Raw genomic sequence first — 72,089 nt, 5'->3', positions numbered from 1 at the left:
TATATTGCAATATATTGAAATCCAATTTGGCCAAGTCTAAAACGATTTTGTCCTTCAACCTGAAAAATAGAGAAATGTATAAGTAAAAAATTTAAAAAATTAGAATTATGATATTTGTAACCCGGAAAAAGTAATTTGTATGATAACATTGCGCAGCAGCTCTTACCTGGAAACATCCAATTCATATATCTCTATATAACTTCGTGCCTCCCATCGAGAGAAAGTGGAAGGCCATTGATATTGGAGGGCGTATTCAGCCTACATAATCGAAGAGGAGCCGAAATTGTAATCAGTATAAAGCATAAAGTTTGTGTAGCTTCATGGCTTGAAAAACAATCGACAAATTCATTACCTCTTTCAGAAAACTGTCGTGCTCTATATCTTGAGATTTGTCTAATAATTGTCTAAGATAAGCAGAGCTGAAGACTTTAGCGTCTTCCATGACCGCCTCTCCAAGAAATGACATGCTTGAAGCTCTTAAGAGGTTGATCATACTTGTGATCATGTGTTGCTCATCACCACGGGAAATGAAGTGCCCTTTATTGTCCTCGAAGTTGTCGAATACGTCTTTTTTCAATGCACAATCAATAATTAGTGATTTGAAATTGGCTTATAGGTTACTAGATCCATAAAAGAATCACGAATTACGAATTATTCATATGGGTACCTGCGGACACATCATAACGAAAGAGTCGAAGCACTCTGAGTCCCAAAGCCGTGGCATTCAAATCCTTTGTAGCGCTTTCGCAGCCTAATCCTATCCCGGCACTTGCATCCCAACAGCTGCATCCATTTAATACACAATTTTAACACTTGGTATTTTAGTTTTAACAAACCAAATCTAAATTTAACAAGAGAGGATTTTAACACACTTTCTAACGTTAATGCTTGTAAGAGGGAATATGATTTGAAGTACAGACCCGTAAACGAAATCAAGAGCCGCTTTTATTTCAGCCTGAAAATATCGATCTATTCCCAGACATTGCAATGCATCGACCATTTGAAGGCGATGGATTAGATCGCCGTCTCCACCTCCACTGATCTGCGTCTCTTTGAACAAGATTTTGACTTGTTTAACCAGTGTGTCAACACGCTCACGGTATTCAGATGCCTGAAAAATATATCAACGAGTATCAATGAGTATTATGCGTGGAGAAGAAGAATAATATGTAGGAATTAATGAAACGGAGATCATACCCATAGATAGTATGGTGTTTCCATAGATTGCACAAACTCATCATCCCACAGATTTAATGATTTTTCTGGAACTGTTTCCACCGAACTCTGCTCTCCCTTCAAAATACACATGCTCTCTAATCCAAATATCCAATATCCAAAACTGGACAGATTTTTACAAGCTGAATGCTGAATGCTGAATGCTTAATGCTCAATGTTTACTGGTTCCGATCGCTGCTATTTATACTGCCACTGCCAAGTCCCAGCCTTGAATTTTCAGCCTCGTGTTTCTCTTGTGTCTAACAATGCTAATGATTAAAATAATACACAAATATATATGTATTCCTCACAGGTCAAGGAGGTGGTCGAAGTTTCCCTGAGAGGCGTGGGAAATATGAAATGCTTTTGGCTTTCCAAATGCCACTCCATCTGATTGCTCACGTGCATATGCATTGGAAATCATACTCAACATTACGAATGCCTTCAAAAATTAAAATATTTTGTCTAGCTTTTCAACATGCTCGTTGTGGACAGCCAATATATTAAAAATAACAGATTTGATGTTAGAATATTTGACTGATCACGAGTTCATTATTATTATAATTATAATTGTTTCATTTGGTTATGGTTTTAATAAACTACGTAATGTCAAACTCATAATTTCGTTTATACCAAGTATTTGTTGTCAAACTTATAATTTCGTTTATACCACGTGTTTGTTGATCGATTAAATTTGCAACTACTGAGATATGTTATAAAATGTAGATTGTTTGTTTCATTTGTAATCTGAATAAGAAAAATAATAATAAACAAACTCTTGATTATGAATTTATTTAATAAATATAGTTAAAACAATTCAATTAAAATATGAAACCCCATGAAAAGCACATGTCAACTAAAAGGTACAAGTATCGAAATATAATATTTTTAAAAAGAATTGAAATAAAAAAGACAACTCTCTACCCTATTTAATTAACTTTTTTTGGTTTTGTTAAAATTAAAAAACTCAAAAAAGAGGAAAACAAAAATGGAATTAAATGCTAAGTAAGAAAAATACCTAGTGACTTGCCTCCACACGACCCATGGTTGTGGGGAATTTAGAAGCTCTAGATTCAACTTTTTCTTGATATGCATGAATTTATGGCGAAGAATCCTCAGAAGAGCCTTCTAAATATAGCGTAAGGCTTTGATTTTTGCACAGGAAAATCGTTCAAATCAACGGTCCTGAGATCAACAAGAATGCCAATCAACAATGTACGAAGATCTCTCTAAGGTGACTATGTAGTGGCAATCCAAGGGCTTTGATACCATGTAATATTTGTCCCTCGACAACAATCGAATATTTAGAGGTTATTGAACAGTACAAAAGAAAGAGAGACAAAAAGGATAAGAACAAACTATATTCTCGTTAATGATGTAATAATAGCTTAATACAATAGATGATGAATGAGTAAAGTGTAGATGTGCCTCCTTATATAGACAAGGAAATAAGAGACCGTGACAACTAAGGTGAAATCACGTCATATATGTATATATATTCTTTATCCATGTTTTCTCTCGAACATTTAAAATTTCCCTATATATTTTGTAATCTCTCTCTAAAATTGGCAAAAACATTCATAATCTTTGAAACATGTCCCCCCATCCCACACTGTCCTTGTCTTAGAAATGCAGAGTAGCGTTGGAGCCAATAGAGTCAGAATTGAGTGACAGATGTAATAGAAGAATGATTGAGTACAGATTTTGCTTCTGAGTCTTCTCACATTTCTCGATATTACAAACTACACCGTGAACATAGAATTATAATTAAATATAGTATGTGGAAATTGTAGTTTTAATCACATTTAAGATATCTAGACCACTCAATTGTTGTGGTCTGTTGGATGTTGACACATGTGCATCAAATAAATATTAGAGTTTTTTGAAGCTTGACAATTTTCTTTGACCAGATTTCTCCACTTTGGATGATTTGGCCATTTAAAATAGCACCTTTTCTAGAAACTTTGATTTCAAACTTAGTTATAATCTTTTAATTTATAATATGAAGTCAATACATCTAATTCATCATTTTCATTTAGCAAAGTATTGATTATCATGCCACATTCACTAGTAGAGAAAACAAATCCACAATTACATGAAATGTGAGGAGACTGGCCATAAATTTTTATTATAATACATGTTAATCTAAAGTTTCCATGTTTTCAACCCTAGCAAAACTTAGGTTCTCGATCTGTAGGAAAAGAAAGGTTCAATGTTTTCAAGCCTAGCATTTAGGCAATTTCTTGTTGTTTCCATGTTTTCAACCCTAGCATTTGGGTTCTCAATCTCTAGGAAAAGAAAGATTTAAAATGGGTAAGCCCATTTTTGATTGATTTGAGGGAACCTCCGAATTTCACATTTAATCAGAATGACTTGTGCAATAGGTTTTCTCGAAAGCTTTGTTCTAACTCCGCAGATTGCCTCTTCCATCTTTCTAGCTATTGATTAACTTTTTTGGACACATCCTTGCCACTTCCCTTAATATTTTTCAAGAATCTATTTATACTGTCGTCATAAAAATCTCCCATGTTTCTTTCTTGCACACTCCGTCTTCTAAATAGAGGTTATCTTAAATTTCCACAAACCATTCAACGATGAGGAGACCTATAATGTGTCACTATTAGATGTGCGTGATGCATTTTTTGGGACAACCACACATGTAAAGCATCGTTGCATCTAAAAGTCTAGGCAATGCAATATTTTATGAAATTGGATAATGAAAGTGCTAGGGAGCTAGGGAATGTCCTACATTAATTACTTCTCTCATTACTATAAAACATGGTGTAGGCATTTAATATCTCAAAATAGTCTCTCATTACTACAAAACATAGTGTATGCATTTTATATCTCAAAATGGACCTTCTCTATTACCAACGATTCAATGCAAAGAGACAGGGTCGGTCATACACATAGCATTTAGATGTCTAGGTAATTACTCTTAAAACCAAGGATGAACTATTTGAATGGATAGTAATACCTTTTGGGTTGACTACTGTCTCTACCACTTCCTTGAGGACAAAGAATGACATTTTTCGACCTTTCTCTGCCGCTTATTTTGGTCTATCTGGATGACATATTCGTGTTTGGAATAATAGGGGATGAAGATATCCAACATGTTGAGAAATATCCCTAAACATTGCAATAAGAGAAACTCGGGCAATAAACAAAAGTTCCGACTTGGCGCGGAAAACATTTAGTAGAATTGTGATGAAGGGACTTTGTAGGGTCATAAATTTTGACTAGGTTATCCTATTGACACAGAACTTGATTAGGATATGTACTGTGGGACACATAATGTGAGGCATCAAATATGGGTCACTAGCTTGCAAGATTTTCATATCAATATTTACGTAAGAAATTTTCAGCACTTATTAAGCTTAGACTTCTGATTGCATCAGTTGGCGCAGTGTTGTACTTTTGTGGTCACCAGAAAAAAACTTTTTCTGATTTTTTTTTATGGCATTCATACTAATTTCTCCAAATTTTTGTAGAAAACTAATAGAGGCCCTGAGAAAGTCAATGGTGTTGGATTCATTTATGAGCTCAATCCTCTAGGATCACCTTAAAATTCAAAATGATTCTTTTAACGATGGATTAGATTGATATTGGACATTACATCACACTAAATGTGAATATGTTTGCTTGCATCTACACACGAAAGGTCAAGAGGTATGATTAGAAAATATGATGACACGTGTGTTTCACTCCTATGGCACGAGACAACTAACATGGCAACGATTAAATGATCAAGGAATTAAGAAGGGAATGCAAAGTTAAGATAATATAAGATCACATTAGACCTAATGCTTTTAGAGGTATTCCTAGGACACAAATAAGTATGTGAACATGACTCAATAGTGAGCTAGCTAGGTAATTATCTTATTCACACCTAAACCTACATTACATCCATAGGTGAATAAGATAAGGTGTTCAATTAAATGGCACCCAATATCATGTGGATGTATCATCCCAAGTATCCCTAAATACTAGAAGAGAGCATGGTATACGCAATTTCTTTTGATCATGCAATACGAGGCTCCACAGGGTATAGAATCACTCTAAACATGTTTAGGATGCCTGCCATTGGTTCCTTCAGGTGATGTTCTCCTAGCCAAAATAAATGAGCCATTTCCATATTTGAAGGAGGTAGAGAAAACATCCACTTTCGTTGAGAAGAAGATTCATCACATCGAACAACAAGCTCAAGATGTACTTTTGCATACCATCCAAGAGTATAATGAGCAACATATAATTTTTTTTGAACATGCCATCACTCTTATGTTGATGCCAATATTTGGTTTCATCACCAAGAAGAGATACTGGAGGGAACCATAGTAGAAACATCACACTCATTTTTATGGGCCACACCATATGCGAGGGAAGGTTGTTGGGAACAGTTTTGAAATGTATTCACAATCATTCATAGGGATACAAATTATTTTCAACGTGATACCTCAACAATTGCTGAGAATATTAAGAATGGAGACGCAAATAAAAAGGATACCTTATCTTTTAAAGTTGATTATATTATCTATGTTCACGTGAAGAGTTAAAAAGGATAACTAATTGCACTCTATCATGTGGTTTGTAACTCTACATTATCATTCGTTGCAAGATCTATGAATCAAATACTTAGAGGAGGAGCAGAATCAAAATAAATTAATGGATAGAAGAGAAACAATGAGCCTTTGTGTAACTAAATAAATTGTTATGCCCAACACAAGTATTACAAATTTTAAACATCCAACAACCTTTTTAGATTGAAATAAATATCTCATGGTGGATAAGGTTGAAAGTGTCATCTATTGGTAGAACTAGTATGTATGACCAATAATTAAATTTGGAATATGGAATTATTTTATTTCAAAAGACAACAAGGTGTTAATGAGTAAAATGAATTAAACTTAATTCATAATCAGGTTTGGGAACCTCCCCTTTATTGCTAAAACAAACTTCGCAATCCGCTCGTAAAGATCTTAAGATTTTATTTAAAAAATCATGCCATGAGAGCATGTTCTTTTCATGCATTGAGTGGCCCATTAATCGAGCTATAGCCAGTGGCAAACGTTCATGGGGCTACATGTATGGTATCAATTAATTGTGTCAATTATCTTATTGTAGCTATGCTAGAGAAAATCTTATTGAGCACATGGAACAAAGCATCTGATTGAACCCACACGAAACCCAAGAATAAACAAATCCCCCTTATTTCAGAGGCTCCATGCCTCTGTTTTATGTCGATTTTAATGTAAAATATAATTTATTACCTTACCGAATGGCGATGCCATACTTAGTTAATGCAAGACCATGTTATTGACTCATTTTGACTTTCCCAATTCACTTTTCATGGCTAAAGTAAAAGACTGTTACGATCTTTTGTATAAGATTATGATGAACATGATTATTGTACGACATAATTCAGCAATAGTCTGAATAAATACTTCACTTTACGCTCCCCAAGCACACTTGATTATCCTCCCAATCTTCTTTTTAACATGTAATTTCTCCCCCCCCCGCCATGCCATAGTTCTTTTTCCATTTAGTCAAATTCAAAGTCTCTTAAAATATTTCAATTTCAACACTTGTTCTTTTAGATACTGGCTTTATTGCTCCATATACGTATCTCCAATACTGTTAAGAAATATTTGACTCACAATGTACTTGGCATTGCCCATGCACTTCGTTTTTCTTTTATTTATGCTTTTAGCTGTTGGGAGTTGCATGCCTGCGTTCTATGTAGTTGCTCTTATTCTGGAAGTTGCTTACTCATACCTGATTGTAGTATAGAGTGGATCTAATATTGTACGTTTTAATATAATGCAATAATGGAATATTTAGTTTTCGCCCATTCATCAATCTAATAAGTTACGTTTATGCTTTCTCTTTCAATTACAACTGTCGAATCTTGACTCACATATGTCAACGAGCATCAATAACATTATAGCAGTTACCAGTTTTGGTAAATTTAAACACGAATTTCCTAGAGTCCATTGAGAGATCTAAGTTATAATTTTGAAGTATGAATCAACCCTATGATCCATTTAAGAGCTTGACTGAAGTGCAATTTTGCGACCTAACATGCCTCAAAAAGATGTTTCTTTACACATTTCGAGAACACGTCAACATATAACATCCACTATGGTTAGAAGTCCTCGATTTATTTTTTCTTCTTGATAGATTCAGATTGAAGTGTTCGTATAGACGAGAAAAGAATTCATTGGATGTTTTGTTTTCAACTTGGGTCAAGCCTCATTACATCTTCGGGGAGAGATAGAGTATGTTGTTGGCTTCATGCGCTGCAGAAAATAGATCCGAGAGTGAAGTAGCTCAAATTCAAAAAAAATTACTTATGCTTGTGATAGCATGAAATCTTGGATCCACAATCTATTGTGACATTAAAATCTCCTAAAATGTTAAAGATCATCTATAATTTTAGGATAGAATATAGCACATTGAGATGACCATTATCCAATTTGAGATCTTGTTCAAGGAGACATTATTTTTCTTGAGTGAATTGCAAAAGGGACCCAAAACCGTCAAACTTGCAAATCTCAAAAACCATCCTTCAAAAAAAGCAATAGGGGTCGGAGGTCGATCCCACGGAGCATCAAAAAGCTCATAGAGAATTTACATTAACAAAAGTATAAAGATCACTAGTTATAGAAAAGCAAAAATACCAAATAAGAAAAGACACAATCAAGAGAAAAAACAAGGGCGCTTTAAGAGGGATAGCTTTGTCATCTACCAGGTCCTTTAGCTCTCGATCCCACCAGAGAAGGCTATCGATAGCCTTTCCCCAGGTCCTTCCCACATTTGTCCTAACAATGCCTTTTCTTTTCTTCTTTTCTCGATGTTTCTTGATAGAAGAACCACCTCCACAATGCATTTATGCACCATGCCTCTATTAATTGTGATCGAATTCTCTATCTCACCCTTAAGCCTTTTGATTCGTTCCTTGCTTGTTGCACAACCTAGAAAATCATTTTTCATTTTCATGTTTTCAACCCTAACATTTGGGTTATCGATCGTTAGGAAAAGAAAGATTTAATATTGGTAAGCTAATTTTTGTTCGAGTTGAGGGAGCTTCCTAATTTCACCTCTAATCCCAAGGAATTGTGTAATAAGTTCCTCGAGACCTCCATTTGAACTCCCCAGATTGACTCTTCCTTTTTTTCAGCTATTGATAAATTATTTTGACACGTCCTTGCCACATCCCTTACTGTCTTCCAGGAAGCGATTTACACCGTGTTCATAAAATTTCCCATGTCACATCATCCTCTCTTGTTTGCTCCGCATTCTAAATAGAGGGGACTTTCCATGCATTGGCATGCAAGAGCTGTTGTCAACGTTAAATTTGAGACTTAGCCTTGTTCTGAATGATCAACCAACCCCACATAGCAATCATCAGCATTAATATGGACTCAGACTTGCTCAAGAAAACATTGCTAACGTGTTAATTTATCTTAATTTTAAATCATGCTCAAGATAACATTATTAATGTAGAGCTTTATCTTAATTAAGAACAAATAGTGTTGGATGCTATTAATTCAAAACTTGTGGTAATAAATAATAGGGAGCATCTATATGCACCAATACTGTGACAAAAGTCATTTCATGAACTGCGAAGAATATTCAACTATTCGACATGATAGAGGTGAACGGTGAAGGTGCATAGATGTACGGTTTTCCCTTGTCCAAACAATATGGATATTGACTTAGCGAATCTCAAAGAAGGGTTTTAAGAAATATATTATTTTATTGCAACTTGTGACCAACTGTAAAAAGTACACATTCGTAGAAAAAATAAAGTTCATATGTCGAATGCATTCAAAAAGGTGTATTGTATGATTATTCATAACCATACATATTGTAATTTATGACATGAATTATTAACGCGGTAATATGTTTCATGTAAACTTCACCAGCATGAGATAGATTTGGTACTTGAAATATAATGGCAATTAAACAATACTGTCATCAGATGTCGATTTCAACATTTTGCTAAAAGTGGTATTCCATGCCACTCTGAATATAAAACAGTGATAAAGTGTCGTGCCTTGAGAATATTGGAAAAACGGAGTAGAAATATGGATTTTTTCCCCCCCAACTGAATATGAATTATGATAAAAAGACATTAGAATAAACTCGAGAGTCATATCCTCAATGAAATCCTCTTTTATTTAGAAGGCACCACGACAATAGAAGGAAGCCATGGAAGATAAATCCTAGCTAAGATGTACTTACGGGGAATCAAATTTGGGCCTCCACAACGAGAACACAAAATCTTAATAGATTAAGATCGACAACTTGGACAGCTGTACAATAAATTTATAGTTTGGCATCCAGATGACGGTGTCACTAATCCTTTTTAGACTTTAACTAGATCAAAAAGAACTTTGAACACTCGTTTCTTGACTCATGTATCATGGTATGAAAAGCCATCTCCAAATACGTAAAAGCTTTGAACTCGTCTCCCAAGATTTAAGTAAAAATCATCCTGTTTGGGCAACACTTTGGTGGGATTTAAATATTCTCCTGTTAATTCTGTTAATTCTGTAACGAGCTCAACATGTACTTTTGCATACCATCCAAGAGCATAATGAGCAACATAAAAAGAATTTCAAACATGCCATCACTCTTAGATTGATGCCAATATTTGGCTTCATCACCAAGACGAGATACTGGAGGGAACCATTGTAGAGACATCACACTCGATTTTCTAGGCCACAACATATGCGAGGGAAGGTTGTTGGGAACGGTTTTTAAATTTATTCACAATCATTCACAGGGATACAAATTATTTTCAACGTGATACGTCAACAATTGCTGAGAATATTAAGCATGTAGATGCAAATACAAAGGATACCTTATCTTTTAAAGTTGATTATATTATCTATGTTCACGTGAAGAGTTAAAAAGGATAACTAATTGCACTCTATCATGTGGTTTGTAAGTCTACATTATCATTTGTTGCAAGAACTATGAACCAAATACTCAGAGGAGGAGCAGAAAAAAAAATCATTAATGGATAGAAGAGAAACAATGAGCCCTTGTGTAACTAAAGAAATTGCAATGCTCAACACCAGTATTACAAATTTTAAGCGTCCAACAACCTTTTTTTATTGAAATAAATATCTCATGGTGGAGAAGGTTGAAAGTGTCATCTATTGGTAGAACTAGTATGTATGACCAATAATTAAATTTGGAATTTGGAATTATTTTATTTCGAAAGACAACAAGGTATTAATGACTATAATTAAATGAACTTAATTCATAATCAGGTTTTTGGAACCTCCCATTTATTGCTAATACAAACTTCCCAATCCGGTTGTAAAGATCTTAAGATTTTATTTAAAAAATCGTGCCATGAGAGCATGCTCTTTTCATGCATTGAACGGCCCATTAATCGAGCTAGAGCCAGTGGCAAACGTTCAGGGGGCGACGTGTATGATGTCAATTAATTGTGTCAATTCTCTTATTGTAGCTATGCTAGAGAAAATCTTATCGAGCGCATGGAACAAAGCATCTGATTGAACCCACACGAAACCCAAGAATAAACAAATTCCCCCTTATTTCAGAGGCTCCACACCTCAGTTTTATGTCAATTTTATTGTAAAATATAACTTATTACCATACCAGATGGTGATGCCATACTTAGTTAATGCAAGACCATGTTATTGACTCATTTTGACTTTCCCAGTTCACTTTTCACGGCTAAAGTAAAAGACTATTACGATCTTTTGTATAAGATTATGATGGACATGATTATTGTACGACATAATTCAGCAATAGTTTGAAGAAATACTTCACTTTACACTCCCCAAGCACACTTGATTATCCTCCCAATTTTTTTTTTAACATGTAATTTTCCCCCCCATGGCACACTTCTTTTTCCATTTAGTCAAATTCAAAGTCTCTTCAAATACTTCAATTTCAGCACTTGCTCTTTTAGAGATTGGCTTTATTGCTCCATATACATATCTCCAATATTGTTAAGAAATATTTGACTCACAATGTACTTGGCATTTCCCATGCACTTTGTTTTTCTTTTATTTATACTTTTAGCTGCTGGGAGTTGCATGCCTACATTCTATGTAGTTGCCCTTATTTTGGAAATTGCTTACTCATACCTGATTGTAGTATAAAGTGGATCAAATATTGTACTTTTTAATATAATGGAATGTTTAGTTTTAGCCGATTTATCAATCTAATAATTACGTTCATGCTTTCTCCTTCAATTACAACTGTCTGATCTTGACTCCAATATGTTAGTCAGTATCAACATCATTATAGCAGTTACCAGTTTTGGTAAATTTAAACACAAATTTCCTAGAGTCCATTGAGAGATCTAAGTTATAATTTTGAAGTATGAATCAACCCTGTGATCTATTTAAGAGCTTGACTCAAGTGCAATTTTGCGACCTAACATGCCTCAAAAAGATGTTTTGTTACACATTCCGAGAACAAGTCAACATATAACATCCACTATGGTTAGAAGTCCTCAATTTATCTGGTCTTCCTAATAGATTCAGATTGAAGTGTTCATATAGACGAGAAAAGAATCCATTTTATGTTTTGTTTTCGACTTGGGTCAAGCCTCATTACATCATCTGGGAAAGATAGAGTATGTTGTTGGCCTCATGTGTTGCAGAAAATAGAGTGGAGAGTGAAGTAGCCCGAATTCAAAATATTTTACTTATGCTTGTCATAGAATGAAATCTTGGAGCCACATTCTATTGTGACATTAAAATCTCCTAAGCTGTTATAGATCATCTATAATTTCAGGATAGAATATAGCACATTGAGATGACCATTATCCAATTTGAGATCTCGTTCAAGGAGGCATTATTTTTGCTTAAGTGAATTGCAAAAGGGTCCCAAAACCGTTAAACTTGCAAATCCAAAAAACCATCCTTCAAAAAAAGCAATAGGGGTCGGAGGTCAATCCCATGGAGCATCAAAAAGCTCATAGAGAATTTACATTAAAAAAAAGTATAAACATCACTAGTTACAGAAAAGCAAAAATACCAAATAAGAAAAGACACAATCAAGAGAAAAAACAAGGGCGCTTTAAGAGGTATAGCCCCGTCATCTACCAGGTCCTTTAGCTCTTGATCCCATCAGAGAAGGCTTTCGATAGCCTTTCCCCAAGTCCTTCCTTCATTTGTCCTAACAATGCCTTTTCTTTTCTTCTTTTCTCGATGTTTCTTGATAGAAGAACCACCTCCACAATGCATTATGCACCATGCCTCTATTAATTGTGATCAAATTCTCTCTCTCACCCTTAAGTATTTTGATTCGTTCCTTGCTTCTTGCACAACCTAGATAATCATCTGTCATTTCCATGTTTTCAACCTTAACATTTGGGTTCTCGATCGTTGGGAAAAGAAAGATTTAATATTGGTAAGCTATTTTTTGATGGAGTCGAGGGAGCTTCCTAATTTCACCTCTAATCCCAAGCACTTGTGCAATAAGTTCCTCGAGACCTTCGTTTGAACTCCCCAGATTGGCTCTTCCTTTTTTCCAGCTATTGCTAAATTATTTTGACACGTCCTTGCCTTCCGAGAAGCGGTTTACACCGTGTTCATAAAATTTCCCATGTCACATCATCCTTTCTTGTTTGCTCCACATTCTAGATAGAGGGGACTTTCCATGCATTTTCATGCAAGAGTTGTTATCAACATTAAATTTGAAACTTAGCCTTGTTTTGAATGATCAACCAACCCCACGTAGCAATCATCAACATTAATCTCACCTCAGAGTTGGTGAAGAAAACATTGCTAATGTATAAATTTATCTTAATTTTAAATCATGCTCAAGATAACGTTGTTAATCTAGAGCTTTACTTTAATTAAGAACAAATAGTGTTGGACGCTATTGATTCAAAACTTATGGTAATAAAGAATAGAGAGGATCTATATGCACCAATACGGTGACAAAAGTCATTTCTTGAACCGTGGAGAATATTCAGCTATTCAACATGATAGAGGTGAACGGTGAAGGTGCATAGACGTAAAATTCTCCCTTGTTCAAGCAATATGGATATTAACTTAGCCAATCTCAAAGAAGGGTTTTAAGAAATATATTATTTTAGTGCAACTTGTGACCAACTGTAAAAAGTAGACATTCATAGAAAAAATAAAGTTCACGTGTCGAATGCATTCAAAAAGGTGTATTGTATGATTATTCATAACCATACACATTGTAATTTATGGCATGAATTATTAACGTGCTAATATGTTTCATGTAAGCTTCTCCAGCACGAGATGGATTTGGTACTTGAAATATAGTGACAATTAAACAATACTGTCATCAGATATCGATTTCAACATTTTGTTAAAAGTGGTATTCCATGCCACTCTGAGTTTAAAACAATGATAAAGTGTCGTGCCGTGAGAATACTGGAAAAAGGGAGTAGAAATATAGATTTTCCCCCCCAACTGAATATGATTTTTGATAAAAACAAATTAGAATAAACTCGATAGTCAACTCTTCAATGAAATCCGCTTTTATTTAGAAAGCACCCCGCCAATAGAAGGAAGCCATGGAAGATAAATCCCAGCTAAGATGTACTTATGGGGAATCCAATTTGGGCCTCCACAATGAGAACACAAAATCTTAATAGATTAAGATCAACAAGTTGGACAGCTGTACCATAAATTTATAGTTTGGCATCCAGATGACGGTGTCACTAATCTTTTCTAAACTTTAACTAGATCAAAAAGAACTTTGAACACTCGTTGCTTGACTCCCGTATCATGTTATGAAAAGCCATCTACATATACGCAAAAGCTTTGAACTCCTCTCCCAGGATTGAAGTAAAAATCATCCCGTTTGGGTAACACTTTGCTGGGATATAAATATTCTCCTGTTAATTCAGTAAGAAGTCGAAAATAAAGGCTATTGATATGAGCTAGTGCATCTTCTTCTGAACATTCAGGATGATCCTTCATATATGAAGAAATTGCGGACGCTGTTTGTCCATGGAGCTTGTCATCCTTCATAAGCATATAAGAAAAGGTTAATATTGTACTCACGATTTAAAAGTTATATGTATTTGATTTTCAAATTAAAATGTAAGAAGACAGACCTGAAAGTCATGAACATCATCAACTAAGCGGCCGGTCAACCATAAGAGCTCATAGAATCTTGATTTATTGAGAAATATTTTCTCGATATCAAATTATGATATATGTAACCCGGAAATTGACTTAGCCAATCTCAAAGAAGGGTTTTAAGAAATGCATTATTTTAGGGCAACTTGTGACCATCTTTTAAAAGTAGACGTTCGTAGAAAAAATAAAGTTCACACGTGGAATGCATTTAGAAAGGTGTATTGCATGATTAAATTCATAACCATACATATTGTGACTTATGACTTAGCCAATCTCAAAGAAGGGTTTTAAGAAATATATTATTTTAGTGCAACTTGTGACCGACTGTGAAAGGTAGACATTCATAGAAAAAGAATAAAGTTCACGCGTGGAATGCATTCAAAAAGGTGTATTGCATGATTGGATTCATAACCATACATATTGTAATTTATGACATAAATTACTAACGTGGTAATATGTTTTATGTAAACTTCTCCAGCATCAGATAGATTTTGGTACTTGAAATATAGTGGCAATTATAAAATACTTTCATCGGATATCGATTTCAACATTTTGTTAAAAGTGGTATTCCATGCCACTCTGAGTTTAAAACACTGATAAAGTGTCGTGCCGAGAGAATATTGGAAAAACGGAGTAGAAATATAGAATTTGTTTCCCCCAACTGAATATGAATTATGATAAAAACACATTAGAATAAACCCGAGAGTGAACTCTTCAACGAAATCCGCTTTTATTTAGAAAGCACCCCGACAATAGAAGGAAGCCATGGAAGACAAATCCCAGCTAAGATGTACTTATGGGGAACCGAATTTGGGCCCCCACAACGAGAGCACAAAATCTTAATAGATTAAGATCAACAACTTGGACAGCTGTACAATAAATTTATACTTTGGCATCCAGATGATGGTGTCACTAATCTTTTCTAAACTTTAACTAGATCAAAAAGGACTTTGAACACTCGTTGCTTGACTCCCATATCATGGTATGAAAATCCATCTCCAAATACGTAAAAGCTTTGAACTCCTCTCCCGAGATTGAAGTAAAAATCATCCCGTTTGGGTAACACTTTGTTGGGATTTAAATATTCCCCTGTTAGTTCTGTAAGAAGTTGGAAATAAAGGCTATTGATATGAGCTAATGCCTCTTCTTCTGAACATTCAGGATGATCCTTCATATATGAAGAAATTGCCGACGCTGTTTGTCCATGGAGCTTGTCGTCCTTCATAAGCATATAGAAAAAGTTAATATTGTAATCACGATTTGAAAGTTGTACGCGTGCATTTAATTTTCAAATTAAGATGTAAGCAGACAAACCTCAAAGTCATGAACATCATCAACTAAGCGCCCGGTCAACCATACGAGCTCATAGAATCTTGATTTATTGAGAAATATTTTCTCGATATCATCATCTTCCAAACCAGGAACTGCTAGGAGGATGGGGTGCAATGATAATAGTCCACTTGCTCCGGTCGTCGAGGCAACCTTTATGTACTCATTATAGTTTGGAACATATTGACCTTCTTTCCATTGCGCCGTCTTTAAACTAGCTTCAGCGTATTCGGCCCACTGAAACAAAATATTCATATTAAATACGGAAATAAAAATAAATGTTTCTTTCTTGTAATACTACCCCATTTCTACATAACGTATGAATTAAGATAAGATTATAATTTCAACTAGAACTTATTTAGGGCAAGTATGCATACCGCTTTTGTAATGAACTGCATCATGTCACGTCCTTGGATTTGAGTTGCCTCACTTGTCAATTCACGTAATGTTTTGAAAATAAATGCCACAATTCTCTTGTAATTGTCTGGAATACTTTGTATGATGGAAATGTTCCAACCTTGAACGATAGCCTTGGTAACGAGTTCAACTTGCTCAAGTGTCAAGTAATCATCGAAAAGATCATCTAACAGAGAGACGAGAGTTGCTGCTTTGGCCAAAGCTATTCTGCTGCTACCAAACTCTGCGTTATCAACAGCACTAACTGCCAACAGATAATATTCAATTGAGCGCTCCCTCACTGCAATCAATTTCGAGACTCCAGAATTTTGCCACCAACTGCAATGAAAAATAATCAAATTAATTTGTACTTTAATTTCCAGTTGAATTGGAATCAAAACACAAACGACCATCCCAATTTGAAAAAGTGAGATGATTAATAGCGCCTCATATGGTTGGAAGGTCTAATATGAAGACCACTAATTGACTTAACAAGTGACACGACAAAGTATGGTACAAACTGGGATGTAGATTGTTATGGCGTGGATTTTGTAGGAGATATGGTTTCTGTTAAACCGTAGGAAATATAATGCTGTTATCTAATAATTACCTGGAAAGTTTCTTCGTTTCCATTTTGTATATATATTGCAATATATTGAAATCCAATTTGGCCAAGTCTAAAACGATTTTGTCCTTCAACCTGAAAAATAGAGAAATGTATAAGTAAAAAATTTAAAAAATTAGAATTATGATATTTGTAACCCGGAAAAAGTAATTTGTATGATAACATTGCGCAGCAGCTCTTACCTGGAAACATCCAATTCATATATCTCTATATAACTTCGTGCCTCCCATCGAGAGAAAGTGGAAGGCCATTGATATTGGAGGGCGTATTCAGCCTACATAATCGAAGAGGAGCCGAAATTGTAATCAGTATAAAGCATAAAGTTTGTGTAGCTTCATGGCTTGAAAAACAATCGACAAATTCATTACCTCTTTCAGAAAACTGTCGTGCTCTATATCTTGAGATTTGTCTAATAATTGTCTAAGATAAGCAGAGCTGAAGACTTTAGCGTCTTCCATGACCGCCTCTCCAAGAAATGACATGCTTGAAGCTCTTAAGAGGTTGATCATACTTGTGATCATGTGTTGCTCATCACCACGGGAAATGAAGTGCCCTTTATTGTCCTCGAAGTTGTCGAATACGTCTTTTTTCAATGCACAATCAATAATTAGTGATTTGAAATTGGCTTATAGGTTACTAGATCCATAAAAGAATCACGAATTACGAATTATTCATATGGGTACCTGCGGACACATCATAACGAAAGAGTCGAAGCACTCTGAGTCCCAAAGCCGTGGCATTCAAATCCTTTGTAGCGCTTTCGCAGCCTAATCCTATCCCGGCACTTGCATCCCAACAGCTGCATCCATTTAATACACAATTTTAACACTTGGTATTTTAGTTTTAACAAACCAAATCTAAATTTAACAAGAGAGGATTTTAACACACTTTCTAACGTTAATGCTTGTAAGAGGGAATATGATTTGAAGTACAGACCCGTAAACGAAATCAAGAGCCGCTTTTATTTCAGCCTGAAAATATCGATCTATTCCCAGACATTGCAATGCATCGACCATTTGAAGGCGATGGATTAGATCGCCGTCTCCACCTCCACTGATCTGCGTCTCTTTGAACAAGATTTTGACTTGTTTAACCAGTGTGTCAACACGCTCACGGTATTCAGATGCCTGAAAAATATATCAACGAGTATCAATGAGTATTATGCGTGGAGAAGAAGAATAATATGTAGGAATTAATGAAACGGAGATCATTATACCCATAGATAGTATGGTGTTTCCATAGATTGCACAAACTCATCATCCCACAGATTTAATGATTTTTCTGGAACTGTTTCCACCGAACTCTGCTCTCCCTTCAAATTACACATGCTCTCTAATCAGAATATCCAATATCCAAAACTGGACAGATTTTTACAAGCTGAATGCTGAATGCTGAATGCTTAATGCTCAATGTTTACTGCTTCCGATCGCTGCTATTTATACTGCCACTGCCAAGTCCCAGCCTTGAATTTTCAGCCTCGTGTTTCTCTTGTGTCTAACAATGCTAATGATTAAAATAATACACAAATATATATGTATTCCTCACAGGTCAAGGAGGTGGTCGAAGTTTCCCTGAGAGGCGTGGGAAATATGAAATGCTTTTGGCTTTCCAAATGCCACTCCATCTGATTGCTCACGTGCATATGCATTGGAAATCATACTCAACATTACGAATGCCTTCAAAAATTAAAATATTTTGTCTAGCTTTTCAACATGCTCGTTGTGGACAGCCAATATATTAAAAATAACAGATTTGATGATAGAATATTTGACTGATCACGAGTTCATTATTATTATAATTATAATTGTTTCATTTGGTTATGGTTTTAATAAACTACGTAATGTCAAACTCATAATTTCGTTTATACCAAGTATTTGTTGTCAAACTTATAATTTCGTTTATACCACGTGTTTGTTGATCGATTAAATTTGCAACTACTGAGATATGTTATAAAATGTAGATTGTTTGTTTCATTTGTAATCTGAATAAGAAAAATAATAATAAACAAACTCTTGATTATGAATTTATTTAATAAATATAGTTAAAACAATTCAATTAAAATATGAAATCCCATGACAAGCACATGTCAACTAAAAGGTACAAGTATCGAAATATAATATTTTTAAAAAGAATTGAAATAAAAAAGACAACTCTCTACCCTATTTAATTAACTTTTTTTGGTTTTGTTAAAATTAAAAAACTCAAAAAAGAGGAAAACAAAAATGGAATTAAATGCTAAGTAAGAAAAATACCTAGTGACTTGCCTCCACACGACCCATGGTTGTGGGGAATTTAGAAGCTCTAGATTCAACTTTTTCTTGATATGCATGAATTTATGGCGAAGAATCCTCAGAAGAGCCTTCTAAATATAGCGTAAGGCTTTGATTTTTGCACAGGAAAATCGTTCAAATCAACAGTCCTGAGATCAACAAGAATGCCAATCAACAATGTACGAAGATCTCTCTAAGGTGACTATGTAGTGGCAATCCAAGGGCTTTGATACCATGTAATATTTGTCCCTCGACAACAATCGAATATTTAGAGGTTATTGAACAGTACAAAAGAAAGAGAGACAAAAAGGATAAGAACAAACTATATTCTCGTTAATGATGTAATAATAGCTTATTACAATAGATGATGAATGAGTATAGTGTAGATGTGCCTCCTTATATAGACAAGGAAATAAGAGACCGTGACAACTAAGGTGAAATCACGTCATATATGTATATATATTCTTTATCCATGTTTTCTCTCGAACATTTAAAATTTCCCTATATATTTTGTAATCTCTCTCTAAAATTGGCAAAAACATTCATAATCTTTGAAACATGTCCCCCCATCCCACACTGTCCTTGTCTTAGAAATGCAGAGTAGCGTTGGAGCCAATAGAGTCAGAATTGAGTGACAGATGTAATAGAAGAATGATTGAGTACAGATTTTGCTTCTGAGTCTTCTCACATTTCTCGATATTACAAACTACACCGTGAACATAGAATTATAATTAAATATAGTATGTGGAAATTGTAGTTTTAATCACATTTAAGATATCTAGACCACTCAATTGTTGTGGTCTGTTGGATGTTGACACATGTGCATCAAATAAATATTAGAGTTTTTTGAAGCTTGACAATTTTCTTTGACCAGATTTCTCCACTTTGGATGATTTGGCCATTTAAAATAGCACCTTTTCTAGAAACTTTGATTTCAAACTTAGTTATAATCTTTTAATTTATAATATGAAGTCAATACATCTAATTCATCATTTTCATTTAGCAAAGTATTGATTATCATGCCACATTCACTAGTAGAGAAAACAAATCCACAATTACATGAAATGTGAGGAGACTGGCCATAAATTTTTATTATAATACATGTTAATCTAAAGTTTCCATGTTTTCAACCCTAGCAAAACTTAGGTTCTCGATCTGTAGGAAAAGAAAGGTTCAATGTTTTCAAGCCTAGCATTTAGGCAATTTCTTGTTGTTTCCATGTTTTCAACCCTAGCATTTGGGTTCTCAATCTCTAGGAAAAGAAAGATTTAAAATGGGTAAGCCCATTTTTGATTGATTTGAGGGAACCTCCGAATTTCACATTTAATCAGAATGACTTGTGCAATAGGTTTTCTCGAAAGCTTTGTTCTAACTCCGCAGATTGCCTCTTCCATCTTTCTAGCTATTGATTAACTTTTTTGGACACATCCTTGCCACTTCCCTTAATATTTTTCAAGAATCTATTTATACTGTCGTCATAAAAATCTCCCATGTTTCTTTCTTGCACACTCCGTCTTCTAAATAGAGGTTATCTTAAATTTCCACAAACCATTCAACGATGAGGAGACCTATAATGTGTCACTATTAGATGTGCGTGATGCATTTTTTGGGACAACCACACATGTAAAGCATCGTTGCATCTAAAAGTCTAGGCAATGCAATATTTTATGAAATTGGATAATGAAAGTGCTAGGGAGCTAGGGAATGTCCTACATTAATTACTTCTCTCATTACTATAAAACATGGTGTAGGCATTTAATATCTCAAAATAGTCTCTCATTACTACAAAACATAGTGTATGCATTTTATATCTCAAAATGGACCTTCTCTATTACCAACGATTCAATGCAAAGAGACAGGGTCGGTCATACACATAGCATTTAGATGTCTAGGTAATTACTCTTAAAACCAAGGATGAACTATTTGAATGGATAGTAATACCTTTTGGGTTGACTACTGTCTCTACCACTTCCTTGAGGACAAAGAATGACATTTTTCGACCTTTCTCTGCCGCTTATTTTGGTCTATCTGGATGACATATTCGTGTTTGGAATAATAGGGGATGAAGATATCCAACATGTTGAGAAATATCCCTAAACATTGCAATAAGAGAAACTCGGGCAATAAACAAAAGTTCCGACTTGGCGCGGAAAACATTTAGTAGAATTGTGATGAAGGGACTTTGTAGGGTCATAAATTTTGACTAGGTTATCCTATTGACACAGAACTTGATTAGGATATGTACTGTGGGACACATAATGTGAGGCATCAAATATGGGTCACTAGCTTGCAAGATTTTCATATCAATATTTACGTAAGAAATTTTCAGCACTTATTAAGCTTAGACTTCTGATTGCATCAGTTGGCGCAGTGTTGTACTTTTGTGGTCACCAGAAAAAAACTTTTTCTGATTTTTTTTTATGGCATTCATACTAATTTCTCCAAATTTTTGTAGAAAACTAATAGAGGCCCTGAGAAAGTCAATGGTGTTGGATTCATTTATGAGCTCAATCCTCTAGGATCACCTTAAAATTCAAAATGATTCTTTTAACGATGGATTAGATTGATATTGGACATTACATCACACTAAATGTGAATATGTTTGCTTGCATCTACACACGAAAGGTCAAGAGGTATGATTAGAAAATATGATGACACGTGTGTTTCACTCCTATGGCACGAGACAACTAACATGGCAACGATTAAATGATCAAGGAATTAAGAAGGGAATGCAAAGTTAAGATAATATAAGATCACATTAGACCTAATGCTTTTAGAGGTATTCCTAGGACACAAATAAGTATGTGAACATGACTCAATAGTGAGCTAGCTAGGTAATTATCTTATTCACACCTAAACCTACATTACATCCATAGGTGAATAAGATAAGGTGTTCAATTAAATGGCACCCAATATCATGTGGATGTATCATCCCAAGTATCCCTAAATACTAGAAGAGAGCATGGTATACGCAATTTCTTTTGATCATGCAATACGAGGCTCCACAGGGTATAGAATCACTCTAAACATGTTTAGGATGCCTGCCATTGGTTCCTTCAGGTGATGTTCTCCTAGCCAAAATAAATGAGCCATTTCCATATTTGAAGGAGGTAGAGAAAACATCCACTTTCGTTGAGAAGAAGATTCATCACATCGAACAACAAGCTCAAGATGTACTTTTGCATACCATCCAAGAGTATAATGAGCAACATATAATTTTTTTTGAACATGCCATCACTCTTATGTTGATGCCAATATTTGGTTTCATCACCAAGAAGAGATACTGGAGGGAACCATAGTAGAAACATCACACTCATTTTTATGGGCCACACCATATGCGAGGGAAGGTTGTTGGGAACAGTTTTGAAATGTATTCACAATCATTCATAGGGATACAAATTATTTTCAACGTGATACCTCAACAATTGCTGAGAATATTAAGAATGGAGACGCAAATAAAAAGGATACCTTATCTTTTAAAGTTGATTATATTATCTATGTTCACGTGAAGAGTTAAAAAGGATAACTAATTGCACTCTATCATGTGGTTTGTAACTCTACATTATCATTCGTTGCAAGATCTATGAATCAAATACTTAGAGGAGGAGCAGAATCAAAATAAATTAATGGATAGAAGAGAAACAATGAGCCTTTGTGTAACTAAATAAATTGTTATGCCCAACACAAGTATTACAAATTTTAAACATCCAACAACCTTTTTAGATTGAAATAAATATCTCATGGTGGATAAGGTTGAAAGTGTCATCTATTGGTAGAACTAGTATGTATGACCAATAATTAAATTTGGAATATGGAATTATTTTATTTCAAAAGACAACAAGGTGTTAATGAGTAAAATGAATTAAACTTAATTCATAATCAGGTTTGGGAACCTCCCCTTTATTGCTAAAACAAACTTCGCAATCCGCTCGTAAAGATCTTAAGATTTTATTTAAAAAATCATGCCATGAGAGCATGTTCTTTTCATGCATTGAGTGGCCCATTAATCGAGCTATAGCCAGTGGCAAACGTTCATGGGGCTACATGTATGGTATCAATTAATTGTGTCAATTATCTTATTGTAGCTATGCTAGAGAAAATCTTATTGAGCACATGGAACAAAGCATCTGATTGAACCCACACGAAACCCAAGAATAAACAAATCCCCCTTATTTCAGAGGCTCCATGCCTCTGTTTTATGTCGATTTTAATGTAAAATATAATTTATTACCTTACCGAATGGCGATGCCATACTTAGTTAATGCAAGACCATGTTATTGACTCATTTTGACTTTCCCAATTCACTTTTCATGGCTAAAGTAAAAGACTGTTACGATCTTTTGTATAAGATTATGATGAACATGATTATTGTACGACATAATTCAGCAATAGTCTGAATAAATACTTCACTTTACGCTCCCCAAGCACACTTGATTATCCTCCCAATCTTCTTTTTAACATGTAATTTCTCCCCCCCCCGCCATGCCATAGTTCTTTTTCCATTTAGTCAAATTCAAAGTCTCTTAAAATATTTCAATTTCAACACTTGTTCTTTTAGATACTGGCTTTATTGCTCCATATACGTATCTCCAATACTGTTAAGAAATATTTGACTCACAATGTACTTGGCATTGCCCATGCACTTCGTTTTTCTTTTATTTATGCTTTTAGCTGTTGGGAGTTGCATGCCTGCGTTCTATGTAGTTGCTCTTATTCTGGAAGTTGCTTACTCATACCTGATTGTAGTATAGAGTGGATCTAATATTGTACGTTTTAATATAATGCAATAATGGAATATTTAGTTTTCGCCCATTCATCAATCTAATAAGTTACGTTTATGCTTTCTCTTTCAATTACAACTGTCGAATCTTGACTCACATATGTCAACGAGCATCAATAACATTATAGCAGTTACCAGTTTTGGTAAATTTAAACACGAATTTCCTAGAGTCCATTGAGAGATCTAAGTTATAATTTTGAAGTATGAATCAACCCTATGATCCATTTAAGAGCTTGACTGAAGTGCAATTTTGCGACCTAACATGCCTCAAAAAGATGTTTCTTTACACATTTCGAGAACACGTCAACATATAACATCCACTATGGTTAGAAGTCCTCGATTTATTTTTTCTTCTTGATAGATTCAGATTGAAGTGTTCGTATAGACGAGAAAAGAATTCATTGGATGTTTTGTTTTCAACTTGGGTCAAGCCTCATTACATCTTCGGGGAGAGATAGAGTATGTTGTTGGCTTCATGCGCTGCAGAAAATAGATCCGAGAGTGAAGTAGCTCAAATTCAAAAAAAATTACTTATGCTTGTGATAGCATGAAATCTTGGATCCACAATCTATTGTGACATTAAAATCTCCTAAAATGTTAAAGATCATCTATAATTTTAGGATAGAATATAGCACATTGAGATGACCATTATCCAATTTGAGATCTTGTTCAAGGAGACATTATTTTTCTTGAGTGAATTGCAAAAGGGACCCAAAACCGTCAAACTTGCAAATCTCAAAAACCATCCTTCAAAAAAAGCAATAGGGGTCGGAGGTCGATCCCACGGAGCATCAAAAAGCTCATAGAGAATTTACATTAACAAAAGTATAAAGATCACTAGTTATAGAAAAGCAAAAATACCAAATAAGAAAAGACACAATCAAGAGAAAAAACAAGGGCGCTTTAAGAGGGATAGCTTTGTCATCTACCAGGTCCTTTAGCTCTCGATCCCACCAGAGAAGGCTATCGATAGCCTTTCCCCAGGTCCTTCCCACATTTGTCCTAACAATGCCTTTTCTTTTCTTCTTTTCTCGATGTTTCTTGATAGAAGAACCACCTCCACAATGCATTTATGCACCATGCCTCTATTAATTGTGATCGAATTCTCTATCTCACCCTTAAGCCTTTTGATTCGTTCCTTGCTTGTTGCACAACCTAGAAAATCATTTTTCATTTTCATGTTTTCAACCCTAACATTTGGGTTATCGATCGTTAGGAAAAGAAAGATTTAATATTGGTAAGCTAATTTTTGTTCGAGTTGAGGGAGCTTCCTAATTTCACCTCTAATCCCAAGGAATTGTGTAATAAGTTCCTCGAGACCTCCATTTGAACTCCCCAGATTGACTCTTCCTTTTTTTCAGCTATTGATAAATTATTTTGACACGTCCTTGCCACATCCCTTACTGTCTTCCAGGAAGCGATTTACACCGTGTTCATAAAATTTCCCATGTCACATCATCCTCTCTTGTTTGCTCCGCATTCTAAATAGAGGGGACTTTCCATGCATTGGCATGCAAGAGCTGTTGTCAACGTTAAATTTGAGACTTAGCCTTGTTCTGAATGATCAACCAACCCCACATAGCAATCATCAACATTAATATGGACTCAGACTTGCTCAAGAAAACATTGCTAACGTGTTAATTTATCTTAATTTTAAATCATGCTCAAGATAACATTATTAATGTAGAGCTTTATCTTAATTAAGAACAGATAGTGTTGGACGCTATTAATTCAAAACTTGTGGTAATAAATAATAGGGAGCATCTATATGCACCAATACTGTGACAAAAGTCATTTCATGAACTGCGAAGAATATTCAACTATTCGACATGATAGAGGTGAACGGTGAAGGTGCATAGATGCACGGTTTTCCCTTGTCCAAACAATATGGATATTGACTTAGCGAATCTCAAAGAAGGGTTTTAAGAAATATATTATTTTATTGCAACTTGTGACCAACTGTAAAAAGTACACATTCGTAGAAAAAATAAAGTTCATATGTCGAATGCATTCAAAAAGGTGTATTGTATGATTATTCATAACCATACATATTGTAATTTATGACATGAATTATTAACGCGGTAATATGTTTCATGTAAACTTCACCAGCATGAGATAGATTTGGTACTTGAAATATAATGGCAATTAAACAATACTGTCATCAGATGTCGATTTCAACATTTTGCTAAAAGTGGTATTCCATGCCACTCTGAATATAAAACAGTGATAAAGTGTCGTGCCTTGAGAATATTGGAAAAACGGAGTAGAAATATGGATTTTTTCCCCCCCAACTGAATATGAATTATGATAAAAAGACATTAGAATAAACTCGAGAGTCATATCCTCAATGAAATCCTCTTTTATTTAGAAGACACCACGACAATAGAAGGAAGCCATGGAAGATAAATCCTAGCTAAGATGTACTTACGGGGAATCAAATTTGGGCCTCCACAACGAGAACACAAAATCTTAATAGATTAAGATCGACAACTTGGACAGCTGTACAATAAATTTATAGTTTGGCATCCAGATGACGGTGTCACTAATCCTTTTTAGACTTTAACTAGATCAAAAAGAACTTTGAACACTCGTTTCTTGACTCACGTATCATGGTATGAAAAGCCATCTCCAAATACGTAAAAGCTTTGAACTCGTCTCCCAAGATTTAAGTAAAAATCATCCTGTTTGGGCAACACTTTGGTGGGATTTAAATATTCTCCTGTTAATTCTGTTAATTCTGTAACGAGCTCAACATGTACTTTTGCATACCATCCAAGAGCATAATGAGCAACATAAAAAGAATTTCAAACATGCCATCACTCTTAGATTGATGCCAATATTTGGCTTCATCACCAAGACGAGATACTGGAGGGAACCATTGTAGAGACATCACACTCGATTTTCTAGGCCACAACATATGCGAGGGAAGGTTGTTGGGAACGGTTTTTAAATTTATTCACAATCATTCACAGGGATACAAATTATTTTCAACGTGATACGTCAACAATTGCTGAGAATATTAAGCATGTAGATGCAAATACAAAGGATACCTTATCTTTTAAAGTTGATTATATTATCTATGTTCACGTGAAGAGTTAAAAAGGATAACTAATTGCACTCTATCATGTGGTTTGTAAGTCTACATTATCATTTGTTGCAAGAACTATGAACCAAATACTCAGAGGAGGAGCAGAAAAAAAATTCATTAATGGATAGAAGAGAAACAATGAGCCCTTGTGTAACTAAAGAAATTGCAATGCTCAACACCAGTATTACAAATTTTAAGCGTCCAACAACCTTTTTTTATTGAAATAAATATCTCATGGTGGAGAAGGTTGAAAGTGTCATCTATTGGTAGAACTAGTATGTATGACCAATAATTAAATTTGGAATTTGGAATTATTTTATTTCGAAAGACAACAAGGTATTAATGACTATAATTAAATGAACTTAATTCATAATCAGGTTTTTGGAACCTCCCATTTATTGCTAATACAAACTTCCCAATCCGGTTGTAAAGATCTTAAGATTTTATTTAAAAAATCGTGCCATGAGAGCATGCTCTTTTCATGCATTGAACGGCCCATTAATCGAGCTAGAGCCAGTGGCAAACGTTCAGGGGGCGACGTGTATGATGTCAATTAATTGTGTCAATTCTCTTATTGTAGCTATGCTAGAGAAAATCTTATCGAGCGCATGGAACAAAGCATCTGATTGAACCCACACGAAACCCAAGAATAAACAAATTCCCCCTTATTTCAGAGGCTCCACACCTCAGTTTTATGTCAATTTTATTGTAAAATATAACTTATTACCATACCAGATGGTGATGCCATACTTAGTTAATGCAAGACCATGTTATTGACTCATTTTGACTTTCCCAGTTCACTTTTCACGGCTAAAGTAAAAGACTATTACGATCTTTTGTATAAGATTATGATGGACATGATTATTGTACGACATAATTCAGCAATAGTTTGAAGAAATACTTCACTTTACACTCCCCAAGCACACTTGATTATCCTCCCAATTTTTTTTTTAACATGTAATTTTCCCCCCCATGGCACACTTCTTTTTCCATTTAGTCAAATTCAAAGTCTCTTCAAATACTTCAATTTCAGCACTTGCTCTTTTAGAGATTGGCTTTATTGCTCCATATACATATCTCCAATATTGTTAAGAAATATTTGACTCACAATGTACTTGGCATTTCCCATGCACTTTGTTTTTCTTTTATTTATACTTTTAGCTGCTGGGAGTTGCATGCCTACATTCTATGTAGTTGCCCTTATTTTGGAAATTGCTTACTCATACCTGATTGTAGTATAAAGTGGATCAAATATTGTACTTTTTAATATAATGGAATGTTTAGTTTTAGCCGATTTATCAATCTAATAATTACGTTCATGCTTTCTCCTTCAATTACAACTGTCTGATCTTGACTCACATATGTTAGTCAGTATCAACATCATTATAGCAGTTACCAGTTTTGGTAAATTTAAACACAAATTTCCTAGAGTCCATTGAGAGATCTAAGTTATAATTTTGAAGTATGAATCAACCCTGTGATCTATTTAAGAGCTTGACTCAAGTGCAATTTTGCGACCTAACATGCCTCAAAAAGATGTTTTGTTACACATTCCGAGAACAAGTCAACATATAACATCCACTATGGTTAGAAGTCCTCAATTTATCTGGTCTTCCTAATAGATTCAGATTGAAGTGTTCATATAGACGAGAAAAGAATCCATTTTATGTTTTGTTTTCGACTTGGGTCAAGCCTCATTACATCATCTGGGAAAGATAGAGTATGTTGTTGGCCTCATGTGTTGCAGAAAATAGAGTGGAGAGTGAAGTAGCCCGAATTCAAAATATTTTACTTATGCTTGTCATAGAATGAAATCTTGGAGCCACATTCTATTGTGACATTAAAATCTCCTAAGCTGTTATAGATCATCTATAATTTCAGGATAGAATATAGCACATTGAGATGACCATTATCCAATTTGAGATCTCGTTCAAGGAGGCATTATTTTTGCTTAAGTGAATTGCAAAAGGGTCCCAAAACCGTTAAACTTGCAAATCCAAAAAACCATCCTTCAAAAAAAGCAATAGGGGTCGGAGGTCAATCCCATGGAGCATCAAAAAGCTCATAGAGAATTTACATTAAAAAAAAGTATAAACATCACTAGTTACAGAAAAGCAAAAATACCAAATAAGAAAAGACACAATCAAGAGAAAAAACAAGGGCGCTTTAAGAGGTATAGCCCCGTCATCTACCAGGTCCTTTAGCTCTTGATCCCATCAGAGAAGGCTTTCGATAGCCTTTCCCCAAGTCCTTCCTTCATTTGTCCTAACAATGCCTTTTCTTTTCTTCTTTTCTCGATGTTTCTTGATAGAAGAACCACCTCCACAATGCATTATGCACCATGCCTCTATTAATTGTGATCAAATTCTCTCTCTCACCCTTAAGTATTTTGATTCGTTCCTTGCTTCTTGCACAACCTAGATAATCATCTGTCATTTCCATGTTTTCAACCTTAACATTTGGGTTCTCGATCGTTGGGAAAAGAAAGATTTAATATTGGTAAGCTATTTTTTGATGGAGTCGAGGGAGCTTCCTAATTTCACCTCTAATCCCAAGAACTTGTGCAATAAGTTCCTCGAGACCTTCGTTTGAACTCCCCAGATTGGCTCTTCCTTTTTTCCAGCTATTGCTAAATTATTTTGACACGTCCTTGCCTTCCGAGAAGCGGTTTACACCGTGTTCATAAAATTTCCCATGTCACATCATCCTTTCTTGTTTGCTCCACATTCTAGATAGAGGGGACTTTCCATGCATTTTCATGCAAGAGTTGTTATCAACATTAAATTTGAAACTTAGCCTTGTTTTGAATGATCAACCAACCCCACGTAGCAATCATCAACATTAATCTCACCTCAGAGTTGGTGAAGAAAACATTGCTAATGTATAAATTTATCTTAATTTTAAATCATGCTCAAGATAACGTTGTTAATCTAGAGCTTTACTTTAATTAAGAACAAATAGTGTTGGACGCTATTGATTCAAAACTTATGGTAATAAAGAATAGAGAGGATCTATATGCACCAATACGGTGACAAAAGTCATTTCTTGAACCGTGGAGAATATTCAGCTATTCAACATGATAGAGGTGAACGGTGAAGGTGCATAGACGTAAAATTCTCCCTTGTTCAAGCAATATGGATATTAACTTAGCCAATCTCAAAGAAGGGTTTTAAGAAATATATTATTTTAGTGCAACTTGTGACCAACTGTAAAAAGTAGACATTCATAGAAAAAATAAAGTTCACGTGTCGAATGCATTCAAAAAGGTGTATTGTATGATTATTCATAACCATACACATTGTAATTTATGGCATGAATTATTAACGTGCTAATATGTTTCATGTAAGCTTCTCCAGCACGAGATGGATTTGGTACTTGAAATATAGTGACAATTAAACAATACTGTCATCAGATATCGATTTCAACATTTTGTTAAAAGTGGTATTCCATGCCACTCTGAGTTTAAAACAATGATAAAGTGTCGTGCCGTGAGAATACTGGAAAAAGGGAGTAGAAATATAGATTTTTCCCCCCAACTGAATATGATTTTTGATAAAAACAAATTAGAATAAACTCGATAGTCAACTCTTCAATGAAATCCGCTTTTATTTAGAAAGCACCCCGCCAATAGAAGGAAGCCATGGAAGATAAATCCCAGCTAAGATGTACTTATGGGGAATCCAATTTGGGCCTCCACAATGAGAACACAAAATCTTAATAGATTAAGATCAACAAGTTGGACAGCTGTACCATAAATTTATAGTTTGGCATCCAGATGACGGTGTCACTAATCTTTTCTAAACTTTAACTAGATCAAAAAGAACTTTGAACACTCGTTGCTTGACTCCCGTATCATGTTATGAAAAGCCATCTACATATACGCAAAAGCTTTGAACTCCTCTCCCAGGATTGAAGTAAAAATCATCCCGTTTGGGTAACACTTTGCTGGGATATAAATATTCTCCTGTTAATTCAGTAAGAAGTCGAAAATAAAGGCTATTGATATGAGCTAGTGCATCTTCTTCTGAACATTCAGGATGATCCTTCATATATGAAGAAATTGCGGACGCTGTTTGTCCATGGAGCTTGTCATCCTTCATAAGCATATAAGAAAAGGTTAATATTGTACTCACGATTTAAAAGTTATATGTATTTGATTTTCAAATTAAAATGTAAGAAGACAGACCTGAAAGTCATGAACATCATCAACTAAGCGGCCGGTCAACCATAAGAGCTCATAGAATCTTGATTTATTGAGAAATATTTTCTCGATATCAAATTATGATATATGTAACCCGGAAATTGACTTAGCCAATCTCAAAGAAGGGTTTTAAGAAATGCATTATTTTAGGGCAACTTGTGACCATCTTTTAAAAGTAGACGTTCGTAGAAAAAATAAAGTTCACACGTGGAATGCATTTAGAAAGGTGTATTGCATGATTAAATTCATAACCATACATATTGTGACTTATGACTTAGCCAATCTCAAAGAAGGGTTTTAAGAAATATATTATTTTAGTGCAACTTGTGACCGACTGTGAAAGGTAGACATTCATAGAAAAAGAATAAAGTTCACGCGTGGAATGCATTCAAAAAGGTGTATTGCATGATTGGATTCATAACCATACATATTGTAATTTATGACATAAATTACTAACGTGGTAATATGTTTTATGTAAACTTCTCCAGCATCAGATAGATTTTGGTACTTGAAATATAGTGGCAATTATAAAATACTTTCATCGGATATCGATTTCAACATTTTGTTAAAAGTGGTATTCCATGCCACTCTGAGTTTAAAACACTGATAAAGTGTCGTGCCGAGAGAATATTGGAAAAACGGAGTAGAAATATAGAATTTGTTTCCCCCAACTGAATATGAATTATGATAAAAACACATTAGAATAAACCCGAGAGTGAACTCTTCAACGAAATCCGCTTTTATTTAGAAAGCACCCCGACAATAGAAGGAAGCCATGGAAGACAAATCCCAGCTAAGATGTACTTATGGGGAACCGAATTTGGGCCCCCACAACGAGAGCACAAAATCTTAATAGATTAAGATCAACAACTTGGACAGCTGTACAATAAATTTATACTTTGGCATCCAGATGATGGTGTCACTAATCTTTTCTAAACTTTAACTAGATCAAAAAGGACTTTGAACACTCGTTGCTTGACTCCCATATCATGGTATGAAAATCCATCTCCAAATACGTAAAAGCTTTGAACTCCTCTCCCGAGATTGAAGTAAAAATCATCCCGTTTGGGTAACACTTTGTTGGGATTTAAATATTCCCCTGTTAGTTCTGTAAGAAGTTGGAAATAAAGGCTATTGATATGAGCTAATGCCTCTTCTTCTGAACATTCAGGATGATCCTTCATATATGAAGAAATTGCCGACGCTGTTTGTCCATGGAGCTTGTCGTCCTTCATAAGCATATAGAAAAAGTTAATATTGTAATCACGATTTGAAAGTTGTACGCGTGCATTTAATTTTCAAATTAAGATGTAAGCAGACAAACCTCAAAGTCATGAACATCATCAACTAAGCGCCCGGTCAACCATACGAGCTCATAGAATCTTGATTTATTGAGAAATATTTTCTCGATATCATCATCTTCCAAACCAGGAACTGCTAGGAGGATGGGGTGCAATGATAATAGTCCACTTGCTCCGGTCGTCGAGGCAACCTTTATGTACTCATTATAGTTTGGAACATATTGACCTTCTTTCCATTGCGCCGTCTTTAAACTAGCTTCAGCGTATTCGGCCCACTGAAACAAAATATTCATATTAAATACGGAAATAAAAATAAATGTTTCTTTCTTGTAATACTACCCCATTTCTACATAACGTATGAATTAAGATAAGATTATAATTTCAACTAGAACTTATTTAGGGCAAGTATGCATACCGCTTTTGTAATGAACTGCATCATGTCACGTCCTTGGATTTGAGTTGCCTCACTTGTCAATTCACGTAATGTTTTGAAAATAAATGCCACAATTCTCTTGTAATTGTCTGGAATACTTTGTATGATGGAAATGTTCCAACCTTGAACGATAGCCTTGGTAACGAGTTCAACTTGCTCAAGTGTCAAGTAATCATCGAAAAGATCATCTAACAGAGAGACGAGAGTTGCTGCTTTGGCCAAAGCTATTCTGCTGCTACCAAACTCTGCGTTATCAACAGCACTAACTGCCAACAGATAATATTCAATTGAGCGCTCCCTCACTGCAATCAATTTCGAGACTCCAGAATTTTGCCACCAACTGCAATGAAAAATAATCAAATTAATTTGTACTTTAATTTCCAGTTGAATTGGAATCAAAACACAAACGACCATCCCAATTTGAAAAAGTGAGATGATTAATAGCGCCTCATATGGTTGGAAGGTCTAATATGAAGACCACTAATTGACTTAACAAGTGACACGACAAAGTATGGTACAAACTGGGATGTAGATTGTTATGGCGTGGATTTTGTAGGAGATATGGTTTCTGTTAAACCGTAGGAAATATAATGCTGTTATCTAATAATTACCTGGAAAGTTTCTTCGTTTCCATTTTGTATATATATTGCAATATATTGAAATCCAATTTGGCCAAGTCTAAAACGATTTTGTCCTTCAACCTGAAAAATAGAGAAATGTATAAGTAAAAAATTTAAAAAATTAGAATTATGATATTTGTAACCCGGAAAAAGTAATTTGTATGATAACATTGCGCAGCAGCTCTTACCTGGAAACATCCAATTCATATATCTCTATATAACTTCGTGCCTCCCATCGAGAGAAAGTGGAAGGCCATTGATATTGGAGGGCGTATTCAGCCTACATAATCGAAGAGGAGCCGAAATTGTAATCAGTATAAAGCATAAAGTTTGTGTAGCTTCATGGCTTGAAAAACAATCGACAAATTCATTACCTCTTTCAGAAAACTGTCGTGCTCTATATCTTGAGATTTGTCTAATAATTGTCTAAGATAAGCAGAGCTGAAGACTTTAGCGTCTTCCATGACCGCCTCTCCAAGAAATGACATGCTTGAAGCTCTTAAGAGGTTGATCATACTTGTGATCATGTGTTGCTCATCACCACGGGAAATGAAGTGCCCTTTATTGTCCTCGAAGTTGTCGAATACGTCTTTTTTCAATGCACAATCAATAATTAGTGATTTGAAATTGGCTTATAGGTTACTAGATCCATAAAAGAATCACGAATTACGAATTATTCATATGGGTACCTGCGGACACATCATAACGAAAGAGTCGAAGCACTCTGAGTCCCAAAGCCGTGGCATTCAAATCCTTTGTAGCGCTTTCGCAGCCTAATCCTATCCCGGCACTTGCATCCCAACAGCTGCATCCATTTAATACACAATTTTAACACTTGGTATTTTAGTTTTAACAAACCAAATCTAAATTTAACAAGAGAGGATTTTAACACACTTTCTAACGTTAATGCTTGTAAGAGGGAATATGATTTGAAGTACAGACCCGTAAACGAAATCAAGAGCCGCTTTTATTTCAGCCTGAAAATATCGATCTATTCCCAGACATTGCAATGCATCGACCATTTGAAGGCGATGGATTAGATCGCCGTCTCCACCTCCACTGATCTGCGTCTCTTTGAACAAGATTTTGACTTGTTTAACCAGTGTGTCAACACGCTCACGGTATTCAGATGCCTGAAAAATATATCAACGAGTATCAATGAGTATTATGCGTGGAGAAGAAGAATAATATGTAGGAATTAATGAAACGGAGATCATTATACCCATAGATAGTATGGTGTTTCCATAGATTGCACAAACTCATCATCCCACAGATTTAATGATTTTTCTGGAACTGTTTCCACCGAACTCTGCTCTCCCTTCAAATTACACATGCTCTCTAATCAGAATATCCAATATCCAAAACTGGACAGATTTTTACAAGCTGAATGCTGAATGCTGAATGCTTAATGCTCAATGTTTACTGCTTCCGATCGCTGCTATTTATACTGCCACTGCCAAGTCCCAGCCTTGAATTTTCAGCCTCGTGTTTCTCTTGTGTCTAACAATGCTAATGATTAAAATAATACACAAATATATATGTATTCCTCACAGGTCAAGGAGGTGGTCGAAGTTTCCCTGAGAGGCGTGGGAAATATGAAATGCTTTTGGCTTTCCAAATGCCACTCCATCTGATTGCTCACGTGCATATGCATTGGAAATCATACTCAACATTACGAATGCCTTCAAAAATTAAAATATTTTGTCTAGCTTTTCAACATGCTCGTTGTGGACAGCCAATATATTAAAAATAACAGATTTGATGATAGAATATTTGACTGATCACGAGTTCATTATTATTATAATTATAATTGTTTCATTTGGTTATGGTTTTAATAAACTACGTAATGTCAAACTCATAATTTCGTTTATACCAAGTATTTGTTGTCAAACTTATAATTTCGTTTATACCACGTGTTTGTTGATCGATTAAATTTGCAACTACTGAGATATGTTATAAAATGTAGATTGTTTGTTTCATTTGTAATCTGAATAAGAAAAATAATAATAAACAAACTCTTGATTATGAATTTATTTAATAAATATAGTTAAAACAATTCAATTAAAATATGAAATCCCATGACAAGCACATGTCAACTAAAAGGTACAAGTATCGAAATATAATATTTTTAAAAAGAATTGAAATAAAAAAGACAACTCTCTACCCTATTTAATTAACTTTTTTTGGTTTTGTTAAAATTAAAAAACTCAAAAAAGAGGAAAACAAAAATGGAATTAAATGCTAAGTAAGAAAAATACCTAGTGACTTGCCTCCACACGACCCATGGTTGTGGGGAATTTAGAAGCTCTAGATTCAACTTTTTCTTGATATGCATGAATTTATGGCGAAGAATCCTCAGAAGAGCCTTCTAAATATAGCGTAAGGCTTTGATTTTTGCACAGGAAAATCGTTCAAATCAACAGTCCTGAGATCAACAAGAATGCCAATCAACAATGTACGAAGATCTCTCTAAGGTGACTATGTAGTGGCAATCCAAGGGCTTTGATACCATGTAATATTTGTCCCTCGACAACAATCGAATATTTAGAGGTTATTGAACAGTACAAAAGAAAGAGAGACAAAAAGGATAAGAACAAACTATATTCTCGTTAATGATGTAATAATAGCTTATTACAATAGATGATGAATGAGTATAGTGTAGATGTGCCTCCTTATATAGACAAGGAAATAAGAGACCGTGACAACTAAGGTGAAATCACGTCATATATGTATATATATTCTTTATCCATGTTTTCTCTCGAACATTTAAAATTTCCCTATATATTTTGTAATCTCTCTCTAAAATTGGCAAAAACATTCATAATCTTTGAAACATGTCCCCCCATCCCACACTGTCCTTGTCTTAGAAATGCAGAGTAGCGTTGGAGCCAATAGAGTCAGAATTGAGTGACAGATGTAATAGAAGAATGATTGAGTACAGATTTTGCTTCTGAGTCTTCTCACATTTCTCGATATTACAAACTACACCGTGAACATAGAATTATAATTAAATATAGTATGTGGAAATTGTAGTTTTAATCACATTTAAGATATCTAGACCACTCAATTGTTGTGGTCTGTTGGATGTTGACACATGTGCATCAAATAAATATTAGAGTTTTTTGAAGCTTGACAATTTTCTTTGACCAGATTTCTCCACTTTGGATGATTTGGCCATTTAAAATAGCACCTTTTCTAGAAACTTTGATTTCAAACTTAGTTATAATCTTTTAATTTATAATATGAAGTCAATACATCTAATTCATCATTTTCATTTAGCAAAGTATTGATTATCATGCCACATTCACTAGTAGAGAAAACAAATCCACAATTACATGAAATGTGAGGAGACTGGCCATAAATTTTTATTATAATACATGTTAATCTAAAGTTTCCATGTTTTCAACCCTAGCAAAACTTAGGTTCTCGATCTGTAGGAAAAGAAAGGTTCAATGTTTTCAAGCCTAGCATTTAGGCAATTTCTTGTTGTTTCCATGTTTTCAACCCTAGCATTTGGGTTCTCAATCTCTAGGAAAAGAAAGATTTAAAATGGGTAAGCCCATTTTTGATTGATTTGAGGGAACCTCCGAATTTCACATTTAATCAGAATGACTTGTGCAATAGGTTTTCTCGAAAGCTTTGTTCTAACTCCGCAGATTGCCTCTTCCATCTTTCTAGCTATTGATTAACTTTTTTGGACACATCCTTGCCACTTCCCTTAATATTTTTCAAGAATCTATTTATACTGTCGTCATAAAAATCTCCCATGTTTCTTTCTTGCACACTCCGTCTTCTAAATAGAGGTTATCTTAAATTTCCACAAACCATTCAACGATGAGGAGACCTATAATGTGTCACTATTAGATGTGCGTGATGCATTTTTTGGGACAACCACACATGTAAAGCATCGTTGCATCTAAAAGTCTAGGCAATGCAATATTTTATGAAATTGGATAATGAAAGTGCTAGGGAGCTAGGGAATGTCCTACATTAATTACTTCTCTCATTACTATAAAACATGGTGTAGGCATTTAATATCTCAAAATAGTCTCTCATTACTACAAAACATAGTGTATGCATTTTATATCTCAAAATGGACCTTCTCTATTACCAACGATTCAATGCAAAGAGACAGGGTCGGTCATACACATAGCATTTAGATGTCTAGGTAATTACTCTTAAAACCAAGGATGAACTATTTGAATGGATAGTAATACCTTTTGGGTTGACTACTGTCTCTACCACTTCCTTGAGGACAAAGAATGACATTTTTCGACCTTTCTCTGCCGCTTATTTTGGTCTATCTGGATGACATATTCGTGTTTGGAATAATAGGGGATGAAGATATCCAACATGTTGAGAAATATCCCTAAACATTGCAATAAGAGAAACTCGGGCAATAAACAAAAGTTCCGACTTGGCGCGGAAAACATTTAGTAGAATTGTGATGAAGGGACTTTGTAGGGTCATAAATTTTGACTAGGTTATCCTATTGACACAGAACTTGATTAGGATATGTACTGTGGGACACATAATGTGAGGCATCAAATATGGGTCACTAGCTTGCAAGATTTTCATATCAATATTTACGTAAGAAATTTTCAGCACTTATTAAGCTTAGACTTCTGATTGCATCAGTTGGCGCAGTGTTGTACTTTTGTGGTCACCAGAAAAAAACTTTTTCTGATTTTTTTTTATGGCATTCATACTAATTTCTCCAAATTTTTGTAGAAAACTAATAGAGGCCCTGAGAAAGTCAATGGTGTTGGATTCATTTATGAGCTCAATCCTCTAGGATCACCTTAAAATTCAAAATGATTCTTTTAACGATGGATTAGATTGATATTGGACATTACATCACACTAAATGTGAATATGTTTGCTTGCATCTACACACGAAAGGTCAAGAGGTATGATTAGAAAATATGATGACACGTGTGTTTCACTCCTATGGCACGAGACAACTAACATGGCAACGATTAAATGATCAAGGAATTAAGAAGGGAATGCAAAGTTAAGATAATATAAGATCACATTAGACCTAATGCTTTTAGAGGTATTCCTAGGACACAAATAAGTATGTGAACATGACTCAATAGTGAGCTAGCTAGGTAATTATCTTATTCACACCTAAACCTACATTACATCCATAGGTGAATAAGATAAGGTGTTCAATTAAATGGCACCCAATATCATGTGGATGTATCATCCCAAGTATCCCTAAATACTAGAAGAGAGCATGGTATACGCAATTTCTTTTGATCATGCAATACGAGGCTCCACAGGGTATAGAATCACTCTAAACATGTTTAGGATGCCTGCCATTGGTTCCTTCAGGTGATGTTCTCCTAGCCAAAATAAATGAGCCATTTCCATATTTGAAGGAGGTAGAGAAAACATCCACTTTCGTTGAGAAGAAGATTCATCACATCGAACAACAAGATCAAGATGTACTTTTGCATACCATCCAAGAGTATAATGAGCAACATATAATTTTTTTTGAACATGCCATCACTCTTATGTTGATGCCAATATTTGGTTTCATCACCAAGAAGAGATACTGGAGGGAACCATAGTAGAAACATCACACTCATTTTTATGGGCCACACCATATGCGAGGGAAGGTTGTTGGGAACAGTTTTGAAATGTATTCACAATCATTCATAGGGATACAAATTATTTTCAACGTGATACCTCAACAATTGCTGAGAATATTAAGAATGGAGACGCAAATAAAAAGGATACCTTATCTTTTAAAGTTGATTATATTATCTATGTTCACGTGAAGAGTTAAAAAGGATAACTAATTGCACTCTATCATGTGGTTTGTAAGTCTACATTATCATTCGTTGCAAGATCTATGAATCAAATACTTAGAGGAGGAGCAGAATCAAAATAAATTAATGGATAGAAGAGAAACAATGAGCCTTTGTGTAACTAAATAAATTGTTATGCCCAACACAAGTATTACAAATTTTAAACATCCAACAACCTTTTTAGATTGAAATAAATATCTCATGGTGGATAAGGTTGAAAGTGTCATCTATTGGTAGAACTAGTATGTATGACCAATAATTAAATTTGGAATATGGAATTATTTTATTTCAAAAGACAACAAGGTGTTAATGAGTAAAATGAATTAAACTTAATTCATAATCAGGTTTGGGAACCTCCCCTTTATTGCTAAAACAAACTTCGCAATCCGCTCGTAAAGATCTTAAGATTTTATTTAAAAAATCATGCCATGAGAGCATGTTCTTTTCATGCATTGAGTGGCCCATTAATCGAGCTATAGCCAGTGGCAAACGTTCATGGGGCTACATGTATGGTATCAATTAATTGTGTCAATTATCTTATTGTAGCTATGCTAGAGAAAATCTTATTGAGCACATGGAACAAAGCATCTGATTGAACCCACACGAAACCCAAGAATAAACAAATCCCCCTTATTTCAGAGGCTCCATGCCTCTGTTTTATGTCGATTTTAATGTAAAATATAATTTATTACCTTACCGAATGGCGATGCCATACTTAGTTAATGCAAGACCATGTTATTGACTCATTTTGACTTTCCCAATTCACTTTTCATGGCTAAAGTAAAAGACTGTTACGATCTTTTGTATAAGATTATGATGAACATGATTATTGTACGACATAATTCAGCAATAGTCTGAATAAATACTTCACTTTACGCTCCCCAAGCACACTTGATTATCCTCCCAATCTTCTTTTTAACATGTAATTTCTCCCCCCCCGCCATGCCATAGTTCTTTTTCCATTTAGTCAAATTCAAAGTCTCTTAAAATATTTCAATTTCAACACTTGTTCTTTTAGATACTGGCTTTATTGCTCCATATACGTATCTCCAATACTGTTAAGAAATATTTGACTCACAATGTACTTGGCATTGCCCATGCACTTCGTTTTTCTTTTATTTATGCTTTTAGATGTTGGGAGTTGCATGCCTGCGTTCTATGTAGTTGCTCTTATTCTGGAAGTTGCTTACTCATACCTGATTGTAGTATAGAGTGGATCTAATATTGTACGTTTTAATATAATGCAATAATGGAATATTTAGTTTTCGCCCATTCATCAATCTAATAAGTTACGTTTATGCTTTCTCTTTCAATTACAACTGTCGAATCTTGACTCACATATGTCAACGAGCATCAATAACATTATAGCAGTTACCAGTTTTGGTAAATTTAAACACGAATTTCCTAGAGTCCATTGAGAGATCTAAGTTATAATTTTGAAGTATGAATCAACCCTATGATCCATTTAAGAGCTTGACTGAAGTGCAATTTTGCGACCTAACATGCCTCAAAAAGATGTTTCTTTACACATTTCGAGAACACGTCAACATATAACATCCACTATGGTTAGAAGTCCTCGATTTATTTTTTCTTCTTGATAGATTCAGATTGAAGTGTTCGTATAGACGAGAAAAGAATTCATTGGATGTTTTGTTTTCAACTTGGGTCAAGCCTCATTACATCTTCGGGGAGAGATAGAGTATGTTGTTGGCTTCATGCGCTGCAGAAAATAGATCCGAGAGTGAAGTAGCTCAAATTCAAAAAAAATTACTTATGCTTGTGATAGCATGAAATCTTGGATCCACAATCTATTGTGACATTAAAATCTCCTAAAATGTTAAAGATCATCTATAATTTTAGGATAGAATATAGCACATTGAGATGACCATTATCCAATTTGAGATCTTGTTCAAGGAGACATTATTTTTCTTGAGTGAATTGCAAAAGGGACCCAAAACCGTCAAACTTGCAAATCTCAAAAACCATCCTTCAAAAAAAGCAATAGGGGTCGGAGGTCGATCCCACGGAGCATCAAAAAGCTCATAGAGAATTTACATTAACAAAAGTATAAAGATCACTAGTTATAGAAAAGCAAAAATACCAAATAAGAAAAGACACAATCAAGAGAAAAAACAAGGGCGCTTTAAGAGGGATAGCTTTGTCATCTACCAGGTCCTTTAGCTCTCGATCCCACCAGAGAAGGCTATCGATAGCCTTTCCCCAGGTCCTTCCCACATTTGTCCTAACAATGCCTTTTCTTTTCTTCTTTTCTCGATGTTTCTTGATAGAAGAACCACCTCCACAATGCATTTATGCACCATGCCTCTATTAATTGTGATCGAATTCTCTATCTCACCCTTAAGCCTTTTGATTCGTTCCTTGCTTGTTGCACAACCTAGAAAATCATTTTTCATTTTCATGTTTTCAACCCTAACATTTGGGTTATCGATCGTTAGGAAAAGAAAGATTTAATATTGGTAAGCTAATTTTTGTTCGAGTTGAGGGAGCTTCCTAATTTCACCTCTAATCCCAAGGAATTGTGTAATAAGTTCCTCGAGACCTCCATTTGAACTCCCCAGATTGACTCTTCCTTTTTTTCAGCTATTGATAAATTATTTTGACACGTCCTTGCCACATCCCTTACTGTCTTCCAGGAAGCGATTTACACCGTGTTCATAAAATTTCCCATGTCACATCATCCTCTCTTGTTTGCTCCGCATTCTAAATAGAGGGGACTTTCCATGCATTGGCATGCAAGAGCTGTTGTCAACGTTAAATTTGAGACTTAGCCTTGTTCTGAATGATCAACCAACCCCACATAGCAATCATCAACATTAATATGGACTCAGACTTGCTCAAGAAAACATTGCTAACGTGTTAATTTATCTTAATTTTAAATCATGCTCAAGATAACATTATTAATGTAGAGCTTTATCTTAATTAAGAACAGATAGTGTTGGACGCTATTAATTCAAAACTTGTGGTAATAAATAATAGGGAGCATCTATATGCACCAATACTGTGACAAAAGTCATTTCATGAACTGCGAAGAATATTCAACTATTCGACATGATAGAGGTGAACGGTGAAGGTGCATAGATGTATGGTTTTCCCTTGTCCAAACAATATGGATATTGACTTAGCGAATCTCAAAGAAGGGTTTTAAGAAATATATTATTTTATTGCAACTTGTGACCAACTGTAAAAAGTACACATTCGTAGAAAAAATAAAGTTCATATGTCGAATGCATTCAAAAAGGTGTATTGTATGATTATTCATAACCATACATATTGTAATTTATGACATGAATTATTAACGCGGTAATATGTTTCATGTAAACTTCACCAGCATGAGATAGATTTGGTACTTGAAATATAATGGCAATTAAACAATACTGTCATCAGATGTCGATTTCAACATTTTGCTAAAAGTGGTATTCCATGCCACTCTGAATATAAAACAGTGATAAAGTGTCGTGCCTTGAGAATATTGGAAAAACGGAGTAGAAATATGGATTTTTTCCCCCCCAACTGAATATGAATTATGATAAAAAGACATTAGAATAAACTCGAGAGTCATATCCTCAATGAAATCCTCTTTTATTTAGAAGACACCACGACAATAGAAGGAAGCCATGGAAGATAAATCCTAGCTAAGATGTACTTACGGGGAATCAAATTTGGGCCTCCACAACGAGAACACAAAATCTTAATAGATTAAGATCGACAACTTGGACAGCTGTACAATAAATTTATAGTTTGGCATCCAGATGACGGTGTCACTAATCCTTTTTAGACTTTAACTAGATCAAAAAGAACTTTGAACACTCGTTTCTTGACTCACGTATCATGGTATGAAAAGCCATCTCCAAATACGTAAAAGCTTTGAACTCGTCTCCCAAGATTTAAGTAAAAATCATCCTGTTTGGGCAACACTTTGGTGGGATTTAAATATTCTCCTGTTAATTCTGTTAATTCTGTAACGAGCTCAACATGTACTTTTGCATACCATCCAAGAGCATAATGAGCAACATAAAAAGAATTTCAAACATGCCATCACTCTTAGATTGATGCCAATATTTGGCTTCATCACCAAGACGAGATACTGGAGGGAACCATTGTAGAGACATCACACTCGATTTTCTAGGCCACAACATATGCGAGGGAAGGTTGTTGGGAACGGTTTTTAAATTTATTCACAATCATTCACAGGGATACAAATTATTTTCAACGTGATACGTCAACAATTGCTGAGAATATTAAGCATGTAGATGCAAATACAAAGGATACCTTATCTTTTAAAGTTGATTATATTATCTATGTTCACGTGAAGAGTTAAAAAGGATAACTAATTGCACTCTATCATGTGGTTTGTAAGTCTACATTATCATTTGTTGCAAGAACTATGAACCAAATACTCAGAGGAGGAGCAGAAAAAAAATTCATTAATGGATAGAAGAGAAACAATGAGCCCTTGTGTAACTAAAGAAATTGCAATGCTCAACACCAGTATTACAAATTTTAAGCGTCCAACAACCTTTTTTTATTGAAATAAATATCTCATGGTGGAGAAGGTTGAAAGTGTCATCTATTGGTAGAACTAGTATGTATGACCAATAATTAAATTTGGAATTTGGAATTATTTTATTTCGAAAGACAACAAGGTATTAATGACTATAATTAAATGAACTTAATTCATAATCAGGTTTTTGGAACCTCCCATTTATTGCTAATACAAACTTCCCAATCCGGTTGTAAAGATCTTAAGATTTTATTTAAAAAATCCTGCCATGAGAGCATGCTCTTTTCATGCATTGAACGGCCCATTAATCGAGCTAGAGCCAGTGGCAAACGTTCAGGGGGCGACGTGTATGATGTCAATTAATTGTGTCAATTCTCTTATTGTAGCTATGCTAGAGAAAATCTTATCGAGCGCATGGAACAAAGCATCTGATTGAACCCACACGAAACCCAAGAATAAACAAATTCCCCCTTATTTCAGAGGCTCCATACCTCAGTTTTATGTCAATTTTATTGTAAAATATAACTTATTACCATACCAGATGGTGATGCCATACTTAGTTAATGCAAGACCATGTTATTGACTCATTTTGACTTTCCCAGTTCACTTTTCACGGCTAAAGTAAAAGACTATTACGATCTTTTGTATAAGATTATGATGGACATGATTATTGTACGACATAATTCAGCAATAGTTTGAAGAAATACTTCACTTTACACTCCCCAAGCACACTTGATTATCCTCCCAATTTTTTTTTTAACATGTAATTTTCCCCCCCATGGCACACTTCTTTTTCCATTTAGTCAAATTCAAAGTCTCTTCAAATACTTCAATTTCAGCACTTGCTCTTTTAGAGATTGGCTTTATTGCTCCATATACATATCTCCAATATTGTTAAGAAATATTTGACTCACAATGTACTTGGCATTTCCCATGCACTTTGTTTTTCTTTTATTTATACTTTTAGCTGCTGGGAGTTGCATGCCTACATTCTATGTAGTTGCCCTTATTTTGGAAATTGCTTACTCATACCTGATTGTAGTATAAAGTGGATCAAATATTGTACTTTTTAATATAATGGAATGTTTAGTTTTAGCCGATTTATCAATCTAATAATTACGTTCATGCTTTCTCCTTCAATTACAACTGTCTGATCTTGACTCACATATGTTAGTCAGTATCAACATCATTATAGCAGTTACCAGTTTTGGTAAATTTAAACACAAATTTCCTAGAGTCCATTGAGAGATCTAAGTTATAATTTTGAAGTATGAATCAACCCTGTGATCTATTTAAGAGCTTGACTCAAGTGCAATTTTGCGACCTAACATGCCTCAAAAAGATGTTTTGTTACACATTCCGAGAACAAGTCAACATATAACATCCACTATGGTTAGAAGTCCTCAATTTATCTGGTCTTCCTAATAGATTCAGATTGAAGTGTTCATATAGACGAGAAAAGAATCCATTTTATGTTTTGTTTTCGACTTGGGTCAAGCCTCATTACATCATCTGGGAAAGATAGAGTATGTTGTTGGCCTCATGTGTTGCAGAAAATAGAGTGGAGAGTGAAGTAGCCCGAATTCAAAATATTTTACTTATGCTTGTCATAGAATGAAATCTTGGAGCCACATTCTATTGTGACATTAAAATCTCCTAAGCTGTTATAGATCATCTATAATTTCAGGATAGAATATAGCACATTGAGATGACCATTATCCAATTTGAGATCTCGTTCAAGGAGGCATTATTTTTGCTTAAGTGAATTGCAAAAGGGTCCCAAAACCGTTAAACTTGCAAATCTAAAAAACCATCCTTCAAAAAAAGCAATAGGGGTCGGAGGTCAATCCCATGGAGCATCAAAAAGCTCATAGAGAATTTACATTAAAAAGAAGTATAAACATCACTAGTTACAGAAAAGCAAAAATACCAAATAAGAAAAGACACAATCAAGAGAAAAAACAAGGGCGCTTTAAGAGGTATAGCCCCGTCATCTACCAGGTCCTTTAGCTCTTGATCCCATCAGAGAAGGCTTTCGATAGCCTTTCCCCAAGTCCTTCCTTCATTTGTCCTAACAATGCCTTTTCTTTTCTTCTTTTCTCGATGTTTCTTGATAGAAGAACCACCTCCACAATGCATTATGCACCATGCCTCTATTAATTGTGATCAAATTCTCTCTCTCACCCTTAAGTCTTTTGATTCGTTCCTTGCTTCTTGCACAACCTAGATAATCATCTGTCATTTCCATGTTTTCAACCTTAACATTTGGGTTCTCGATCGTTGGGAAAAGAAAGATTTAATATTGGTAAGCTATTTTTTGATGGAGTCGAGGGAGCTTCCTAATTTCACCTCTAATCCCAAGCACTTGTGCAATAAGTTCCTCGAGACCTTCGTTTGAACTCCCCAGATTGGCTCTTCCTTTTTTCCAGCTATTGCTAAATTATTTTGACACGTCCTTGCCTTCCGAGAAGCGGTTTACACCGTGTTCATAAAATTTCCCATGTCACATCATCCTTTCTTGTTTGCTCCACATTCTAGATAGAGGGGACTTTCCATGCATTTTCATGCAAGAGTTGTTATCAACATTAAATTTGAAACTTAGCCTTGTTTTGAATGATCAACCAACCCCACGTAGCAATCATCAACATTAATCTCACCTCAGAGTTGGTGAAGAAAACATTGCTAATGTATAAATTTATCTTAATTTTAAATCATGCTCAAGATAACGTTGTTAATCTAGAGCTTTACTTTAATTAAGAACAAATAGTGTTGGACGCTATTGATTCAAAACTTATGGTAATAAAGAATAGAGAGGATCTATATGCACCAATACGGTGACAAAAGTCATTTCTTGAACCGTGGAGAATATTCAGCTATTCAACATGATAGAGGTGAACGGTGAAGGTGCATAGACGTACAATTCTCCCTTGTTCAAGCAATATGGATATTAACTTAGCCAATCTCAAAGAAGGGTTTTAAGAAATATATTATTTTAGTGCAACTTGTGACCAACTGTAAAAAGTAGACATTCATAGAAAAAATAAAGTTCACGTGTCGAATGCATTCAAAAAGGTGTATTGTATGATTATTCATAACCATACACATTGTAATTTATGGCATGAATTATTAACGTGCTAATATGTTTCATGTAAGCTTCTCCAGCACGAGATGGATTTGGTACTTGAAATATAGTGACAATTAAACAATACTGTCATCAGATATCGATTTCAACATTTTGTTAAAAGTGGTATTCCATGCCACTCTGAGTTTAAAACAATGATAAAGTGTCGTGCCGTGAGAATACTGGAAAAAGGGAGTAGAAATATAGATTTTTCCCCCCAACTGAATATGATTTTTGATAAAAACAAATTAGAATAAACTCGATAGTCAACTCTTCAATGAAATCCGCTTTTATTTAGAAAGCACCCCGCCAATAGAAGGAAGCCATGGAAGATAAATCCCAGCTAAGATGTACTTATGGGGAATCCAATTTGGGCCTCCACAATGAGAACACAAAATCTTAATAGATTAAGATCGACAAGTTGGACAGCTGTACCATAAATTTATAGTTTGGCATCCAGATGACGGTGTCACTAATCTTTTCTAAACTTTAACTAGATCAAAAAGAACTTTGAACACTCGTTGCTTGACTCCCGTATCATGTTATGAAAAGCCATCTACATATACGCAAAAGCTTTGAACTCCTCTCCCAGGATTGAAGTAAAAATCATCCCGTTTGGGTAACACTTTGCTGGGATATAAATATTCTCCTGTTAATTCAGTAAGAAGTCGAAAATAAAGGCTATTGATATGAGCTAATGCATCTTCTTCTGAACATTCAGGATGATCCTTCATATATGAAGAAATTGCGGACGCTGTTTGTCCATGGAGCTTGTCATCCTTCATAAGCATATAAGAAAAGGTTAATATTGTACTCACGATTTAAAAGTTATATGTATTTGATTTTCAAATTAAAATGTAAGAAGACAGACCTGAAAGTCATGAACATCATCAACTAAGCGGCCGGTCAACCATAAGAGCTCATAGAATCTTGATTTATTGAGAAATATTTTCTCGATATCAAATTATGATATATGTAACCCGGAAATTGACTTAGCCAATCTCAAAGAAGGGTTTTAAGAAATGCATTATTTTAGGGCAACTTGTGACCATCTTTTAAAAGTAGACGTTCGTAGAAAAAATAAAGTTCACACGTGGAATGCATTTAGAAAGGTGTATTGCATGATTAAATTCATAACCATACATATTGTGACTTATGACTTAGCCAATCTCAAAGAAGGGTTTTAAGAAATATATTATTTTAGTGCAACTTGTGACCGACTGTGAAAGGTAGACATTCATAGAAAAAGAATAAAGTTCACGCGTGGAATGCATTCAAAAAGGTGTATTGCATGATTGGATTCATAACCATACATATTGTAATTTATGACATAAATTACTAACGTGGTAATATGTTTTATGTAAACTTCTCCAGCATCAGATAGATTTTGGTACTTGAAATATAGTGGCAATTATAAAATACTTTCATCGGATATCGATTTCAACATTTTGTTAAAAGTGGTATTCCATGCCACTCTGAGTTTAAAACACTGATAAAGTGTCGTGCCGAGAGAATATTGGAAAAGCGGAGTAGAAATATAGAATTTGTTTCCCCCAACTGAATATGAATTATGATAAAAACACATTAGAATAAACCCGAGAGTGAACTCTTCAACGAAATCCGCTTTTATTTAGAAAGCACCCCGACAATAGAAGGAAGCCATGGAAGACAAATCCCAGCTAAGATGTACTTATGGGGAACCGAATTTGGGCCCCCACAACGAGAGCACAAAATCTTAATAGATTAAGATCAACAACTTGGACAGCTGTACAATAAATTTATACTTTGGCATCCAGATGATGGTGTCACTAATCTTTTCTAAACTTTAACTAGATCAAAAAGGACTTTGAACACTCGTTGCTTGACTCCCATATCATGGTATGAAAATCCATCTCCAAATACGTAAAAGCTTTGAACTCCTCTCCCGAGATTGAAGTAAAAATCATCCCGTTTGGGTAACACTTTGTTGGGATTTAAATATTCCCCTGTTAGTTCTGTAAGAAGTTGGAAATAAAGGCTATTGATATGAGCTAATGCCTCTTCTTCTGAACATTCAGGATGATCCTTCATATATGAAGAAATTGCCGACGCTGTTTGTCCATGGAGCTTGTCGTCCTTCATAAGCATATAGAAAAAGTTAATATTGTAATCACGATTTGAAAGTTGTACGCGTGCATTTAATTTTCAAATTAAGATGTAAGCAGACAAACCTCAAAGTCATGAACATCATCAACTAAGCGCCCGGTCAACCATACGAGCTCATAGAATCTTGATTTATTGAGAAATATTTTCTCGATATCATCATCTTCCAAACCAGGAACTGCTAGGAGGATGGGGTGCAATGATAATAGTCCACTTGCTCCGGTCGTCGAGGCAACCTTTATGTACTCATTATAGTTTGGAACATATTGACCTTCTTTCCATTGCGCCGTCTTTAAACTAGCTTCAGCGTATTCGGCCCACTGAAACAAAATATTCATATTAAATACGGAAATAAAAATAAATGTTTCTTGTAATACTACCCCATTTCTACATAACGTATGAATTAAGATAAGATTATAATTTCAACTAGAACTTATTTAGGGCAAGTATGCATACCGCTTTTGTAATGAACTGCATCATGTCACGTCCTTGGATTTGAGTTGCCTCACTTGTCAATTCACGTAATGTTTTGAAAATAAATGCCACAATTCTCTTGTAATTGTCTGGAATACTTTGTATGATGGAAATGTTCCAACCTTGAACGATAGCCTTGGTAACGAGTTCAACTTGCTCAAGTGTCAAGTAATCATCGAAAAGATCATCTAACAGAGAGACGAGAGTTGCTGCTTTGGCCAAAGCTATTCTGCTGCTACCAAACTCTGCGTTATCAACAGCACTAACTGCCAACAGATAATATTCAATTGAGCGCTCCCTCACTGCAATCAATTTCGAGACTCCAGAATTTTGCCACCAACTGCAATGAAAAATAATCAAATTAATTTGTACTTTAATTTCCAGTTGAATTGGAATCAAAACACAAACGACCATCCCAATTTGAAAAAGTGAGATGATTAATAGCGCCTCATATGGTTGGAAGGTCTAATATGAAGACCACTAATTGACTTAACAAGTGACACGACAAAGTATGGTACAAACTGGGATGTAGATTGTTATGGCGTGGATTTTGTAGGAGATATGGTTTCTGTTAAACCGTAGGAAATATAATGCTGTTATCTAATAATTACCTGGAAAGTTTCTTCGTTTCCATTTTGTATATATATTGCAATATATTGAAATCCAATTTGGCCAAGTCTAAAACGATTTTGTCCTTCAACCTGAAAAATAGAGAAATGTATAAGTAAAAAATTTAAAAAATTAGAATTATGATATTTGTAACCCGGAAAAAGTAATTTGTATGATAACATTGCGCAGCAGCTCTTACCTGGAAACATCCAATTCATATATCTCTATATAACTTCGTGCCTCCCATCGAGAGAAAGTGGAAGGCCATTGATATTGGAGGGCGTATTCAGCCTACATAATCGAAGAGGAGCCGAAATTGTAATCAGTATAAAGCATAAAGTTTGTGTAGCTTCATGGCTTGAAAAACAATCGACAAATTCATTACCTCTTTCAGAAAACTGTCGTGCTCTATATCTTGAGATTTGTCTAATAATTGTCTAAGATAAGCAGAGCTGAAGACTTTAGCGTCTTCCATGACCGCCTCTCCAAGAAATGACATGCTTGAAGCTCTTAAGAGGTTGATCATACTTGTGATCATGTGTTGCTCATCACCACGGGAAATGAAGTGCCCTTTATTGTCCTCGAAGTTGTCGAATACGTCTTTTTTCAATGCACAATCAATAATTAGTGATTTGAAATTGGCTTATAGGTTACTAGATCCATAAAAGAATCACGAATTACGAATTATTCATATGGGTACCTGCGGACACATCATAACGAAAGAGTCGAAGCACTCTGAGTCCCAAAGCCGTGGCATTCAAATCCTTTGTAGCGCTTTCGCAGCCTAATCCTATCCCGGCACTTGCATCCCAACAGCTGCATCCATTTAATACACAATTTTAACACTTGGTATTTTAGTTTTAACAAACCAAATCTAAATTTAACAAGAGAGGATTTTAACACACTTTCTAACGTTAATGCTTGTAAGAGGGAATATGATTTGAAGTACAGACCCGTAAACGAAATCAAGAGCCGCTTTTATTTCAGCCTGAAAATATCGATCTATTCCCAGACATTGCAATGCATCGACCATTTGAAGGCGATGGATTAGATCGCCGTCTCCACCTCCACTGATCTGCGTCTCTTTGAACAAGATTTTGACTTGTTTAACCAGTGTGTCAACACGCTCACGGTATTCAGATGCCTGAAAAATATATCAACGAGTATCAATGAGTATTATGCGTGGAGAAGAAGAATAATATGTAGGAATTAATGAAACGGAGATCATACCCATAGATAGTATGGTGTTTCCATAGATTGCACAAACTCATCATCCCACAGATTTAATGATTTTTCTGGAACTGTTTCCACCGAACTCTGCTCTCCCTTCAAAATACACATGCTCTCTAATCCAAATATCCAATATCCAAAACTGGACAGATTTTTACAAGCTGAATGCTGAATGCTGAATGCTTAATGCTCAATGTTTACTGCTTCCGATCGCTGCTATTTATACTGCCACTGCCAAGTCCCAGCCTTGAATTTTCAGCCTCGTGTTTCTCTTGTGTCTAACAATGCTAATGATTAAAATAATACACAAATATATATGTATTCCTCACAGGTCAAGGAGGTGGTCGAAGTTTCCCTGAGAGGCGTGGGAAATATGAAATGCTTTTGGCTTTCCAAATGCCACTCCATCTGATTGCTCACGTGCATATGCATTGGAAATCATACTCAACATTACGAATGCCTTCAAAAATTAAAATATTTTGTCTAGCTTTTCAACATGCTCGTTGTGGACAGCCAATATATTAAAAATAACAGATTTGATGATAGAATATTTGACTGATCACGAGTTCATTATTATTATAATTATAATTGTTTCATTTGGTTATGGTTTTAATAAACTACGTAATGTCAAACTCATAATTTCGTTTATACCAAGTATTTGTTGTCAAACTTATAATTTCGTTTATACCACGTGTTTGTTGATCGATTAAATTTGCAACTACTGAGATATGTTATAAAATGTAGATTGTTTGTTTCATTTGTAATCTGAATAAGAAAAATAATAATAAACAAACTCTTGATTATGAATTTATTTAATAAATATAGTTAAAACAATTCAATTAAAATATGAAATCCCATGACAAGCACATGTCAACTAAAAGGTACAAGTATCGAAATATAATATTTTTAAAAAGAATTGAAATAAAAAAGACAACTCTCTACCCTATTTAATTAACTTTTTTTGGTTTTGTTAAAATTAAAAAACTCAAAAAAGAGGAAAACAAAAATGGAATTAAATGCTAAGTAAGAAAAATACCTAGTGACTTGCCTCCACACGACCCATGGTTGTGGGGAATTTAGAAGCTCTAGATTCAACTTTTTCTTGATATGCATGAATTTATGGCGAAGAATCCTCAGAAGAGCCTTCTAAATATAGCGTAAGGCTTTGATTTTTGCACAGGAAAATCGTTCAAATCAACGGTCCTGAGATCAACAAGAATGCCAATCAACAATGTACGAAGATCTCTCTAAGGTGACTATGTAGTGGCAATCCAAGGGCTTTGATACCATGTAATATTTGTCCCTCGACAACAATCGAATATTTAGAGGTTATTGAACAGTACAAAAGAAAGAGAGACAAAAAGGATAAGAACAAACTATATTCTCGTTAATGATGTAATAATAGCTTATTACAATAGATGATGAATGAGTATAGTGTAGATGTGCCTCCTTATATAGACAAGGAAATAAGAGACCGTGACAACTAAGGTGAAATCACGTCATATATGTATATATATTCTTTATCCATGTTTTCTCTCGAACATTTAAAATTTCCCTATATATTTTGTAATCTCTCTCTAAAATTGGCAAAAACATTCATAATCTTTGAAACATGTCCCCCCATCCCACACTGTCCTTGTCTTAGAAATGCAGAGTAGCGTTGGAGCCAATAGAGTCAGAATTGAGTGACAGATGTAATAGAAGAATGATTGAGTACAGATTTTGCTTCTGAGTCTTCTCACATTTCTCGATATTACAAACTACACCGTGAACATAGAATTATAATTAAATATAGTATGTGGAAATTGTAGTTTTAATCACATTTAAGATATCTAGACCACTCAATTGTTGTGGTCTGTTGGATGTTGACACATGTGCATCAAATAAATATTAGAGTTTTTTGAAGCTTGACAATTTTCTTTGACCAGATTTCTCCACTTTGGATGATTTGGCCATTTAAAATAGCACCTTTTCTAGAAACTTTGATTTCAAACTTAGTTATAATCTTTTAATTTATAATATGAAGTCAATACATCTAATTCATCATTTTCATTTAGCAAAGTATTGATTATCATGCCACATTCACTAGTAGAGAAAACAAATCCACAATTACATGAAATGTGAGGAGACTGGCCATAAATTTTTATTATAATACATGTTAATCTAAAGTTTCCATGTTTTCAACCCTAGCAAAACTTAGGTTCTCGATCTGTAGGAAAAGAAAGGTTCAATGTTTTCAAGCCTAGCATTTAGGCAATTTCTTGTTGTTTCCATGTTTTCAACCCTAGCATTTGGGTTCTCAATCTCTAGGAAAAGAAAGATTTAAAATGGGTAAGCCCATTTTTGATTGATTTGAGGGAACCTCCGAATTTCACATTTAATCAGAATGACTTGTGCAATAGGTTTTCTCGAAAGCTTTGTTCTAACTCCGCAGATTGCCTCTTCCATCTTTCTAGCTATTGATTAACTTTTTTGGACACATCCTTGCCACTTCCCTTAATATTTTTCAAGAATCTATTTATACTGTCGTCATAAAAATCTCCCATGTTTCTTTCTTGCACACTCCGTCTTCTAAATAGAGGTTATCTTAAATTTCCACAAACCATTCAACGATGAGGAGACCTATAATGTGTCACTATTAGATGTGCGTGATGCATTTTTTGGGACAACCACACATGTAAAGCATCGTTGCATCTAAAAGTCTAGGCAATGCAATATTTTATGAAATTGGATAATGAAAGTGCTAGGGAGCTAGGGAATGTCCTACATTAATTACTTCTCTCATTACTATAAAACATGGTGTAGGCATTTAATATCTCAAAATAGTCTCTCATTACTACAAAACATAGTGTATGCATTTTATATCTCAAAATGGACCTTCTCTATTACCAACGATTCAATGCAAAGAGACAGGGTCGGTCATACACATAGCATTTAGATGTCTAGGTAATTACTCTTAAAACCAAGGATGAACTATTTGAATGGATAGTAATACCTTTTGGGTTGACTACTGTCTCTACCACTTCCTTGAGGACAAAGAATGACATTTTTCGACCTTTCTCTGCCGCTTATTTTGGTCTATCTGGATGACATATTCGTGTTTGGAATAATAGGGGATGAAGATATCCAACATGTTGAGAAATATCCCTAAACATTGCAATAAGAGAAACTCGGGCAATAAACAAAAGTTCCGACTTGGCGCGGAAAACATTTAGTAGAATTGTGATGAAGGGACTTTGTAGGGTCATAAATTTTGACTAGGTTATCCTATTGACACAGAACTTGATTAGGATATGTACTGTGGGACACATAATGTGAGGCATCAAATATGGGTCACTAGCTTGCAAGATTTTCATATCAATATTTACGTAAGAAATTTTCAGCACTTATTAAGCTTAGACTTCTGATTGCATCAGTTGGCGCAGTGTTGTACTTTTGTGGTCACCAGAAAAAAACTTTTTCTGATTTTTTTTTATGGCATTCATACTAATTTCTCCAAATTTTTGTAGAAAACTAATAGAGGCCCTGAGAAAGTCAATGGTGTTGGATTCATTTATGAGCTCAATCCTCTAGGATCACCTTAAAATTCAAAATGATTCTTTTAACGATGGATTAGATTGATATTGGACATTACATCACACTAAATGTGAATATGTTTGCTTGCATCTACACACGAAAGGTCAAGAGGTATGATTAGAAAATATGATGACACGTGTGTTTCACTCCTATGGCACGAGACAACTAACATGGCAACGATTAAATGATCAAGGAATTAAGAAGGGAATGCAAAGTTAAGATAATATAAGATCACATTAGACCTAATGCTTTTAGAGGTATTCCTAGGACACAAATAAGTATGTGAACATGACTCAATAGTGAGCTAGCTAGGTAATTATCTTATTCACACCTAAACCTACATTACATCCATAGGTGAATAAGATAAGGTGTTCAATTAAATGGCACCCAATATCATGTGGATGTATCATCCCAAGTATCCCTAAATACTAGAAGAGAGCATGGTATACGCAATTTCTTTTGATCATGCAATACGAGGCTCCACAGGGTATAGAATCACTCTAAACATGTTTAGGATGCCTGCCATTGGTTCCTTCAGGTGATGTTCTCCTAGCCAAAATAAATGAGCCATTTCCATATTTGAAGGAGGTAGAGAAAACATCCACTTTCGTTGAGAAGAAGATTCATCACATCGAACAACAAGATCAAGATGTACTTTTGCATACCATCCAAGAGTATAATGAGCAACATATAATTTTTTTTGAACATGCCATCACTCTTATGTTGATGCCAATATTTGGTTTCATCACCAAGAAGAGATACTGGAGGGAACCATAGTAGAAACATCACACTCATTTTTATGGGCCACACCATATGCGAGGGAAGGTTGTTGGGAACAGTTTTGAAATGTATTCACAATCATTCATAGGGATACAAATTATTTTCAACGTGATACCTCAACAATTGCTGAGAATATTAAGAATGGAGACGCAAATAAAAAGGATACCTTATCTTTTAAAGTTGATTATATTATCTATGTTCACGTGAAGAGTTAAAAAGGATAACTAATTGCACTCTATCATGTGGTTTGTAACTCTACATTATCATTCGTTGCAAGATCTATGAATCAAATACTTAGAGGAGGAGCAGAATCAAAATAAATTAATGGATAGAAGAGAAACAATGAGCCTTTGTGTAACTAAATAAATTGTTATGCCCAACACAAGTATTACAAATTTTAAACATCCAACAACCTTTTTAGATTGAAATAAATATCTCATGGTGGATAAGGTTGAAAGTGTCATCTATTGGTAGAACTAGTATGTATGACCAATAATTAAATTTGGAATATGGAATTATTTTATTTCAAAAGACAACAAGGTGTTAATGAGTAAAATGAATTAAACTTAATTCATAATCAGGTTTGGGAACCTCCCCTTTATTGCTAAAACAAACTTCGCAATCCGCTCGTAAAGATCTTAAGATTTTATTTAAAAAATCATGCCATGAGAGCATGTTCTTTTCATGCATTGAGTGGCCCATTAATCGAGCTATAGCCAGTGGCAAACGTTCATGGGGCTACATGTATGGTATCAATTAATTGTGTCAATTATCTTATTGTAGCTATGCTAGAGAAAATCTTATTGAGCACATGGAACAAAGCATCTGATTGAACCCACACGAAACCCAAGAATAAACAAATCCCCCTTATTTCAGAGGCTCCATGCCTCTGTTTTATGTCGATTTTAATGTAAAATATAATTTATTACCTTACCGAATGGCGATGCCATACTTAGTTAATGCAAGACCATGTTATTGACTCATTTTGACTTTCCCAATTCACTTTTCATGGCTAAAGTAAAAGACTGTTACGATCTTTTGTATAAGATTATGATGAACATGATTATTGTACGACATAATTCAGCAATAGTCTGAATAAATACTTCACTTTACGCTCCCCAAGCACACTTGATTATCCTCCCAATCTTCTTTTTAACATGTAATTTCTCCCCCCCCGCCATGCCATAGTTCTTTTTCCATTTAGTCAAATTCAAAGTCTCTTAAAATATTTCAATTTCAACACTTGTTCTTTTAGATACTGGCTTTATTGCTCCATATACGTATCTCCAATACTGTTAAGAAATATTTGACTCACAATGTACTTGGCATTGCCCATGCACTTCGTTTTTCTTTTATTTATGCTTTTAGATGTTGGGAGTTGCATGCCTGCGTTCTATGTAGTTGCTCTTATTCTGGAAGTTGCTTACTCATACCTGATTGTAGTATAGAGTGGATCTAATATTGTACGTTTTAATATAATGCAATAATGGAATATTTAGTTTTCGCCCATTCATCAATCTAATAAGTTACGTTTATGCTTTCTCTTTCAATTACAACTGTCGAATCTTGACTCACATATGTCAACGAGCATCAATAACATTATAGCAGTTACCAGTTTTGGTAAATTTAAACACGAATTTCCTAGAGTCCATTGAGAGATCTAAGTTATAATTTTGAAGTATGAATCAACCCTATGATCCATTTAAGAGCTTGACTGAAGTGCAATTTTGCGACCTAACATGCCTCAAAAAGATGTTTCTTTACACATTTCGAGAACACGTCAACATATAACATCCACTATGGTTAGAAGTCCTCGATTTATTTTTTCTTCTTGATAGATTCAGATTGAAGTGTTCGTATAGACGAGAAAAGAATTCATTGGATGTTTTGTTTTCAACTTGGGTCAAGCCTCATTACATCTTCGGGGAGAGATAGAGTATGTTGTTGGCTTCATGCGCTGCAGAAAATAGATCCGAGAGTGAAGTAGCTCAAATTCAAAAAAAATTACTTATGCTTGTGATAGCATGAAATCTTGGATCCACAATCTATTGTGACATTAAAATCTCCTAAAATGTTAAAGATCATCTATAATTTTAGGATAGAATATAGCACATTGAGATGACCATTATCCAATTTGAGATCTTGTTCAAGGAGACATTATTTTTCTTGAGTGAATTGCAAAAGGGACCCAAAACCGTCAAACTTGCAAATCTCAAAAACCATCCTTCAAAAAAAGCAATAGGGGTCGGAGGTCGATCCCACGGAGCATCAAAAAGCTCATAGAGAATTTACATTAACAAAAGTATAAAGATCACTAGTTATAGAAAAGCAAAAATACCAAATAAGAAAAGACACAATCAAGAGAAAAAACAAGGGCGCTTTAAGAGGGATAGCTTTGTCATCTACCAGGTCCTTTAGCTCTCGATCCCACCAGAGAAGGCTATCGATAGCCTTTCCCCAGGTCCTTCCCACATTTGTCCTAACAATGCCTTTTCTTTTCTTCTTTTCTCGATGTTTCTTGATAGAAGAACCACCTCCACAATGCATTTATGCACCATGCCTCTATTAATTGTGATCGAATTCTCTATCTCACCCTTAAGCCTTTTGATTCGTTCCTTGCTTGTTGCACAACCTAGAAAATCATTTTTCATTTTCATGTTTTCAACCCTAACATTTGGGTTATCGATCGTTAGGAAAAGAAAGATTTAATATTGGTAAGCTAATTTTTGTTCGAGTTGAGGGAGCTTCCTAATTTCACCTCTAATCCCAAGGAATTGTGTAATAAGTTCCTCGAGACCTCCATTTGAACTCCCCAGATTGACTCTTCCTTTTTTTCAGCTATTGATAAATTATTTTGACACGTCCTTGCCACATCCCTTACTGTCTTCCAGGAAGCGATTTACACCGTGTTCATAAAATTTCCCATGTCACATCATCCTCTCTTGTTTGCTCCGCATTCTAAATAGAGGGGACTTTCCATGCATTGGCATGCAAGAGCTGTTGTCAACGTTAAATTTGAGACTTAGCCTTGTTCTGAATGATCAACCAACCCCACATAGCAATCATCAACATTAATATGGACTCAGACTTGCTCAAGAAAACATTGCTAACGTGTTAATTTATCTTAATTTTAAATCATGCTCAAGATAACATTATTAATGTAGAGCTTTATCTTAATTAAGAACAGATAGTGTTGGACGCTATTAATTCAAAACTTGTGGTAATAAATAATAGGGAGCATCTATATGCACCAATACTGTGACAAAAGTCATTTCATGAACTGCGAAGAATATTCAACTATTCGACATGATAGAGGTGAACGGTGAAGGTGCATAGATGTATGGTTTTCCCTTGTCCAAACAATATGGATATTGACTTAGCGAATCTCAAAGAAGGGTTTTAAGAAATATATTATTTTATTGCAACTTGTGACCAACTGTAAAAAGTACACATTCGTAGAAAAAATAAAGTTCATATGTCGAATGCATTCAAAAAGGTGTATTGTATGATTATTCATAACCATACATATTGTAATTTATGACATGAATTATTAACGCGGTAATATGTTTCATGTAAACTTCACCAGCATGAGATAGATTTGGTACTTGAAATATAATGGCAATTAAACAATACTGTCATCAGATGTCGATTTCAACATTTTGCTAAAAGTGGTATTCCATGCCACTCTGAATATAAAACAGTGATAAAGTGTCGTGCCTTGAGAATATTGGAAAAACGGAGTAGAAATATGGATTTTTTCCCCCCCAACTGAATATGAATTATGATAAAAAGACATTAGAATAAACTCGAGAGTCATATCCTCAATGAAATCCTCTTTTATTTAGAAGACACCACGACAATAGAAGGAAGCCATGGAAGATAAATCCTAGCTAAGATGTACTTACGGGGAATCAAATTTGGGCCTCCACAACGAGAACACAAAATCTTAATAGATTAAGATCGACAACTTGGACAGCTGTACAATAAATTTATAGTTTGGCATCCAGATGACGGTGTCACTAATCCTTTTTAGACTTTAACTAGATCAAAAAGAACTTTGAACACTCGTTTCTTGACTCACGTATCATGGTATGAAAAGCCATCTCCAAATACGTAAAAGCTTTGAACTCGTCTCCCAAGATTTAAGTAAAAATCATCCTGTTTGGGCAACACTTTGGTGGGATTTAAATATTCTCCTGTTAATTCTGTTAATTCTGTAACGAGCTCAACATGTACTTTTGCATACCATCCAAGAGCATAATGAGCAACATAAAAAGAATTTCAAACATGCCATCACTCTTAGATTGATGCCAATATTTGGCTTCATCACCAAGACGAGATACTGGAGGGAACCATTGTAGAGACATCACACTCGATTTTCTAGGCCACAACATATGCGAGGGAAGGTTGTTGGGAACGGTTTTTAAATTTATTCACAATCATTCACAGGGATACAAATTATTTTCAACGTGATACGTCAACAATTGCTGAGAATATTAAGCATGTAGATGCAAATACAAAGGATACCTTATCTTTTAAAGTTGATTATATTATCTATGTTCACGTGAAGAGTTAAAAAGGATAACTAATTGCACTCTATCATGTGGTTTGTAAGTCTACATTATCATTTGTTGCAAGAACTATGAACCAAATACTCAGAGGAGGAGCAGAAAAAAAATTCATTAATGGATAGAAGAGAAACAATGAGCCCTTGTGTAACTAAAGAAATTGCAATGCTCAACACCAGTATTACAAATTTTAAGCGTCCAACAACCTTTTTTTATTGAAATAAATATCTCATGGTGGAGAAGGTTGAAAGTGTCATCTATTGGTAGAACTAGTATGTATGACCAATAATTAAATTTGGAATTTGGAATTATTTTATTTCGAAAGACAACAAGGTATTAATGACTATAATTAAATGAACTTAATTCATAATCAGGTTTTTGGAACCTCCCATTTATTGCTAATACAAACTTCCCAATCCGGTTGTAAAGATCTTAAGATTTTATTTAAAAAATCGTGCCATGAGAGCATGCTCTTTTCATGCATTGAACGGCCCATTAATCGAGCTAGAGCCAGTGGCAAACGTTCAGGGGGCGACGTGTATGATGTCAATTAATTGTGTCAATTCTCTTATTGTAGCTATGCTAGAGAAAATCTTATCGAGCGCATGGAACAAAGCATCTGATTGAACCCACACGAAACCCAAGAATAAACAAATTCCCCCTTATTTCAGAGGCTCCATACCTCAGTTTTATGTCAATTTTATTGTAAAATATAACTTATTACCATACCAGATGGTGATGCCATACTTAGTTAATGCAAGACCATGTTATTGACTCATTTTGACTTTCCCAGTTCACTTTTCACGGCTAAAGTAAAAGACTATTACGATCTTTTGTATAAGATTATGATGGACATGATTATTGTACGACATAATTCAGCAATAGTTTGAAGAAATACTTCACTTTACACTCCCCAAGCACACTTGATTATCCTCCCAATTTTTTTTTTAACATGTAATTTTCCCCCCCATGGCACACTTCTTTTTCCATTTAGTCAAATTCAAAGTCTCTTCAAATACTTCAATTTCAGCACTTGCTCTTTTAGAGATTGGCTTTATTGCTCCATATACATATCTCCAATATTGTTAAGAAATATTTGACTCACAATGTACTTGGCATTTCCCATGCACTTTGTTTTTCTTTTATTTATACTTTTAGCTGCTGGGAGTTGCATGCCTACATTCTATGTAGTTGCCCTTATTTTGGAAATTGCTTACTCATACCTGATTGTAGTATAAAGTGGATCAAATATTGTACTTTTTAATATAATGGAATGTTTAGTTTTAGCCGATTTATCAATCTAATAATTACGTTCATGCTTTCTCCTTCAATTACAACTGTCTGATCTTGACTCACATATGTTAGTCAGTATCAACATCATTATAGCAGTTACCAGTTTTGGTAAATTTAAACACAAATTTCCTAGAGTCCATTGAGAGATCTAAGTTATAATTTTGAAGTATGAATCAACCCTGTGATCTATTTAAGAGCTTGACTCAAGTGCAATTTTGCGACCTAACATGCCTCAAAAAGATGTTTTGTTACACATTCCGAGAACAAGTCAACATATAACATCCACTATGGTTAGAAGTCCTCAATTTATCTGGTCTTCCTAATAGATTCAGATTGAAGTGTTCATATAGACGAGAAAAGAATCCATTTTATGTTTTGTTTTCGACTTGGGTCAAGCCTCATTACATCATCTGGGAAAGATAGAGTATGTTGTTGGCCTCATGTGTTGCAGAAAATAGAGTGGAGAGTGAAGTAGCCCGAATTCAAAATATTTTACTTATGCTTGTCATAGAATGAAATCTTGGAGCCACATTCTATTGTGACATTAAAATCTCCTAAGCTGTTATAGATCATCTATAATTTCAGGATAGAATATAGCACATTGAGATGACCATTATCCAATTTGAGATCTCGTTCAAGGAGGCATTATTTTTGCTTAAGTGAATTGCAAAAGGGTCCCAAAACCGTTAAACTTGCAAATCTAAAAAACCATCCTTCAAAAAAAGCAATAGGGGTCGGAGGTCAATCCCATGGAGCATCAAAAAGCTCATAGAGAATTTACATTAAAAAGAAGTATAAACATCACTAGTTACAGAAAAGCAAAAATACCAAATAAGAAAAGACACAATCAAGAGAAAAAACAAGGGCGCTTTAAGAGGTATAGCCCCGTCATCTACCAGGTCCTTTAGCTCTTGATCCCATCAGAGAAGGCTTTCGATAGCCTTTCCCCAAGTCCTTCCTTCATTTGTCCTAACAATGCCTTTTCTTTTCTTCTTTTCTCGATGTTTCTTGATAGAAGAACCACCTCCACAATGCATTATGCACCATGCCTCTATTAATTGTGATCAAATTCTCTCTCTCACCCTTAAGTCTTTTGATTCGTTCCTTGCTTCTTGCACAACCTAGATAATCATCTGTCATTTCCATGTTTTCAACCTTAACATTTGGGTTCTCGATCGTTGGGAAAAGAAAGATTTAATATTGGTAAGCTATTTTTTGATGGAGTCGAGGGAGCTTCCTAATTTCACCTCTAATCCCAAGCACTTGTGCAATAAGTTCCTCGAGACCTTCGTTTGAACTCCCCAGATTGGCTCTTCCTTTTTTCCAGCTATTGCTAAATTATTTTGACACGTCCTTGCCTTCCGAGAAGCGGTTTACACCGTGTTCATAAAATTTCCCATGTCACATCATCCTTTCTTGTTTGCTCCACATTCTAGATAGAGGGGACTTTCCATGCATTTTCATGCAAGAGTTGTTATCAACATTAAATTTGAAACTTAGCCTTGTTTTGAATGATCAACCAACCCCACGTAGCAATCATCAACATTAATCTCACCTCAGAGTTGGTGAAGAAAACATTGCTAATGTATAAATTTATCTTAATTTTAAATCATGCTCAAGATAACGTTGTTAATCTAGAGCTTTACTTTAATTAAGAACAAATAGTGTTGGACGCTATTGATTCAAAACTTATGGTAATAAAGAATAGAGAGGATCTATATGCACCAATACGGTGACAAAAGTCATTTCTTGAACCGTGGAGAATATTCAGCTATTCAACATGATAGAGGTGAACGGTGAAGGTGCATAGACGTACAATTCTCCCTTGTTCAAGCAATATGGATATTAACTTAGCCAATCTCAAAGAAGGGTTTTAAGAAATATATTATTTTAGTGCAACTTGTGACCAACTGTAAAAAGTAGACATTCATAGAAAAAATAAAGTTCACGTGTCGAATGCATTCAAAAAGGTGTATTGTATGATTATTCATAACCATACACATTGTAATTTATGGCATGAATTATTAACGTGCTAATATGTTTCATGTAAGCTTCTCCAGCACGAGATGGATTTGGTACTTGAAATATAGTGACAATTAAACAATACTGTCATCAGATATCGATTTCAACATTTTGTTAAAAGTGGTATTCCATGCCACTCTGAGTTTAAAACAATGATAAAGTGTCGTGCCGTGAGAATACTGGAAAAAGGGAGTAGAAATATAGATTTTTCCCCCCAACTGAATATGATTTTTGATAAAAACAAATTAGAATAAACTCGATAGTCAACTCTTCAATGAAATCCGCTTTTATTTAGAAAGCACCCCGCCAATAGAAGGAAGCCATGGAAGATAAATCCCAGCTAAGATGTACTTATGGGGAATCCAATTTGGGCCTCCACAATGAGAACACAAAATCTTAATAGATTAAGATCGACAAGTTGGACAGCTGTACCATAAATTTATAGTTTGGCATCCAGATGACGGTGTCACTAATCTTTTCTAAACTTTAACTAGATCAAAAAGAACTTTGAACACTCGTTGCTTGACTCCCGTATCATGTTATGAAAAGCCATCTACATATACGCAAAAGCTTTGAACTCCTCTCCCAGGATTGAAGTAAAAATCATCCCGTTTGGGTAACACTTTGCTGGGATATAAATATTCTCCTGTTAATTCAGTAAGAAGTCGAAAATAAAGGCTATTGATATGAGCTAATGCATCTTCTTCTGAACATTCAGGATGATCCTTCATATATGAAGAAATTGCGGACGCTGTTTGTCCATGGAGCTTGTCATCCTTCATAAGCATATAAGAAAAGGTTAATATTGTACTCACGATTTAAAAGTTATATGTATTTGATTTTCAAATTAAAATGTAAGAAGACAGACCTGAAAGTCATGAACATCATCAACTAAGCGGCCGGTCAACCATAAGAGCTCATAGAATCTTGATTTATTGAGAAATATTTTCTCGATATCAAATTATGATATATGTAACCCGGAAATTGACTTAGCCAATCTCAAAGAAGGGTTTTAAGAAATGCATTATTTTAGGGCAACTTGTGACCATCTTTTAAAAGTAGACGTTCGTAGAAAAAATAAAGTTCACACGTGGAATGCATTTAGAAAGGTGTATTGCATGATTAAATTCATAACCATACATATTGTGACTTATGACTTAGCCAATCTCAAAGAAGGGTTTTAAGAAATATATTATTTTAGTGCAACTTGTGACCGACTGTGAAAGGTAGACATTCATAGAAAAAGAATAAAGTTCACGCGTGGAATGCATTCAAAAAGGTGTATTGCATGATTGGATTCATAACCATACATATTGTAATTTATGACATAAATTACTAACGTGGTAATATGTTTTATGTAAACTTCTCCAGCATCAGATAGATTTTGGTACTTGAAATATAGTGGCAATTATAAAATACTTTCATCGGATATCGATTTCAACATTTTGTTAAAAGTGGTATTCCATGCCACTCTGAGTTTAAAACACTGATAAAGTGTCGTGCCGAGAGAATATTGGAAAAGCGGAGTAGAAATATAGAATTTGTTTCCCCCAACTGAATATGAATTATGATAAAAACACATTAGAATAAACCCGAGAGTGAACTCTTCAACGAAATCCGCTTTTATTTAGAAAGCACCCCGACAATAGAAGGAAGCCATGGAAGACAAATCCCAGCTAAGATGTACTTATGGGGAACCGAATTTGGGCCCCCACAACGAGAGCACAAAATCTTAATAGATTAAGATCAACAACTTGGACAGCTGTACAATAAATTTATACTTTGGCATCCAGATGATGGTGTCACTAATCTTTTCTAAACTTTAACTAGATCAAAAAGGACTTTGAACACTCGTTGCTTGACTCCCATATCATGGTATGAAAATCCATCTCCAAATACGTAAAAGCTTTGAACTCCTCTCCCGAGATTGAAGTAAAAATCATCCCGTTTGGGTAACACTTTGTTGGGATTTAAATATTCCCCTGTTAGTTCTGTAAGAAGTTGGAAATAAAGGCTATTGATATGAGCTAATGCCTCTTCTTCTGAACATTCAGGATGATCCTTCATATATGAAGAAATTGCCGACGCTGTTTGTCCATGGAGCTTGTCGTCCTTCATAAGCATATAGAAAAAGTTAATATTGTAATCACGATTTGAAAGTTGTACGCGTGCATTTAATTTTCAAATTAAGATGTAAGCAGACAAACCTCAAAGTCATGAACATCATCAACTAAGCGCCCGGTCAACCATACGAGCTCATAGAATCTTGATTTATTGAGAAATATTTTCTCGATATCATCATCTTCCAAACCAGGAACTGCTAGGAGGATGGGGTGCAATGATAATAGTCCACTTGCTCCGGTCGTCGAGGCAACCTTTATGTACTCATTATAGTTTGGAACATATTGACCTTCTTTCCATTGCGCCGTCTTTAAACTAGCTTCAGCGTATTCGGCCCACTGAAACAAAATATTCATATTAAATACGGAAATAAAAATAAATGTTTCTTTCTTGTAATACTACCCCATTTCTACATAACGTATGAATTAAGATAAGATTATAATTTCAACTAGAACTTATTTAGGGCAAGTATGCATACCGCTTTTGTAATGAACTGCATCATGTCACGTCCTTGGATTTGAGTTGCCTCACTTGTCAATTCACGTAATGTTTTGAAAATAAATGCCACAATCCTCTTGTAATTGTCTGGAATACTTTGTATGATGGAAATGTTCCAACCTTGAACGATAGCCTTGGTAACGAGTTCAACTTGCTCAAGTGTCAAGTAATCATCGAAAAGATCATCTAACAGAGAGACGAGAGTTGCTGCTTTGGCCAAAGCTATTCTGCTGCTACCAAACTCTGCGTTATCAACAGCACTAACTGCCAACAGATAATATTCAATTGAGCGCTCCCTCACTGCAATCAATTTCGAGACTCCAGAATTTTGCCACCAACTGCAATGAAAAATAATCAAATTAATTTGTACTTTAATTTCCAGTTGAATTGGAATCAAAACACAAACGACCATCCCAATTTGAAAAAGTGAGATGATTAATAGCGCCTCATATGGTTGGAAGGTCTAATATGAAGACCACTAATTGACTTAACAAGTGACACGACAAAGTATGGTACAAACTGGGATGTAGATTGTTATGGCGTGGATTTTGTAGGAGATATGGTTTCTGTTAAACCGTAGGAAATATAATGCTGTTATCTAATAATTACCTGGAAAGTTTCTTCGTTTCCATTTTGTATATATATTGCAATATATTGAAATCCAATTTGGCCAAGTCTAAAACGATTTTGTCCTTCAACCTGAAAAATAGAGAAATGTATAAGTAAAAAATTTAAAAAATTAGAATTATGATATTTGTAACCCGGAAAAAGTAATTTGTATGATAACATTGCGCAGCAGCTCTTACCTGGAAACATCCAATTCATATATCTCTATATAACTTCGTGCCTCCCATCGAGAGAAAGTGGAAGGCCATTGATATTGGAGGGCGTATTCAGCCTACATAATCGAAGAGGAGCCGAAATTGTAATCAGTATAAAGCATAAAGTTTGTGTAGCTTCATGGCTTGAAAAACAATCGACAAATTCATTACCTCTTTCAGAAAACTGTCGTGCTCTATATCTTGAGATTTGTCTAATAATTGTCTAAGATAAGCAGAGCTGAAGACTTTAGCGTCTTCCATGACCGCCTCTCCAAGAAATGACATGCTTGAAGCTCTTAAGAGGTTGATCATACTTGTGATCATGTGTTGCTCATCACCACGGGAAATGAAGTGCCCTTTATTGTCCTCGAAGTTGTCGAATACGTCTTTTTTCAATGCACAATCAATAATTAGTGATTTGAAATTGGCTTATAGGTTACTAGATCCATAAAAGAATCACGAATTACGAATTATTCATATGGGTACCTGCGGACACATCATAACGAAAGAGTCGAAGCACTCTGAGTCCCAAAGCCGTGGCATTCAAATCCTTTGTAGCGCTTTCGCAGCCTAATCCTATCCCGGCACTTGCATCCCAACAGCTGCATCCATTTAATACACAATTTTAACACTTGGTATTTTAGTTTTAACAAACCAAATCTAAATTTAACAAGAGAGGATTTTAACACACTTTCTAACGTTAATGCTTGTAAGAGGGAATATGATTTGAAGTACAGACCCGTAAACGAAATCAAGAGCCGCTTTTATTTCAGCCTGAAAATATCGATCTATTCCCAGACATTGCAATGCATCGACCATTTGAAGGCGATGGATTAGATCGCCGTCTCCACCTCCACTGATCTGCGTCTCTTTGAACAAGATTTTGACTTGTTTAACCAGTGTGTCAACACGCTCACGGTATTCAGATGCCTGAAAAATATATCAACGAGTATCAATGAGTATTATGCGTGGAGAAGAAGAATAATATGTAGGAATTAATGAAACGGAGATCATACCCATAGATAGTATGGTGTTTCCATAGATTGCACAAACTCATCATCCCACAGATTTAATGATTTTTCTGGAACTGTTTCCACCGAACTCTGCTCTCCCTTCAAAATACACATGCTCTCTAATCCAAATATCCAATATCCAAAACTGGACAGATTTTTACAAGCTGAATGCTGAATGGTGAATGCTTAATGCTCAATGTTTACTGGTTCCGATCGCTGCTATTTATACTGCCACTGCCAAGTCCCAGCCTTGAATTTTCAGCCTCGTGTTTCTCTTGTGTCTAACAATGCTAATGATTAAAATAATACACAAATATATATGTATTCCTCACAGGTCAAGGAGGTGGTCGAAGTTTCCCTGAGAGGCGTGGGAAATATGAAATGCTTTTGGCTTTCCAAATGCCACTCCATCTGATTGCTCACGTGCATATGCATTGGAAATCATACTCAACATTACGAATGCCTTCAAAAATTAAAATATTTTGTCTAGCTTTTCAACATGCTCGTTGTGGACAGCCAATATATTAAAAATAACAGATTTGATGTTAGAATATTTGACTGATCACGAGTTCATTATTATTATAATTATAATTGTTTCATTTGGTTATGGTTTTAATAAACTACGTAATGTCAAACTCATAATTTCGTTTATACCAAGTATTTGTTGTCAAACTTATAATTTCGTTTATACCACGTGTTTGTTGATCGATTAAATTTGCAACTACTGAGATATGTTATAAAATGTAGATTGTTTGTTTCATTTGTAATCTGAATAAGAAAAATAATAATAAACAAACTCTTGATTATGAATTTATTTAATAAATATAGTTAAAACAATTCAATTAAAATATGAAACCCCATGAAAAGCACATGTCAACTAAAAGGTACAAGTATCGAAATATAATATTTTTAAAAAGAATTGAAATAAAAAAGACAACTCTCTACCCTATTTAATTAACTTTTTTTGGTTTTGTTAAAATTAAAAAACTCAAAAAAGAGGAAAACAAAAATGGAATTAAATGCTAAGTAAGAAAAATACCTAGTGACTTGCCTCCACACGACCCATGGTTGTGGGGAATTTAGAAGCTCTAGATTCAACTTTTTCTTGATATGCATGAATTTATGGCGAAGAATCCTCAGAAGAGCCTTCTAAATATAGCGTAAGGCTTTGATTTTTGCACAGGAAAATCGTTCAAATCAACGGTCCTGAGATCAACAAGAATGCCAATCAACAATGTACGAAGATCTCTCTAAGGTGACTATGTAGTGGCAATCCAAGGGCTTTGATACCATGTAATATTTGTCCCTCGACAACAATCGAATATTTAGAGGTTATTGAACAGTACAAAAGAAAGAGAGACAAAAAGGATAAGAACAAACTATATTCTCGTTAATGATGTAATAATAGCTTAATACAATAGATGATGAATGAGTAAAGTGTAGATGTGCCTCCTTATATAGACAAGGAAATAAGAGACCGTGACAACTAAGGTGAAATCACGTCATATATGTATATATATTCTTTATCCATGTTTTCTCTCGAACATTTAAAATTTCCCTATATATTTTGTAATCTCTCTCTAAAATTGGCAAAAACATTCATAATCTTTGAAACATGTCCCCCCATCCCACACTGTCCTTGTCTTAGAAATGCAGAGTAGCGTTGGAGCCAATAGAGTCAAAATTGAGTGACAGATGTAATAGAAGAATGATTGAGTACAGATTTTGCTTCTGAGTCTTCTCACATTTCTCGATATTACAAACTACACCGTGAACATAGAATTATAATTAAATATAGTATGTGGAAATTGTAGTTTTAATCACATTTAAGATATCTAGACCACTCAATTGTTGTGGTCTGTTGGATGTTGACACATGTGCATCAAATAAATATTAGAGTTTTTTGAAGCTTGACAATTTTCTTTGACCAGATTTCTCCACTTTGGATGATTTGGCCATTTAAAATAGCACCTTTTCTAGAAACTTTGATTTCAAACTTAGTTATAATCTTTTAATTTATAATATGAAGTCAATACATCTAATTCATCATTTTCATTTAGCAAAGTATTGATTATCATGCCACATTCACTAGTAGAGAAAACAAATCCACAATTACATGAAATGTGAGGAGACTGGCCATAAATTTTTATTATAATACATGTTAATCTAAAGTTTCCATGTTTTCAACCCTAGCAAAACTTAGGTTCTCGATCTGTAGGAAAAGAAAGGTTCAATGTTTTCAAGCCTAGCATTTAGGCAATTTCTTGTTGTTTCCATGTTTTCAACCCTAGCATTTGGGTTCTCAATCTCTAGGAAAAGAAAGATTTAAAATGGGTAAGCCCATTTTTGATTGATTTGAGGGAACCTCCGAATTTCACATTTAATCAGAATGACTTGTGCAATAGGTTTTCTCGAAAGCTTTGTTCTAACTCCGCAGATTGCCTCTTCCATCTTTCTAGCTATTGATTAACTTTTTTGGACACATCCTTGCCACTTCCCTTAATATTTTTCAAGAATCTATTTATACTGTCGTCATAAAAATCTCCCATGTTTCTTTCTTGCACACTCCGTCTTCTAAATAGAGGTTATCTTAAATTTCCACAAACCATTCAACGATGAGGAGACCTATAATGTGTCACTATTAGATGTGCGTGATGCATTTTTTGGGACAACCACACATGTAAAGCATCGTTGCATCTAAAAGTCTAGGCAATGCAATATTTTATGAAATTGGATAATGAAAGTGCTAGGGAGCTAGGGAATGTCCTACATTAATTACTTCTCTCATTACTATAAAACATGGTGTAGGCATTTAATATCTCAAAATAGTCTCTCATTACTACAAAACATAGTGTATGCATTTTATATCTCAAAATGGACCTTCTCTATTACCAACGATTCAATGCAAAGAGACAGGGTCGGTCATACACATAGCATTTAGATGTCTAGGTAATTACTCTTAAAACCAAGGATGAACTATTTGAATGGATAGTAATACCTTTTGGGTTGACTACTGTCTCTACCACTTCCTTGAGGACAAAGAATGACATTTTTCGACCTTTCTCTGCCGCTTATTTTGGTCTATCTGGATGACATATTCGTGTTTGGAATAATAGGGGATGAAGATATCCAACATGTTGAGAAATATCCCTAAACATTGCAATAAGAGAAACTCGGGCAATAAACAAAAGTTCCGACTTGGCGCGGAAAACATTTAGTAGAATTGTGATGAAGGGACTTTGTAGGGTCATAAATTTTGACTAGGTTATCCTATTGACACAGAACTTGATTAGGATATGTACTGTGGGACACATAATGTGAGGCATCAAATATGGGTCACTAGCTTGCAAGATTTTCATATCAATATTTACGTAAGAAATTTTCAGCACTTATTAAGCTTAGACTTCTGATTGCATCAGTTGGCGCAGTGTTGTACTTTTGTGGTCACCAGAAAAAAACTTTTTCTGATTTTTTTTTATGGCATTCATACTAATTTCTCCAAATTTTTGTAGAAAACTAATAGAGGCCCTGAGAAAGTCAATGGTGTTGGATTCATTTATGAGCTCAATCCTCTAGGATCACCTTAAAATTCAAAATGATTCTTTTAACGATGGATTAGATTGATATTGGACATTACATCACTAAATGTGAATATGTTTGCTTGCATCTACACACGAAAGGTCAAGAGGTATGATTAGAAAATATGATGACACGTGTGTTTCACTCCTATGGCACGAGACAACTAACATGGCAACGATTAAATGATCAAGGAATTAAGAAGGGAATGCAAAGTTAAGATAATATAAGATCACATTAGACCTAATGCTTTTAGAGGTATTCCTAGGACACAAATAAGTATGTGAACATGACTCAATAGTGAGCTAGCTAGGTAATTATCTTATTCACACCTAAACCTACATTACATCCATAGGTGAATAAGATAAGGTGTTCAATTAAATGGCACCCAATATCATGTGGATGTATCATCCCAAGTATCCCTAAATACTAGAAGAGAGCATGGTATACGCAATTTCTTTTGATCATGCAATACGAGGCTCCACAGGGTATAGAATCACTCTAAACATGTTTAGGATGCCTGCCATTGGTTCCT

General features: G+C 34.8%; 5 protein-coding genes across 5 annotated transcripts in view; all 5 read right to left on the bottom strand.

Moving 5' to 3' along the window:
• Positions 1 to 1,308, bottom strand: part of LOC149550186 (alpha-humulene synthase-like) — a 2,752-nt gene extending 1,444 nt beyond the window's left edge. The window contains exons 1-6 of the mRNA XM_089795040.1: positions 1,198 to 1,308; positions 921 to 1,111; positions 668 to 783; positions 353 to 567; positions 167 to 258; positions 1 to 59 (exon numbers count right to left, since the gene is read on the bottom strand). The exon at positions 1 to 59 is cut by the window's left edge and continues 31 nt beyond it. Of these exons, the coding sequence (XP_089651166.1) occupies positions 1 to 59; positions 167 to 258; positions 353 to 567; positions 668 to 783; positions 921 to 1,111; positions 1,198 to 1,308 (784 nt within the window). The remainder of the gene's footprint in view (positions 60 to 166; positions 259 to 352; positions 568 to 667; positions 784 to 920; positions 1,112 to 1,197) is intronic.
• Positions 1,309 to 15,252: 13,944 nt separating this feature from the next.
• LOC149550185 (alpha-humulene synthase-like) lies at positions 15,253 to 18,007 on the bottom strand. The gene is made up of 9 exons (XM_089795039.1): positions 17,897 to 18,007; positions 17,617 to 17,807; positions 17,364 to 17,479; positions 17,049 to 17,263; positions 16,863 to 16,954; positions 16,666 to 16,755; positions 16,037 to 16,394; positions 15,645 to 15,896; positions 15,253 to 15,549 (listed from the first exon to the last, which is right to left on the bottom strand). Exons 1-9 carry the CDS (start codon positions 18,005 to 18,007, stop codon positions 15,253 to 15,255), a joined length of 1,722 nt encoding a protein of 573 aa, XP_089651165.1.
• Positions 18,008 to 31,951: 13,944 nt separating this feature from the next.
• LOC149550184 (alpha-humulene synthase-like) lies at positions 31,952 to 34,706 on the bottom strand. Its single transcript, XM_089795038.1, has 9 exons — positions 34,596 to 34,706; positions 34,316 to 34,506; positions 34,063 to 34,178; positions 33,748 to 33,962; positions 33,562 to 33,653; positions 33,365 to 33,454; positions 32,736 to 33,093; positions 32,344 to 32,595; positions 31,952 to 32,248 (listed from the first exon to the last, which is right to left on the bottom strand). Exons 1-9 carry the CDS (start codon positions 34,704 to 34,706, stop codon positions 31,952 to 31,954), a joined length of 1,722 nt encoding a protein of 573 aa, XP_089651164.1.
• Positions 34,707 to 48,649: 13,943 nt separating this feature from the next.
• LOC149550183 (alpha-humulene synthase-like) lies at positions 48,650 to 51,397 on the bottom strand. The gene is made up of 9 exons (XM_089795037.1): positions 51,287 to 51,397; positions 51,010 to 51,200; positions 50,757 to 50,872; positions 50,442 to 50,656; positions 50,256 to 50,347; positions 50,059 to 50,148; positions 49,430 to 49,787; positions 49,042 to 49,293; positions 48,650 to 48,946 (listed from the first exon to the last, which is right to left on the bottom strand). Exons 1-9 carry the CDS (start codon positions 51,395 to 51,397, stop codon positions 48,650 to 48,652), a joined length of 1,722 nt encoding a protein of 573 aa, XP_089651163.1.
• A 13,943-nt stretch (positions 51,398 to 65,340) lies between these two features.
• Positions 65,341 to 68,092, bottom strand: LOC149550182 (alpha-humulene synthase-like). The gene is made up of 9 exons (XM_089795035.1): positions 67,982 to 68,092; positions 67,705 to 67,895; positions 67,452 to 67,567; positions 67,137 to 67,351; positions 66,951 to 67,042; positions 66,754 to 66,843; positions 66,125 to 66,482; positions 65,733 to 65,984; positions 65,341 to 65,637 (listed from the first exon to the last, which is right to left on the bottom strand). The coding sequence occupies exons 1-9, from the start codon at positions 68,090 to 68,092 to the stop codon at positions 65,341 to 65,343; spliced, it is 1,722 nt and encodes a 573-aa protein (XP_089651161.1).
• Between the last annotated feature and the right edge of the window lie 3,997 nt (positions 68,093 to 72,089).

This window comes from Cupressus sempervirens, chromosome 7, assembly GCF_028749045.1.
Source record: "Cupressus sempervirens isolate cs-2001-9-10 chromosome 7, ASM2874904v1, whole genome shotgun sequence".
Lineage (NCBI taxonomy): Eukaryota > Viridiplantae > Streptophyta > Pinopsida > Cupressales > Cupressaceae > Cupressus > Cupressus sempervirens.
The sequence above is the reverse complement of the archived record's forward strand: the minus strand, read 5'-3'. Positions and strand labels throughout refer to the sequence as shown.

What these genes read in the sequence shown, in the direction of transcription:
- LOC149550184 (XM_089795038.1), bottom strand. Translation starts at nt 34,706, where the DNA reads ATGTGTAATTTGAAGGGAGAGCAGAGTTCGGTGGAAACAGTTCCAGAA. An exon ending in TCGTTATGATGTGTCCGCAG is followed by an intron (nt 33,963 to 34,062) that starts GTACCCATATGA and finishes CATTGAAAAAAG; the next exon opens with ACGTATTCGACAACTTCGAG. An exon ending in ATGATGTTCATGACTTTGAG is followed by an intron (nt 32,249 to 32,343) that starts GTTTGTCTGCTT and finishes ATGCTTATGAAG; the next exon opens with GACGACAAGCTCCATGGACA.
- LOC149550183 (XM_089795037.1), bottom strand. Translation starts at nt 51,397, where the DNA reads ATGTGTATTTTGAAGGGAGAGCAGAGTTCGGTGGAAACAGTTCCAGAA. An exon ending in GAAACGAAGAAACTTTCCAG is followed by an intron (nt 49,788 to 50,058) that starts GTAATTATTAGA and finishes TTTTCATTGCAG; the next exon opens with TTGGTGGCAAAATTCTGGAG. An exon ending in TGCAGTTCATTACAAAAGCG is followed by an intron (nt 49,294 to 49,429) that starts GTATGCATACTT and finishes ATTTTGTTTCAG; the next exon opens with TGGGCCGAATACGCTGAAGC.
- LOC149550185 (XM_089795039.1), bottom strand. Translation starts at nt 18,007, where the DNA reads ATGTGTAATTTGAAGGGAGAGCAGAGTTCGGTGGAAACAGTTCCAGAA. An exon ending in TATGAATTGGATGTTTCCAG is followed by an intron (nt 16,756 to 16,862) that starts GTAAGAGCTGCT and finishes TCTATTTTTCAG; the next exon opens with GTTGAAGGACAAAATCGTTT. An exon ending in ATGATGTTCATGACTTTGAG is followed by an intron (nt 15,550 to 15,644) that starts GTTTGTCTGCTT and finishes ATGCTTATGAAG; the next exon opens with GACGACAAGCTCCATGGACA.
- LOC149550182 (XM_089795035.1), bottom strand. Translation starts at nt 68,092, where the DNA reads ATGTGTATTTTGAAGGGAGAGCAGAGTTCGGTGGAAACAGTTCCAGAA. An exon ending in ACGACAGTTTTCTGAAAGAG is followed by an intron (nt 67,043 to 67,136) that starts GTAATGAATTTG and finishes TCGATTATGTAG; the next exon opens with GCTGAATACGCCCTCCAATA. An exon ending in TATGAATTGGATGTTTCCAG is followed by an intron (nt 66,844 to 66,950) that starts GTAAGAGCTGCT and finishes TCTATTTTTCAG; the next exon opens with GTTGAAGGACAAAATCGTTT.